This window comes from Neopsephotus bourkii, unplaced genomic scaffold, assembly GCF_033783945.1.
Source record: "Neopsephotus bourkii isolate Nb327-2 ecotype Australia unplaced genomic scaffold, CSIRO-AGI_Nbou_v1 NB_1279, whole genome shotgun sequence".
NCBI lineage: Eukaryota > Metazoa > Chordata > Aves > Psittaciformes > Psittacidae > Neopsephotus > Neopsephotus bourkii.
In genome coordinates this window covers 4,095,718-4,167,806 of record NW_026901764.1, presented here as the reverse complement: position 1 = coordinate 4,167,806, position 72,089 = coordinate 4,095,718, and the positions used below count along the sequence as shown (strand labels likewise).

General features: G+C 38.1%; 1 long non-coding RNA gene across 1 annotated transcript; it reads right to left on the bottom strand.

The window, feature by feature from the left end:
- Positions 1-15,207: 15,207 nt before the first annotated feature.
- On the bottom strand, positions 15,208-51,853 carry LOC133218614 (uncharacterized). Its single transcript, XR_009727212.1, has 3 exons — positions 51,734-51,853; positions 16,446-16,543; positions 15,208-15,316 (listed from the first exon to the last, which is right to left on the bottom strand). It is a non-coding gene; the product is annotated as an uncharacterized LOC133218614 (long non-coding RNA).
- Between the last annotated feature and the right edge of the window lie 20,236 nt (positions 51,854-72,089).

The window sequence follows — 72,089 nt, the reverse complement described above, 5'->3', positions numbered from 1 at the left end:
ATGGTGTTAGGTCCTAAGCACTAATTGTTTGGTCTGAGTATCCACAGCTATTACTTCCCACTGGTGCTGCTACAGTTATCACTAACTTCAGCTTGAGTTTGAGAGATGCAGAATATTCCTATTTGCCACTAAAATCAACTGCAAATGCTCATCGCTTTTGTGAAAATGAAAAGGATGTTCACGTTCTTGAAATTATATGTCCTGTGAAAGATGCCCAGCTTTTAAACCTGCATAGAAATTCCATTCTCTTTCTGTTAATACAGGAACAAAGTCTGGAGTGGGGGAGGGGGGGGGGGGGTGGTGTGGAATCTCAGGTTTTTTTTGTGATGCATCTGAAATTCATATATTTGTTTGATAGGTTACAGTACTTTAAAGTCTCAGGTTTTCAGCGCTATTTTTTTCAAACTGCTTTTGCTGCTTATTTATTTGTCTACCTAGAAATTCAACACAACAATGAAAATCTTTTAAAACAGTAAACATAACTAAATACGTAATAAATGCATCATTAGGAATGTCTAAGAAACCTTTTCCCAATAGATCACAATGTCAGCTGTTTTATATTCATATGGTAATACAGGTCATAGGCTACCCAAGAGAGTAAAACTATTTTCAAACAACATGTGAATACTTATTTAGCCGTGCATCGGGCAGATGCTGCGAGTCTCGGTACAAAACTGATGCAGACTTGAAAAAAATCTGTTTAGACATTATGATGCAGGAATTAATGCCAACAGCTAAACATAGATGCTTTCCATATCATATGGCATTCGAGCAGCTCTCAAATCGCACAGTGCATCTTTTAGAACAATGCGGTCTTGTTTTAGGTATGGTTTTTATTGCTCTGTACTTTCCACTGGTTTCCTTCCATCTCTCTGTTCTTATCAATCTGCCTCTTCTTCTGTGTATTAGTCACACTAAAATATGGAATTTGCAGCATCTGGCTGTTCCAGGATGTTTCCTGCTGTCCTGGCATCTGTTCCGTTCCTTTACCTCCTCTAGATGTTTTGTAATGTTTTACTCATGAGCTACAAGCCAGATATGGGGATTTTCATCCCTGGCTGCTCAGCCTGCTTTGTAGAATTGAAGGATGAGCTCCACAGCTTCCAAGCAGCTTGAAGTATCTCTGCTGGAATTCTGGCACATCACCTCCTTCATGGCCTCAACTACAGGAGTAAATAATCTGAAATTGCTTTTAATTAAATGTTCAGCATAAATGATAGCACAGTTAGTTATTCAACTGGCTAACAGAGGTTAAACCACAAAAGTGCTAAAATTAGATTTGCATTGGATATACTTTTCAAATGTCCTATCTAGGCTGAATTTCTCAGGACAAAAATAGAAGACTAGTGCAAAGCTTTTATTTGAGGGGTTAATGGGTCTACATCAGCACAGCTTCTCATTTCATCAGGCTCATTTGCCCTTGCTGGACCTCCACTAGTGGCAGAAAAGGATCTGGCAGATATCAGGTGAAGCTTATTGTAGCTAGTAACATTAGCTCATTTTATAGCAAAAATTTAATTTCACGTATATTCTGTTTCATCTTTTCATGTAATATAAGACTCAAAATAAAGCATCTTTACCGATGTATAGAAGGAAACTATAATTGTAGATCAGGCCTCTGCATCTGTTGATCAGGGCAATGCTAACTCAAGCAGCCAGTTTGGGTGCCATACCTAATCAAATTTTTAGGCATGAATAGGACATACAGCCCTTAAGGTTTAGTAATCTGCAACAATATAGTACTTTGTGGTTGCCATGGGCTGTGTCTCTTAGAGGAGTCCGGAGCCAGTGTGTAATGTACCTGCTGTTGACTCTAGGGCAGAAGTGAGTTGCTCTTTATCCAGTCAAAACAGTTCATGTCTTTGCTGGCAGATGATCATGATACATCCCTATATGGCTATATACATATATCGATATACATATACAAATTTCATGTAATTTTATGAACTTATCAAACACTATAGAGACTGGGGAAGCTGTTGGCAATGGGGATGGGGAAGAGACATGGAAATAGGTCTTAAAAGAATGGTTCAAACTATCCACATCAGAGGATGTGAAAGAGAAACTTGCCATAGGGTAGACAATGACCACATCTGTCAAATGTGCACAGTAAAATTATGCTAAAACTGCTTTCCCAGAAATGCCCCAGTAAGTCACTGTCTCATGACTGGATCCTATTAGTCATCATTCTGAAACAGTGAACCTGAAAAAGTAACTGAGATGCAGGATTGGATGAACAAATACATCAGGATGGCAACCTGAATGGCAATCACAGCAAGAAAAACATATTTTAAAATAAACAATTACGATTATATGACCTTCCTAGTCTTCCATTAAAAACTGGCTCAGTAGTTCTCCATTATGTGGCTGAAAAACGAACTAAATCCATTTATCAATGTACAACCATCAAGACTCTGCTCAGGTACAAAAAGCCTGGAGATGTTTTAACTGAGAAATTCACTTTTTCAGTGCTATTTGGCAATTAGAGAAAACTGTGGTGTGACATTTTAGCTTTTAGTTGTTTTCATTACTTATTTTTATAATCTTTCTTACTCAGCTGTTACTTTTCTTTAACCTGGAACCTTTTTTGCATTTTAGAATTTGTTCAAAGTCCATTGCTTCTAAAGCTATAATTAAGTAAAATAGCCAAGTAGAAAACTGATGCAAAAGCAAATAGTTCTGAGATATCAGTGACTGTAGCCTACAATAGCAAAAGTATTATGCACTCTAGTCAACGAGTCACTTTTAATAGATAGTTGCTAGGCTGTATTTCAAAAAATCAGTGAAATGAATAGCATGCAGTTACTCTGACCTTGAAAAATAAATAACAATTCTCTGAAGACACACTAAAAACATACAAGGAAGTAGAACTGTTGTCTCTGTCTTAAACAACATTTCGTTCAATGGAAAAAAAGCCAAGGAATACATTTTTCCAGATGATTTAAGATGTAGTATGCTGATATTTGTCTTCCAATAGCAACAATTAAAATAGCTTGCTTGTGTAACCAAGCTGAAGAAATTATTTTCACTATTAGCCCATGCTTCTTTAAACAGTATTAGTTCCTAAAGAAAAGAACTGCAGTTCCTTCTGAAAAGGATTTGTGTGGGGATTTCTCCCCACTTCCTTTCCAAAACCTACTACCAGGATGGTTATTAGTGATATGCCCACACAAGAAAGTTCAGAACTCAATACATAATTCTCCAAACCTGAAAATGCAAACTTTGGTACTGACGTCTTCTCAGAGTGTTTCGAAGAAGCAGGGTCTGACAAGATATAACATCTTGGGTCTTGAGTCAAGGCTGTCCTAAAAGCCAGAAATATGCTCAGGTCTAATTTTTAAGTTTGTACCTTTTTATCGATAGCACTGTTTAAAAACAATTCCTTAACAAATCATTAAAACCCTGTTGCTTATACACAAATGAAAGCTTGTTTTGATAAGGACTGCTTTGCAGGCTCTAGACCTGTGATCCCCACAGTTTAATTCTACCAGTCATTTGTGAATATATATAGATATATAAGAATCTGAATAAATACGAATATCTTCTGTGATGCAGACGAAAACAATTGTACTGCTTTAGTCCAGAAGGCTGTGTTCACACTCAAAGAATGAATGATGATGCTGCTTGGATGAATAAACAGATGATAGTCATTTCAGCCTTTGCTGCATTAGGAACAGTGGAAAAGAGATGCTCACCAAATCTGAAAATGCAGAAATAAGAAAAACTACGTCATTTTCCCTCAACATTTCAGTTTTTCAATAGAAAGATATAAAGGGATCTTTGTAGAATGATGACAGAATTTCCTTCAGGGAATGGGGCTGAACCTCCATGCAAATGATGAGAGAAACTCCCTGAACACTCATGACAGCACCTGTATTCCTGTCCTACTGAGGCAAAAGTGGTCATGTAAAAACCAGTTGAACAAGACAGTGTCTTAATGGCAGGTGGCCACTATTGAAAAGGCTTTTTGCCAGCATGTACCACTCAGTAGTAAGAAGTTCTTAGCCTACATCTTTATCACAGTATCACAGTAGGTTAGAGATTGGAAGGGACCTCAAAAGATCATCTAGTCCAATCCCCCTGCCGGAGCAGGAACACCTAGATAAGGTTACACAGGAACGTGTCCAGGCGGGTCTTGAATGTCTCCAAAGAAGGAGATTCCACAACCTCCCTGGGCAGCCTGTTCCAGTGTTCCGTCACCCTCACTGAGAAGAAGTTTCTTCTCAGGTTTAAGTGAACCTCTTGTGCTCCAATTTGTATCCATTACCCCTTGTCCTTTCATTGTTTGCCACTGAGAAGAGCCTGGCTCCATCCTCGTGACACTCCCCTTTATATATTTATATACACTAATAAGGTCACCCCTCAATCTCCTCTTCTCCAAACTGTAGAGACCCAGCTCCCTCAGTCTTTCCTCATAAGGGAGATGCTCCACTCCCTTAATCATCTTAGTTGCCCTGCGCTGGACTCTCTCCAGCAGGTCCCTGTCCTTTTTAAACTGAGGGCCCCAGAACTGGACACAATATTCCAGATGAGGTCTCACCAGGGCAGAGTAGAGGGGAAGGAGGACCTCTCTCGACCTACTAACCACCCCCCTTCTAATACACCCCAGGATGCCATTGGCCTTCTTGGCCACAAGGGCACAGTGTCGGCTCATGGTCACCCTGTCGTCCACCAGGACCCCCAGGTCCCTCTCCCCTACACTGCTCTCTAACAGGTCGTTCCCCAGCCTATACTGGAACCTGGGGTTGTTCCTGCCCAGATGCAGGACTCTACACAACTTTATTGTGCAGTTAATGCACAGTGATGGTTCTTCAGTTGTTCTTGGCTACTCATAATGTTTAAGGGATCATGGAAAACTGTACTGGGGCCATTCTACATTATATCACTAATGAACTGCTCAGCTCCAGAATTTCAAAAAGACAATCATAATGTTAAGGAAACTTTTCCTCCTGTTGTAGGCACCATGGTCCTATGCATCTGAGCCACTATTTCTAGTACTGTCTTTTTACTAGGGACTGTGTTTCCTTAGAGAGCAGCTTAGATCCACAATTCCAATAGAAATCGGCTCCACCTTTAGTCATCACCTCTTGAATTAATTAGCTCTCTTGGGCTTCTCTGATTTGCTTGGTAGTTTTACGTAAAGAATACCTTGTTAGACTGGGTTAAATAAACCTGGTATTTTTTTTACCATTCCCCAGATCAGGAAGATACAGCAGTTAATACAGCTCCCATTAAAAATGCTACCATGTCTCTTCATTTTGTCAAAAAGAATTATTAAGGAGAGCAGGGGTCATGTGCATTGCAAATGGGCTTCTGCTATAGCAGAGTATTCCTGGAGGAATAAACACAGACGGTACTGAATTACTTTGTCATCATTAGAAATTGTCAGAGTCCCATAATATTCAGGAGAGCAGACAGGTTGGCAGCTGCACAGAACCAGAAAAAAATGCTCACGCTGAAAAATGAACTTTTTAGTCCAGTGCACATAGCATGCTTCAGCTGTTAGTAATGAATAAGATGGGCTGCTGGGAAGGCGTACAGTATTCAGCTATTTCAGGGCTAATGTGGAAGAACGTTTGCTGGCAGAAAGATACTTCTCGGTGGACTCTTCTTTTGGACCTTAGTGAGATAATTTCTCAGTGAATTGCTAAGGAACTTCTTTTGAGAAATACTGACAATTAAGATAAATAATTTTCCAGAAAAAAAATGGAAAACCAGATTCATAATTATTAATAGCCCATTAAGTGCTGCAAAATGAAAGTTTCTATGATTCATATTTTTTTTTTATTTAAAAATGGCATGGGGTAATAGTAGTTTCTTAAGAAGTGTGAAGAAAAATAATTCATTTGGCAAATGTGTATTGAAGAAATGCTAGTATGAATTGTTTCTTCCTCTTCCTCATCTGATAAGATGCTAGGTATAAATTTTAGCTTGAAAAGTTTTCTTTGCTCCTGTAAGATTCATAGCTAAAAGATTTTGCTTAGCCACTACCTTATACTTAAATGATGGTTGCTAATATTCTGTCAAGACAGACAATCTTGAGGCTGCAATGCTTGCTGGGGAGATGACTGCACTGCTCTGTTGGATCATTCGGCTTCCTATCCCCTCTGAAAAATATATGTAACACAGTAGAACTACTGTTGCCAAGTACTGTAGCATTAACAGCATAGCTGGAAAGTTTTAATGAGCAATTACGGACTGCAATTTAAAAAAATGTAATTAAAAATAATAACAAAAAGATCCTTCCCAGCTCCTAGACTGAAACAATTAATTTTACTGATCCCCATCAATAATCTAGATGAGGGGGCTATTTTATTTATAACTGATGCCTCGCAGCACAAACACTTGCAGTTGTGCCTGCCTCCAGGCTTTCCTTTGCAGATCAGACACAGTTCCTAAACATCCAAATCTTACTGGCTTCATTAATGCTGCAGTAATCCTCTGTCCCTGCGAGACTGATGTCTTCACTGAGTCACACACCTCTTTGGAAGTTGCTCACAGTATTCACCTTTTCTTTCAAGACAGAAATATCTTCCATTGTCCTTTCCTGTCTAATTTCCATTAGCCAGATAGAAAGTGGGTTTGACTGTCCAGGCCATGTGAAGTATAGCTCCTTATTTGTTTCTGCCTCCCCGTGTGGACAACATTTCTGTCTCTCTGTCTCCAAAACAACTGAATTCTAATTAACCCAAGTGCAATATACCCTCAGACAGGGCAAGTAAGAAAAATACCCCGTGAGTTTGTCTTCAGCCTCCCTAATAATCACTATACAAAGAGATCTCCTTTCTCAGAGTTGCCATGAGCCATGACAAAAGCTAAAGAACTGTAAAAGTTAGGCTGACCAGCTAGTAAAAGAATTTGTTATACCCCCTTCCAGTTGGAAGGGACCTACACAGATCATCTAGTCCAACTGCATCTGTTTCCTGTGTAATTTCCCCTCAGTAAAAATTCAGGTATTTAATTTTATTTTACTGGACTTGAAACTTTCACCTATATTTTTGGGATATATTAATGGGGAGGAGAGCAAAAAAGTGCAAAAACCAAAACAAACGAACAAAACCAGCCAAGCAAACAAACAAAAAGAACCCTAACAAACTCAAAACCAAGAAAAAAGAAAAATCATAGTTTCTTCACAGTTTGCTAGCAATAATATAATATGTGGGACATAGCAGAGTACCATACTACTGTACAACTGATTGTACATGCTCGCCCCTTTAGACCTTTTAAGTGATTTTAGAACTTGGACACCAGCATCATTTCCATCTAGCCATAAGATGAAATATCAAACCTCTTTCTTTAATCATCCCTGGAAATATTTTCTTCACTCTCGTAGTAAACTTCTGCAGCAAATGTATTATTGTCCAAGTCACAATCACTCAGAAAATGGCAGGTAATTCATTCTGTCAAGAATTCTGGAATCTTTGAAATACATGTGTGTGAATGCATGTACATCTTATATACAGTAGAGATGAACTTACTGAATCTTATCTGTAAGTAACTGCTATCAGTGACTTGCAGATAAGTTTTCCTTAGCCTCTCACGATGGCATTGTCTTGATAAAGGGACAGTATCAGTTCACCATTTCTATTTTTACAGTTCATAGGGAGGGGAGCTTATGAAGATATGATATTCAAGAACTACATGAGGCCAGCTACTCAGATCACTCCCATCTGAGCATTTAGCAGATTTTTAGGTAACTAGTGTGCCATCATGAAAATGAGTACAGGTAAAGTTGAGCCCATCTTTGCCAATGGCTAAGATCAGTATAAGAAACTGGAACCATGTGAACATTTAACAGGGTAGAATACAATGCAAGAGGGAAAAAAAGGAGAGACTGGAATTACTAACATAGGAAACTATGAATTTTGATAATTTCTTGAAAGTTTCTTTGTCCTAGAATCTGCTGGCACTCTCTCGAGGGTTACTCTATCACTGCACTGATCCAAAGTAAGTAGCAAAGAACGCAACATATGAAACATTTGGTTCATAGGAATAGCTCGTTGGAGCACGAGGCAGCTTTCTTGTGTACATTTTCACATCCTGCTACGAAAAGATCAAAACATTGTGAAGGATGTGTATTCAGCTGAGAAATGTTAAAAATGCCACTTCTAGCTTAAGACGTACTTTTGATATTAAATCTACTGCACGTCTAAAACTGTCAGGCTACAATGAAATTTGTCGCCTATATTTTACACCTCTATTAAGAGAAAACATGAAAATTGACCTCTAGTAACAGTAAATTTGACAATTCTTGTACATATAATTGTTACCAGAATGATTTTATAAATCAAGGCTGTCAAACACGTCCTGCTAAAATCTTTTGGGAGACAGAAACCTACACTGTATTTTTAAAAGACACTTTTACTGTCTTACAATGTTCTCTCAGGTCATATTAAATCATTTGCAGTGAATTATTTTGTTAGGCAGAAGAGCTTGTCAAAATGCTGAAACTGAGAATTGCTCTGTCAAGTTAAAGGTGCAAAACAAATATCTAATCTGTAATTGAATCTATGTATCCTTTGAAATGAAGTAGCTAACCTAAAAGTAAGCAAAGTGGAAAGTTTAAAAGTACAAGAGACAAGTGATATCCCACCTGGCTAGTTTTAACTTCAAAAGCCACAACAGCATAGCTCAGATTTGTGCATGAAACTCTGCAGTTAAGTTTTTTTTTGGTGTGCATTTTGTATCACTGCATGGCTTTTGCATTGTCACCACCTGATCCAATAGTTAACATTTGCTTAACTCTGTCTTGATACCCTGAGCTTAATCCTCTCTTTAAAATTGGGCATATGCCAGAGAGTGAAGCTGAGCTAAAGGCTGTTGCTTATGTTACACCAGAACAGATTGTAAATATTGAAAATAGCTATTTGGGATTTTGTGCCTCATTCCTAATACTTTTGGGAAGGCACAGAAAAATGTCTAGGTCAAATGCAAGTTGACTGAAATGAGAAACTGTTACACCACTGAAAATGAGAAAGCCAAGGATAAAAATTCCTACCCTTTGTATACTGATATGAACTTTGGATGATATTTAAGAAAATATTCTGTATAATAAAAGACATTTTCCCTAGAACCTCTTCTCAGAAAAATAATGTGAATTAATTCAAGTGAAAAAGGAAATTAATTAAGACAAGGTGGGAGAGTAACTCCATGGTGTGCAGGACCTTACTGGGTGCCAACCACCATTAATGGAAAGGAATCAGCTGCACTGTGTTAGATCTTAAACGGAACTTTGATTGACATTGGTGTGCTTTCTGCTGCTACTTTTAGTTGATGTGAGCTTACTATCAATACTTTCTGTGTTTCCCAGATTTCTGTCAGTACTGGTGCTAGGCTTTCAAGAGTTTACTATAATCATTTCCATCTAGGTACTACAGTATCTAGTACATGACATGGCAATTAGTCACCCACCTCATGCTGAAACCTCTTGTTATGCAGATCTTCTGGCAATTCCATTTTCCCTGTAGTTTTTCACAAAACATTCTATCTGGTAGGAGCTCAGCACCTACTGTGATGATACATGCTGTAACCAAGGCATTTCAGTCAGAGACTGACAGATTGCTCTGTCTGCAGTAGTTCAAAAGCAAATGTATTCAGGTTTTTCTTTTTACACTGTTTTGATGCTGACACCTATACATTTGTTTACTCCTTGTTAATAAGTACTATAAACTTTTATTGTATCTTTACTTCCAGGTTTAAAATGATCAAAAATTGTATGTACTTTGATAACATGAAATGTGGCAGTTGGGTCAAAATGCAATTTTGTTTTAAGCAGTTCTACCTATTAATCTTAATGTGTTTTGGAGATGTTTGTTAGGTTTATTTAGGTTTTTTTGTTTGTTTGGTTGGTTTTTTTTTTTTAAGTTGTTTAAGTTTAAGCTTATTATTTGCTGTGCTTGACTCTCCATTCACATTCACATGTGTAAATTCAGAGTAAATGTTGTAAAGCCAGTGAAATTATACCTTAGATTCAGTTGCAAGGGAAGGAGTAATAGCAGCTGCAAACTTTAGTCTTCAATCACATTCACATACAGTGGATTTGGCTCTTTATATCAATTACTACATTTTATTAATGGGTATTGATAACCTATTTAAACAACACAATGATATAACCAGATGCACAGCACAGATTAAAAATAGTAGTCACAGAGTTAAAATGTAAATCTTTCTTTACTTCACAACCAAGCTCCCCCATGATCTTGCTCAGATTTCTTCTAACTAGTTTCTGTAATTATATGTAGTATTAGATTATGATCAAAATCAATGTCGGATTCTAAAAAACCCCATATTGTTTTAATGCAACAAAAAAATCCCATATTGTTTTAATGCAACAGCACTGAGGGCACTTCAAACAACTCTGCAGATGTCACAGTTGGAGTATTATGTGTTCAGAAGTGTGAATTTCTGATCTCAAGTAATGTCTTCTTCACGGCTTATTGAATTTTCTTTTTGACTTATTAGTATGTGCAGATGACCTTATTTCTGATGTGGGTGTACACCTTTAGCATTTGGACCTTCTGCTTGTTTGCACTTTGATAAATGGATCCTCTGTAAAAAGGACTCGTTGCAATTAATGAAATGCTTGTACTCTGCGTCTGTGTACAAGGTTGAGTGATTGGGAGTCATTACTGGAAGTGCTAGAAGAGGAAACAGCAATATGGGAATCTATGTTCTGAGAGTATACAGTGCTCTGAGAATCTATAGAAAATAAACAACTTTGAATAAAAGCTACACAATGCACAAGAACTGCACAGAGTAGGTACAAATACATTTTAACCAGCAGATGGTATTCAGTCACAGTGGCAAGCTCAGTAGGCCATGATTTTTTGTTTATCTATTGTTGAACAAAGACCCAAAAGTTTTTGAACTTTAGTAAGAGATCATCCATTCAAAATGATGGTTGCACCAACTCCAGACAATGAATAACAGAGTGTGTTGTTGTGCACTGACAAGGTAAACTTAGAAACATTGCATTGATGGGCAGCTGTTGCTTTCCAGCAAATAGTATATTACTCCCAAGAGATGAAGACAGTAATTTGACCACATATATATTCAGTGTGCTCCATCAGATCTGCTCTGGAGAAGTCCTCTTTTCTGCAGGTGATGAATGTTCTTTTTGGAGCAGTTGTGGGACAGATCCCTTGCACTTTGTCATACACTTTGCCACGAGCACAGTTATCCTCAGGTTGTGCCTTAAGAAATGAAGTCTTACCACATTTGTTAAATGAAATCCGTAAAGTCACTTTACCTCTCTTTGCCTGAAACAGAATTACCCCCTCTGGAGGTGCTGAAAAATTCATTTTAGCATCCTCAGAGCAAAATAGGAAGAGCCAAGGGGGAGCAGTATATACTAGAATATTTATTATTGTCCTTGCCAAAAAACCTAAAGCATGATCTTTCTGGACTCTCTTACTGGTTGAGGAGAACTGAATTTATGGGCCTTAGTCACTTGTTTGTTTTGGAAGGGTATCTGAATACATATATATCTATGTATCAGAACAGAGTCCAGGACACCAATTATGGAATTTAAATCCCATAATGAATCACAAGTTGAGGATATGATTCAATATCTTAAATTGCATTATCAGATTTGTGACTCATGGTCAATGACACCAAGTCTGGCAGTGTTCTGAATGATGCCTTCAGGAACAACAGTGTTTGATCATTTTTCTTATGGTTGTGAGGTTAAGGTGCTACGCACTCAGGTCACAGTGCTATGTTATTGCAGTACAACCAGCATGTTGCAAAGAATGGTTTGTATTTCAAAAGCAATTGCAAAGAGCTATTCTCCCTAACTTTCACTGGCTGTTCCAAACTGCAGCATAATTTCAAAGTGAGATACCCTCAAAATACTGAATGTTATATTGCATATATACATCGTTGCATGTAAGAGTAAAAATGCTTTTTATACCCCTCTGACTCCTCATAGAGTACATAGCAGCTGAGGAGCAGCAGTAGTTAGAGCTCTCTTAGCCTTTGTAGCAGCATCTTGGCCTATACCCCTTCTTGCAAGACTCTCTTATATCCCTAATGTGCTTCAATGCTGTGTGACTGGCAGGAACAACAATACTGGCCAAATGATGTTTCAGATCTACATTTTACAGCTAGCAATGACTGCATTGGCAGCAAGGCACTGGGGATTCAGGCTTCTTAAAGCAAAGACTTTTTTAACAAGAAAAGCAAATAAAAGTAAGAAAAATAGCAATTTTAAGCAAGAAGATTAAGGAATAATCAGTTCTCACTGTAGTTACTCACAATACACACTGGAGGAACCTCAGGCTAAGAGGAAGAAAGTAAGTAAGTGAACTGATTATTCATGATATAGCCAAATTAAATAAGTCTTTGGTTTACCTTCACAGTCCTGTTGCCAATTTGAGAGGAATTATGCTATGCCCAGTGGTATCAAAGGCTGTGCTGACATCCAACCAACAGCAAATACTCATTCCCTAGTTCTGGTTGTCTGTATAGTTATCTTTACAACACTAGCCACAGGAATGATTCATAACTTTCTCTAAGGACTACTCTACACTGAAACTATAAACAATGCTGTAAGTCAAGCACTGAGGAAAATGTCTGTGAAAGAGTATAAACAGAAAGAAATCATAAGCAGCCTCTTTCTCATGAAGCTTGTCCACAGATGCTGACAGACACAGGATCATACAAGTGGCTTTGTTGCAAGAAAGCTTCTGAAATCTTCAGGTTACAATCTGGATAACATCCTTAAGTGAAGACAATGAGCTTCTAAACCTCCTGTGATTCATACAGTGAGTAGTGCCACCTACATCTAATCTGTGTCTGGCTGAACTGCCAAAACATCAAAGTATATGAAGAAATCAACCTACTGAATTTAAAGTGGGTGTCTTGCTTTGAGAGCAAGTAAGTTCTTAGGACAAACATTCCAAGCTGGGAGAAGCCTAGGATGACTAGAAGCATAGAGTTGCTAATCATAGTGAAAGCTAAACCAGATCCTCATTGCTGACTCCTTTTAAATACTAAAAGACACAAAGTTAGTTCCTGTAGCAGCAGTGGATGCAAGCTGGGAAATTCTCCACTTCATAATCTATTTTTTCAGTAGAAAGTCTGTTCTTTCAAGATGGAGCAGACCTGGGTCCTGAGCCAGCAAAGCAGTAACACACCTCATCATACCTGGATGGTAGTTCCAATGTGCTTTCTGATTACTTAGCTGTGAGTTTTTATAACAAGTATCCTTGTGCTTTGCTTGCATATAGCCGACGTAGCTCAACGAAGTGACAAAGCCATAACATCATCTTTCTTCAAATCCTTCCCTAAAGCTCTGCTTCCTTACTAGAGGTTTGATGGCTTGCCAATGCACTAGGGCTGTTGCTATCAATGCTGATCAAATATTGGCCCATGATTTCTATGTGATTCTCCAGCTGCATGGACACGTGTTATCTCTGAGACTGTAAATGCAGCATGGCAGGAGCTCCCACTTTCTGTTCACAGCCAAGAAAATAAAATCTTTGCCCAGGAAACAGCTCCCAGGCTTAACAGTAACAAAACAAGTAGTGTTCATGTAGTGACATTAAGAACATAATGAGCAGCCCTGGAAGATCTGGACGAGACTGATCAACATCCTGCAGGATAAATCTTTTTTTTAGACAAGCGTGTAAATTTTATCTATGCCTCAAGCTAGCAGGAAGCAGACCAGGTTGGATACAATAGGTAATTAAGCTATATAAGGTTTGTTTTTTTTTTTTATGTTAGAAACTGTTCTTATTTATTTCTGCTGTGTTGTAAACTTCTTACCAATGTTCAGGTAACACAGTTTCTGTGTCTTGGGCATGTTACAGTCTTAGTGTAAAAGGAGGAAGTTTAGCCTCATTATCTTACAAAATGGCTTTGTTATTCCAGGCTGGGTAAAACTTTTTAAAACCCAAACAAGTAGTGCTGTGTGCTCAGTGCTTTCTCTGCTGTGAAGTAGTGCTCATTTTTCAGAGGCAGACAGAACAGATGGGGTTGGTGATGTGTTGACTAGAATACACACAGTGAAACCTGTGCATCTGTCAGGAGAGGAATATATTGGTTTTGCACAGACAATCATTTTGCATTTACACAGATTTAAGACTTTGATTTGGGCTCTTGTCTAGGAACAAGCACTTCAGTCATAGTAACCTATTACTATGTATGGGTTATTGTAGGACTGAAATATTTCTTTTATTAAAAAAAAAACCTCAACCTTTTGCTATTTAAACCAGGAGTAATGGTGAAAATGTATTCCTCGGGACTCTTACATTCCAGCTTTGTTACGTGGGGCTTGTTCAATATGTATTCTCCCATTCTTAAAATGAGCTGCCAATATATCACATGTCTTTACTTAAATAGTTCTAACAGTACACCTATTTATCTTCTCTTCAGCATAACAGCAATTAAAAAAAACAACACCCAAACACTGTATGATAAAATTAATTCTACCACATCACTGGTAATTTGTGTTAGTGTTTACCCAGTTCATTCCAAGAAAGAAAAAAAATGTCCATGTTTGTTTTCTTTTGAGGAAAGGTAAAAAGAGTATTTAAAACCCACAGTGTCACTAGGCAAGGGAGCAAGGATATTCTCTCATCTCCACCTAAATATCAAGTCTCTGACAGTAAGGCCTCACACAGGAATCGCACTTGTATTTCTCTGCTGACTTTTCCATCACTTCTAGATTTTACCACTGATATGCAAAACCACCTTTTCAATGTATTTTCAATCTGAAGAGCTTAAAGCTGTTCTGTAGCATGTTATTCACCCTTACACAAGTATCCCTCATGGGTCGTTTCTCACATTAAGATATACAATATAAAAAAGAAACACAAAACAGAGAAGCACAAGAACACCAAGAGTTTTATTCCCACAGACTTTGCAGTTTTTCTAATTATTGTCCCAACCTGCCCCCAGGGAGCCCCATGGAACATGATGCATCTATCGCTGTTGCTCTTTTGACCTCCAACACTGATCTGTTGCCCAATAAAATATCTCTCAAAGGATAGCATGATGTCACAGCTGGTTTAGAACCTGAAAAAAACAGCTCTTTGCATAAACAGGCTCCTTTTAAGAAATGTAGCCAATGATATGTATTTTTTTATGGTATTATCTGCTAGCCAATGACCTCCACTTTGTGCAAAGTACAGAGTCATTAACACAAGTGAACAATGTCATATAATGTAATATCCCCCTCTCAACCACATTTTATATATACTTGACAGAGTAGATTAAGTATAATAATTTATAAAGAATGACTGTAATACAAAAAATATTATTTTCTTTTGTAGCTTCTCTTTTCTTCTCTGTGTCATGGATCTGCTCCCTCCTACTGCAATAGAAAGGATGGGGTTTTCTAAGCAGACTATGGCAGTGAAGTGTCCAAAAGCCACTGACATTCAATAGTAGCTAAATCCTTAATGTCTTTGAAAATTCTCAGCCAAAACCTATTAGTGCATACCTCAAAGAGATAATATCCACAAATCTAAGAGTTATTTTTCTTTCAGGCATTCATTCTCATTTCTAACAGGCTCTTCTTCCACAGATGCTAACCTCCTGTTAGGGTAAAACCCCAAATTGCTTCCATGTCATTTGTAATTCAGAACGCAGCTTTAGCTTCACTCTTTTGAGGCGTTTGTTTTTATATTTATATAGATCAGTGTCTAAAAAAGACAAACTGGAACTCTTTAATATTGCTTTTTCATCTTTGTCTTGTCTCACCATTCATTATGCCTCTTAAAATGAGCACGAGTTCATCTAGATATGTTGACTCCTTCCTGTGAAGAGTTAATTGACATGTTGTATCTCTTGCTTAAGCTCACATCTCATATTTTGACAAAAAATAATTCACCCCCACTAGTCTAGCATCCCACTTTGTCAGTCTTTCATTCTAAAACACAGTGCTACATTATTTGTAGCACGTAGCTTGTGGTTTGTCATGTTTTTTACTTCAGTCACTTATACTAGTTTTTATCCCTCCCACCCAATCATAGCATGAGGACTTCATTGATTAAATAAATCAAGTACAAAAATTGTGATCTGACATGCATTTTTGCGATTAACTATTCAAATAACCCACCAGAAGGCAGGGTTTAATTGTATTCACAGCCAAATGGTGCTGTAGCATCAAAACCTTACTAAGAATCTCCTACGCTATATTGACACCTTGTGGCTGGCTCATCATAATGCAAAGTATTCATTCAGAGTAGTGTAAATAAGAGGGATTATAATATAAAGCCTGTGGGGAAAATATTTTCATTTTAAGTACTCACAGTGGATGGAAGCCTGATAAAGAGTGTGTAGATCAAAATCCATTTTAACTTTTAGCCTGATCTCAGTCCAGATTCAAATATATATGTCCTTCAGTGCTGAACATAGGGCCAAGAGCTATACATTTCCCACTTTCACTAAAATTCAGATCTCTGTGGAATCCAGCCTTAAATAGTGTGCCCTGAGCTTACCTCAGTTTGCAGCATTTCCAGGTGATACGCTGTACTTCATCCTCCCCACTAAATATAGTGGGATAAAGAAGGAACAGCTTTTGTTTCAATGGCACCATCTGCAATAATAGAATGAGATTCAAGTTATATTTGCAGAAGGAAATGAAAACTTTGAAGTATGCCTGTGAAATAATAGTCTGAAAAGGTCAGACGGAATGAAGATGCTACATGCGAGCAGTATTTTTACTGCCTAGCCGATGAAGAGCAAATGGCACAATACAGGAAGCCTTTTTTTAAACAGGCAGATAGGCTGTGATATAAACCCGAAAGAGCTCATTTTCTCAATATGTAATCATTGTGTTTGAAACCACTTTCATGCAATCACCCTGAGCAACACATAACTACCATGAATTTACGAAGGAAAGGAACTGCTGAGAGGTTAATAGAGGGGAAGAATTTGGAAAGGATTCAGCTTAATCAGTTACAAACAGTGCTCTGGCCAGCAGTCAGTGAATCGCTGAGCAACATGTAATGGTTTCCCAGAAAGACTTTGGTATTTTCCTTCACAAAGCTGGAGATTCCTTGTATCAATCACATGAAACTCTGAAGTTAATTATTTCAGTGAAGAATGGTACTTGAATCATGACTTTGGTCTCCTGTGCTCAAATACTGTCCCACAAATTAAGTTATACAGTTTTTGGGAAAGAAAGAACTGGGCATCAGAGAGTCCCACCTTTCTCCTGCTCGTTTTCAGTTTGGGTTAAGAGGAGGAGGTTGCTTGTTGGCCCTGCTGCCCACCTGCAGAGGAGTTAGTGTGAGCCACTGCTGGAGATGGCATTCACACCAGGAGCAGGGGTCCGCAGTGACCTCAGGCAAATCTTGAATGGCTTTGTCATACTGGATTGTTTTTGTATCTGAAGGAGCTGGGAAGGAAGAGAGCAGGATTGTAATACAGAGTGATGTCTCTCAAGTTCAGAAGAGGAGACTTGACAGTACCTCCACAGTCCTCCACAAGTATAACACTATCATGAGAGACTGGCCCCAAGATCTGGCAAAATCAAGGATGTGAAATGGTGGAGGATGGCAGGAAGGACTGACTGGATCTGCACCCTGTGCAGTTCTATCTCCATCCAGAACCGCACAACAGTTGTTTTGAGGCCTAGACAGTTTAAGAGTTATTATTTTCCTTTGTCTGTTCATTCATTGAGAAAAATTTGTGGTCCCTGATGGTCCTTTGACTACATGGGAGTTTCTAGTGATACAACTCTACCTGGAAGCAAGTAGGAACTGAGTGATGCGTGGCTCTGCCCATGACAGAGCTTCCAGCAAGCCCAAGTCCTGATGAGGAAGCCCTGTCCCTCACAGTAGGTTTCAGCCAAATGACCTCAGCATGATGACAGCCATTAACATTAAACAACCTGCAAAATTTTATTAGTTCAAAGTTTGGTAGAGTTAAATGTTAATTCTTTGAAAAGAATTACAATAATTATTCATTGTCATGGAACAAGATGCAATTAAAGAAATTCCTCTAAAAATAACTCACTGATACATATTTTTTGTTCTAAACTGGCTTTTTTTAAAGATTCCTTAGCTGAAAATTAATTTACTGACCACATAACAGTAGCTCAATGCCATAATAAGTATTCTCAGTATTGCCATGAAAGGAATTGCTAGAGAAGACACCAGTCTTTGAGGAGAAGTATAAAGGCAGCATGTCTTAAACGTAAACTGAAACCTTGTGTCATTACTGATGGAAGTAAATTGATTGTGAATTTCCCTCAGCTCTCCATAGATACTTATTCTCATTATTCAGAAAATGAAAAAGCAGCTCTGTGAAATCGCATAACTTTTCTCTCTGAGTCAAAAGAGAACTGGGTTTTGAAGGAAGGTGGAAAAGATATGGAAAACATTCATGGGAAGTCCAGCATCCTGAAGTACAGCAAAATGAGCTGCCCTTCAAAGCTTGTGTGAGACCACATCTCAGCAGCAGGATGGCTTTCTACGCTCCTATAGGAGTAATGTATACAACCAGATACCGTGCAGATCAGTCCAGAACTGTGGCCATTCCACATGTTCTTTGCATTAAAGAGGCTTTATGTCTTAGCAAGCTCTTCAATACCCAGAATTCAGCTTGCAACATACACAGCCCTCTTCACTATAGTACACCATACCCAATAGCCAGTTTGCAGAAATGCGTTGTATTTTGGAGACTGAGATTCACTAATACACGAGCTATTCTATGCCTGTTGTCCCCAGTGACGATGAAATTTCCCAAGGATTCTAAGTTTTAAATTTACTAAACCAGAATGACCAAGAAACACACTCTAGACCACACAGAAAGTCTGCGGTATAGGAGATAATTGAAACAGGTATCAAAGTAATGCTCTTAACATTACACAAGTTTCCTTTCTTTCTTATTCTTCTCTTCCTCTTTCAGTCTAATGAAGACCTATAAAATCTCTTCCCTCTCTTTTAAATCCCCAAACTCTTACCCTTTGGGATCCTGCCCAGACCCTTTCCTGTCTACCACATATTCTCACATCTCCTCTACTCTACAGATAGATAACTACAGGAGTGAGAACAGCGGCTCTCTGGGTGACAGCCATCAACCCATCTCTCTGCTCTGTGGTTTACATAGCTTTTGCAATGAATACATACTGACTCACGAAAATGATAACAGATGTGAGAAAACTACAGCTTCACCACCTGTTGCTAATGTAATTCATTTAATTACTGGCAGACAGCTTGAATTATTTTGAGGTCTGTTACAAAAGGAAGATTTTCCCCCTGTGTGGGGAGACCCTTGTCAAGAAAGTTGTGCTTCCATAGAGGTAAATAGCTAAGGGGACAGCCATGTGCAGTGAAACCCTCTGGCTCATTACAGACTCCTCCCTGCCAGGAATTTCCCCTTGCAACATTCTTTGATGTGTTAATTATTTCTTTGCCTAATTGACCTGACTAACTTATCTCAGATATATATTTTAAAACTGTCCACAAACTGACCATAATTTCGGCTGCTGCTTTTCCCACCATGCTGACATTCACCCCTGTACTAAGCAGTGCTTTTGCCACCATCATTCACACCAAAGGGCAACAAAACTCAAGCCATACTCACTCGAGGTACTCATTGCAACCTTGAGAGATATCTGTGAATGTATCCTGCATGGACACTTTTTTATTCTAAGTATAGCCTTGTTCAGCGAAAGTATTTCTACACAACATCTATATAGATATCTGAAAATTTTTGTTTCGATACCAAGAAATGTGAGACAATGAATTTGACTGAGCACTAGTGTGTTTGAGCTAGATTATATCCTCAGTATGTGCTTCAGGCAAGGAGAGTGGGAATTAATATTCTTGTTTTCAGCAGGATGTCTGCTGGGTGGCCATTAAGCTCAAGAGGTTAAACTGAGCATCTTTATTAGGTATTGACCTGGTAGTATTCAGACGGAGAAGGCAGAGGGCAAGCAGGAAGAGGAAGAGTCTTGTGATATCCACTCTATTTACTGGCAAGAGAGCTTGATCTAAGATGTGGAACTGTTTATAAAAATTTTTGACAGAGTCCTTAGTTATTTGCACCAACTGAAGACATAAGTGTGGACCCTACTCATGGGAAAGAAAGCAAAGGCCCTTTTCTTGCTTACGGTTCCTCTCTGTTTAGAAAAAAGTAAAAGGCAAGCCCTGTGCCCACAGGAAACCTCTGCTTTCGTCATGTCATAATAAGAAAGCTTCAAGGAGGCATCTAGTAAAAGCACATAGCAGCCAATGTGGGACACACAACAGTAGATGTATTTCTCACACTGTGGAATACCACCGCATAAATAATTGGCTCAAAAGACACTATAGATACACTGTTAATTTGGAAGAGCAGTCAATGACAGAAACCTGTAACCCTAGAGACAATGAGTAAGCAAAACAGAGAATCAGTTAAAAGGCAGAACTAGTGGCCTTATCTTGGCAAGCAACTAAAGCAGGTGCCGCAGATTCCCTTTGAATGCAGTGGGATAACTTATATGTTGAACCACAACACATATGGTGTTGAATTGTTGCCAATTAAGAGCTGGAAGAAAGAGAAAATAAAACCAAATGGAAGAACAGGAACAGGAAGGTATAACGTAAAGAAGTTGTGACCTTTCTCCCATGTTTCTCTCACTTCTAGTCTTCAATCCCAATTTTCTGTATAGAGTGGTGTATTTAATTGTCATTGCCATCCTTGTCAGCTGCGTTTGGAATGTCATTTGTGCCACTGTTATCAACATTGCCTCATCGACTGCAGCATGCAGCTCAGCTTTTGCTGGTCTTTTTTCTAGTCAGCTCTTGCCAGTCCCTGTTTTTGTTATTACAGGGCCATTATTAGTTGTTTTCTGTAGTAAAAACAAGTAAAGAAACAAACAAAAAAATCCCCAAACACACACACAACCCAGGACAAAAAAAAAAAAAAAAAGAGAAAGAAAAATGGAAAGAAATCTATAAGAAAAACAAGGCCTCTATAAATTCAGCTATCTGCTCTTCAGGAAGCTATCCAGTCCTCCTGAAAAGAGGCATCAAGATTGCTTAGGAATAGGGAATAGAAATATGGCATACCACCTACCTGCCAGATGGCTCTTTTTGAGTTATTTCCTAGATAAGTACAATAATTGCAGGGAAGCATCTTTTGTGGCTCTCTGCCCCCTTGCAATGTCTAGCTTAGCACAAGGGGAAAGCTTCAGCTTCTGTGTTTCAGCTGTTGGCATCTCTTCTATGGGGAGTTAAAATGCAACAATTTATAATTTTGTTTTACCTAGTATTATCTTCAGCTAACATTATTTTTAAAATATTATTTTTAGTACTGTAAAGACAGATTTAGGAATGGCTGCCATCGGTCCAGACATAACAATAAAAAAAGTTTCGCTAATGTTATAGAACAAAAGTTAATACTCCTTATGAAAGAGATTTAGGTTATTAAAAGTCTAATTTCCCTAAGAAAGGATGTATCACAGTACAAGATTATAATGGGAGGACCTGCACACACCTGTAAGTACATGTGTGTGTTTAAAAATATTTATAACTCAATTCAAGTGAAATAATGTAATTTTGATGTCACAGTTACAGCCTGCTTCTTGACTTTTTTTTTTTTCCTGGAGATTATCCTAAACGAAGAGCAGAGATTAATCCTCAGACCTGCATTTCTTCTTGCGGCCATGCGGTGGCACAGGAGACTGTAGGATTGCACTCTGCGCTGTGATTTTGAGGCAGGGCTTTGCTCAGATGAGAGGGTTAGGAGACTGACAGACTGACAAACGAACTACGATGAACCTTGATGCTTGGACTGACGCATATTACCCCAACATCCCGTGATGCCTGCTGTTTACCTTGACCCGATGCACTCTGAGGCTCTGACCTGCCACAGAAGCCTGGTTCCAGCAGATCACTGGCCAGGTGTGTTATCCTCACTGGGGTGAGAGGCAGAGGGGTGCATGACTGTCAAAGCCACTGCCCCTCATTTTTCTTTCTTTCTCTACACATAGCTGATAGGCAGCATTATTTACGGTACACTTCTCTATGGCTCCTATATGAACTATCTGCTCCAAGCTGCTGATATTTACTATAAGCCCCTGGCAAGCAACTGTTCATGCAAGTATACCTGTCTGACTTGCATGAATGAGTGCATCTACTGATGGGTTTCTTGCTGGGTTAGTGAGTGGTACACTGTAACAGTTTTGGCTTAGCCTACAATGCCTAATGTGTGCTCTGGGACACAGCAGTAATTTCTTTCCTTGACTGGGAAAGGCACTGTGGGTAAAGGAGTTCACCGTGTGTTTCATTTATAAGCTTTTCAGGTATTGCCTCTGTTAACCAGGCTCCTGGACTCAAAATACCCATTTCAGACCTGGTAAGGAGAGGATATCTACAAGTATTCGCTTGCTGTTCTTGGTGATCACTGAAACCATCCTCAGGGCAGACCTTCATTGGGTGTCAGAGGAATGGAAAAAGCTGTTTTATTCAGGTGGGAGGGCAGTATGACAAGGGCTGTGTCCATTACAGACATCTTGGACACTGCAGCAGGGCAACTCTGCTGAGGTCCCTGCAAATATATGACTGAAAGATGAGTCCCTAGTGTGCAGCCCATGCTGGGGTGATCATACTCCAGGGAATATTACACCCTACTCTTGGATCATTTCTACTGCAGGACCCATTTCTTCCCTTGGGCATTCCCTGGCAGCAGGGAGAAGGGTGAAGAGCTGTCAGCCTGAGTGTGAGGGTACTTAATGGCTTTCATTTGTTTTTATTGAAGGTTTTTCTAGTTTCTCAGGGTGAATGAAACAGGTCTAATTTTAGAATTAATTTTTGTTTTAAAAATTGAGCTTGACTCCCATCTCCCTATCTCTATGCCCTTGAAGTGTCCTAAAACTGCAGGCTAAAATTAATGGAAAAAAGTTAAAAAAAAAAAAACCTTTGAGTTCTGACTGCCAAGATCAAGAACAATTAAGTAAGAGAAAACACAAGGAATTCCTTCTGAAGGCACAGATATGTCGTCTGTAGTACTAAAAATATAATCAGGCTTTGGAGTTGTTTATTCTGGCCCAATGACTTAAAAAAAAAAAAACAAACCATAATTATATGACTAGCCGGTTTAGATTATCCCTAATGATAACCCCAATGTAAAAAACTTCATGATTCTACATTTAAATTTTTCTCCGACCACCATACATGTCCTGTACCATGGATCCCAGAAGAACTACAAGAAGCTAAAGAACACACCTGCCCTCCAGATGGCGATATATCTGTATTTGTCTGTATTTTTACCTGCGAATTTGACAGAAAAGCTGTTGCTTTAGTTTTTGGATACCAAGAACTTATGATTTAAAATCTATATGCAAACAGTGCATTTCCTTGCAGTGTTTATTTATAGTAACAGCTATTCAGTGTATATATGTGTATATACATATATTTAAAAACATACATCTTTATGTACGTACATAGATAACTCACAATCTATTCCTCACTGTAGTCTTGCATGTGTCTGCATTCTGTTCTGCTCTGCCAAGGCAGAAATCTTTTGCAAATGAATAGTGAAGATGTCTTGTTGGGAAGGAAGAAAGAGTGGTGACAACAGTTTAATTTTTAATTAATTAATCCATCATTATTAACTCCTGAGATTGAAACAGTTGGGTTTAGTTTCCACTGAGTGTCTGATCCAAAGACAACTGCAGCCAGTGTGGCAAGGAAGGACTGGTTCAGACAGGGCAGAGGTGGTGCTCAGGTGTTTTTGTAGTGGGGACTCCCATGGGTGGATGGGGTGGCCTTCCTTCTCTGACCATTCTCTGTGCCGGTTTCTAGCAAGCTCCAGAGTAGGAAAGCAAGGAGACATCCCTGGCAGTGTTCAAAGCCAGACTGGACAGAGCCTTGGGCAAGATGGTCTAGGGTGAGCTGTCCCTGCCCATGGCAGGGGGTTTGGAGCTAGGTGATCTTAAGGTCCTTTCCAACCCTAACTGTTCTATGATTCTATGACGTGCTGAAGGGAAATACAGTTTTGGCAACAAGTTACAAGGAGGCTCTTCCTTGCCTCTTGTTACTTGTAAAATATAAAAGGGTGAACTGAAAGCAAATATATCTCTACTATACTCAAAGAATTCTAAAGCTTAAATCAAGTTGCTCCTCTACAGTGAACAGTTTGACTTGGCTGTACTCACACTGAAGTGGAGCAGATTTTTTCCACTGCATTCCACATTCTATACCAACACAAGATACACCATCTGCAGTTTAGATTTGGAAAAATGACTGACTGACAAAGCATTATTCTTATGAGTTTACTTCTTCATATAAACTGAAGTGGCATAGTTAACAGCATGCATTTTTCCTCAGGATGTCATTTGGACTTTGACAAATGGCAAAGTTGGTTGACTGTCTGGTTGACTGTCACCTACAGTGCACCAGGGTTTATATTTGCCTTTCTGAACCTTAGATTTCTGGAACCCCCTTGGAATTGTTCTGATTCACTGTCCCTGTGGCACTTGTTAGTCAGTGCGCAGACAACCCAAGACAATACTTTTGGTAAAATATGGTGTTTACTTTGGTGAATTAATGAATTATACAGTTGACTTAATATCTTTGAATATTTAAAGTGTAATTTCAGCTTGTGTATGAAATGTAAATCAATGGTTGAAAAAATAATCTACAACAGCACCACAGATACAAGATGAAATGAGTTAATGTATAATTCAAACAGTATATCTAGGAGGAACATTTCTATTTTAATGCTATGAATGTTTCTAAATCAAAACCAGGTTCTGATGTCTGATTTTTTCTTTCTTTGAGACTTTTTATTGTTTTTGTAGATATGAATGGTAATTAAAAGCAACAGTGAATTATGAGGTTATTAAAAGCTGCGATTAAAAATTAAATAATGGAAGTACTATGATTTATGTACTGAGATATTAAGGCACATGCAAAGCAAATTTACTAAGAAATTCATGCTGCTTCCATGTCAGCCATTTTATTCAATACAAACCTAATTTGCTGAACATTGCTTTCCAGGTTCCAGTTAATACTAAGTTAAAAATCCAGTTTGTGGTTCAGGTCAATATATTAATTTTTAAGAGTGACTGTTACTGGCCTGAGGTAAAAACCTGTGCTAGACTTTGGCTAAAGAATTTTATTCTGCAGAATAGTAAAGATTTTTTTGGGTTGGCTTTCTGAAGTCAGAGGCTATTTTTATGAGAAGTAGCATAGTCCATCTATGCAGCTCCCTTTGGAAGCAGCTTGCCTGACTACCATGAACTCAAACTTAATGCACATAAGAAATTATGAGCAGCAGTGCCTTTTGGAGCTGGACTTGCCTTAGGGCTGCAAAGCACCCAAACCCCCCATCTTTCCTTAGGAGATCATTACTACAGCATATATGTATTACACATATGTACATAATACAGGTGGTCATTATTACAGCTAATTATTTTTACATTATTTTACATTATTACAGACCTCTGCCTAAGCAAGTTGCTTAGTCTGGCTTGATTTGAGGTTCCTGCCTTTGTAGCCCAGAACAGAGCATTTACTTTGGGCACCTAAATGCTCATTTGTTTTTGGTTATAAATTGGACTAGTTTTAGGTTGTGGGTTCTGACTGTTAGGTTTTAATAGCTCATGAATTACATGACAGTAGCTCTGAAATGCTTCAAGATTTTGATGCATGGTTTGTACATAGAGTAAGGCTACTAGTATCTAACCAGTATCTCATGTTATGTTTAATTTTGTTAGCCTTCTTTTTAATCTGGAGAGTACCATGACTATTCTGCTGTTGAAATACAGCTGAGGTCCTTGTGCCTTCACTCAAAATGTAATAAGATACCAGTGAACAAACTAGAAATAAGAGTGAAGGTATCTCTTTGTATTATTCTTTTTTAAAACTGCTGTTATTTTCCTAATACCATCATGTAGGTGAGATATTATGAATGTTCCCCTTATAAAGTGCATTTAACACGATCTAATAGAAGAGAGTAATTAACTAACTAATTAATAATGCATAAATATTCTGAAACCCTACCATGTTTCAACTTTATGTAAACCATTTGGGAAAGAGCCCTAAACCTTCCGTAAATTCCTTCAGGATCTAAAAGAACTTCAGAGATGAATCTCCCACAGTGTTTCATTATTTTAATTGATGTAATTACCATAAGAAACACTATCATTAGTCCACTTGCTGTTATTTATTTATAAAAAAATCAGGTGTAGAACATGGTATTTTTCTCAGGCCTTGACATCATCAATCAATCAATAAAGATTTTCTTAGCAGTATGGTGACAAGGGCAACTAATAAATATCATCTCACCTGAACAGGCAATCAGATGGTTTTATGTGCATTGGTACAAATAACATGGATATTGTCCTCTTTGAGATATTACAAAGCAGAAAGAATATATTTGTTCTATTTTGTTTGTTTTTGTTTGTTTGTTTTGCTTCGTTTTTTTTTTCTTCTGGAAATCTGCACAATCAACATAAAACCAAATGCATGTTCTGTTTTGGCTAACATTCAAACACTAGGGGACAGGTTCATAAACTGTTGGAGAGCATTCAGCAGAGGCTCCATTTCTCACCTTTAAGGAATTACAAAAAAAAGAAGTTAAAAACAAGTCTTTGTACTGTCACTGCTTCCCACTGGGGCAGACAGGCCAAGGTGGTCTGAAACTATGAAGGGGCCAATATTCAGCTTGCATCAAATGAACCAAAAAGCCACAGCAGCAGAAAACCCTGCTCCATTCCTTTACACACAACATTCTCCGTTATCTACAACAAAAGCAACATCTCTGAAGGACTGGCTAATCAAGTATGGGTTGCAAATTATCACCATCACGATCACTTTATTCCCTTGTCATTCTTTCTGCTTTAAAACCTAAATTAGGTCAGTCTGCAGCTAAATAACAAAATCGAGATAAGGAGACAGATTTGCAGAGAATGGAATGCATACCAAAGCTGATGTTGCTGTTGTTGGAACTGATTACACCTTGTCAGACATACTATTATACAGCTATTTTCATGGAGGGGATATTTTGTCTGAGAGTACTGTGCAGCTAATGTTTCGAGGTTTTTACATAAACATCTATTGAAAGAAGAAGCTAATGGGTCAAACTGCTCCTTATTGTGGAAGAGAAAGCATTGAGGACCAACAATAAAACTGAGGATGTATGTTCATCCAGGCAAGAAATTGGTGAAAATTGGAGTCAGAGCTAAATAAAGAAGATAACCATGGCTAACCCTGTGCATCTGCTAGCTCATATGTCTCTCAGCTTCTGTCCCCAGGCACCTTAAGAAGAGGAAATATGTCTTGACGCAGAGGAATGGCTGGAGTATTTAATACAAAGAAATATTTGTGGAAAAGCACTGCTACTCTTATTTAACAAAACACTCACCTGGCTGTGACTGCTGTTTAATATATGAAAAACAATCTCCTTAATACTTAGCACTCTATTTACCTGTTTATTATCTTTTTCACCCTGTTTTTTCAGCTACAAGCAGTTTGAAGCAAGCTTGACAACTTTGGTTACTGTTTATAATGTTCTGAATCCTAGGTGCACAAAAGAAATGTTTATGCAAAAACCAAAATGAAATGAAAAAACATAGAACTGCAGTCACGAAATGTTAAGGACAAATACAACTGCTTCAACTGTTCCCTTCCTGTTTCCTAGTTTTGATACTCCTGAATACATTGTTCTCTATGAGATTGATAGGACTGAGAAATGATCCTAAGACAGGTCCTAGCAGCTGTTTAGGAAGTTTGTCTCACACAGATTCAAGATAGTGCGATAATACATAACCTTTTATTTTTCTTAATGGAGTCAGAGTCCTGGAGGTTCATACTCTTCAGCTGAAGGATTAAAATCCTGCTATAGGATTTGCCCAGATCTACTCTTAGTTATAACATCTTACTGACTTCACTGTGATTCAGTTTACTGAGTGCATTCCTGTTGACAAAATGGAGTTGTAACTGATAACCTGAAATCAGAGAAGGTAAAAAAAAAACAGCAGAGAGGCAACTTGTAGGCAGAGGTACGACCCTTTCATAATGCATGCAATGCTTGGAGTTTTAGCCCAGAGAATTAGGATTGCTGGAGATGGAGTGATCAAGCTTTCTTTCAATTGCCTATAAAAATATTAATCTGCCAGAAGGTGACAATCATACCTAGAAAGGAAAAAGCAGTATTCTCATGACTATGATTATCTGAAAGGAGTGTGAATACTAGGAATTAAAAGTGTTTCGAACAAATATATCTTTAAAAGTCTGAAGCCTGCACCAACCCTGAGGATACATGTTATTGCTTTTATTGTTATTTCTAATAACATTACTGGAGAAGTAAATAGTCTAAGATGATATTTATAAAAAACTATAGTGGAGATTGTGGGTCCAGAAGGTAATGCTGTCATATAGGATCTATGCCGTGCATTTAAAAAGCACCAAAACTTTTTCTAAAAGCATTGGTTTGATTATTGTTTCATTTTGCTTACAATACCATACCTTTTGGGGGTTTTAAGAATATTTTGTTTCCTTTTCTTAATTTTCCTCCTTTTCCTCAGGTCTTGTTTATTGACAGCTTTTGCACTAATCTGGTTTGACTTAGCTGTTCTGTGTCCATTCATACTCTCAATTACATTTCATGGCCTGCCCTTCAAAGGGAAGCGTCTTTGTATATCAGCACAAACCAACTGCTGCACTTTCTTTGCCCATCGCTACCGTAGTTTCATACCTGTTTAGGATATCATTTCTCCACCTGAGCAAATTTTAATGTCAGACTGCTACTCACAAGGCAGATGAGACTCAGCCCATGGGTGAAGTGTAAATCTTGATAATGTTCCCTTGTTATCTCTCACAGTGTCTGAGCAGAGCAAAAGCACAGGGATGAAGGATCATGTATTTGCTCAAAAATCTTGATAAAATAAAAATAAGGAAAGTTTATGGTGCTTCATTTAGAAACGGAAGACATCGGGAGCTTTGATCTCCTGCACAAATGACTCTATTATTGCAAGTGGCTATCAGTAGCAACAGACTGCCATTCTGCTTCTAGAGACATTCTGGGATTATCCAATAGATGCTGCTGGACAGCTGGAAATCCTGCTGAAGTGTTGATCACGCTGTGCAAATCTTTCTAAATCACATACACATGAAGTGTGACACAACCTGTCTGCAACTTATTGCCAATCTAGGCATCAATTTGCATTAACAGCTCAAGTACAGGTGGTTTTGCAGGTTTCTTTGTTTAACCTAAATGTTAATAGTTACATAATGGGAATATCTGTCATTGTAATAACTCTTGTCACAATCTTAAGAAGCAACAGTGCTATAAACAAGGCAGCTCCCATGGTTAATTCATCACATCTAGATGACTACATTTTTTGTATTATAGTTACGGATAGAGCTAATGTTTGCAAGTAGCCCAAAGATCACTGAAAGTATTTCTTTGAATCAATATATCAATTTTAAAAGTAAGTGTTGTAGAACCTATTAATAAATAATAAAGACTAACCCAAATGTAGTTCATGGTCCTGTTGTTGTGTTGGAGATGATCATTAAAATAACATTCATATCAATAGCTAAATTGGTAAAACTGAAAACAAAAAAATCACAAAATCAACATAGACATAACTGTAGATAATTCTACGTATACAATCCAAATATGTTGTAACCATCCCACTCATGTCTTTTGCTCATGGTCTTCACAAGTTGTGAACCCAGCCTTACGGTGTTTAAACTGTAGAACATTATTATTTTTAAGATGCCCATAAACTGCCTTAAGATGGATATATTCTAGATCTGGCAGGGTTCTGTCTTGACTATACTAACTGGTAAAAATCACAACTTTGACTCATTATTTTCTCAGTTATAGTACAGAGAATGGAATACAGCTTTGCCAAAATGACAATAAAGTACAGTTGTTTCTCTTAAAGGCTTTGGCTGGGTAGATGGTGATGCAACTCATATACAGATAAAGCTAATGATAATGACACAGTATAAGAATACAGGGAACATGTCTTTGGTTTCACTTGGATTCACTTAGGAGGGGTGAGAACAGTAAAACAGGACCCAGCTGTTAATGCTTGCTAATGGGACTCCACTTTTGAGCTAGTTGTCGTAAATGACCAAACTGAAGGGCAGTAATACTAGAGAAGAAGATTAAAACAGCAATTGCAACTATTTTGATAATGCATTTTCAGTGAAATGTGGTATGGAATGTATTATCCTATGAACCTAGAATAAGAGCGTGTGCCCATTTTCAGAACTAGAAATACTCAGATCTGTCATTCTTTTATGAAAGTAGTAATTATTATTCCCATACTGCATAGTTTGATAGTACACAGAGACAGGCTTGGAACAGTTGGTCATACTACAAATTACAGTAACACAATTTTACACTTTAAAGGAGTGTTTCTATTCTATGTAACCATGAAATTAATGTGATACAAAAATGTTAAATAGCATTCTTTTCTAGAACTCAGCAATAGATTCCTCCCAAGAGCAGTACCCTGTACACCCATAAAAACTGCCATTGTTACAATTAATGTTCAAGAATTTTAGCATCACAACTGATTCTGGAAGAGAGTTGCCAAATGTAATTTCCTGTAAAGAAAGTGACTGCGGTTTCTAGCTGTCTAATTAGCTTCACACTTTAGACCAGTAGTTTGCTCTACATCCTGCTGTTATTAAATGATCCTTAACTAAAGTGATTTTACTGTACAGTGGTAAATTAAGATGACAACGGCTCTCTCAAGTGAAGTTCAAGACACATCAACTCTTCTGCACTGACACATTTGCCTAAGTAATGAACTGACTCCTTCTTACAAAGAAGGATGTAATCACTAGAAGTACCACAGAGTAGTAGTCGGAAACTAGATATCATGTCCAAATATTCTAAGCTGTGGGGAGACAATTAACGGCATTTTATTTTCCAATCAGTGAATAAACACAGTAGGACAAAGAAGAGTGGTCATAATTTAAGATTAAAGGTGTTACCCAAAGCAGAAGAATTATATGATGAAAATTCTGAGAATATCCGCAAGTGCAAGGCCTCTGAAGAAAATAAGGATGAGCCCCCTATGAGTCAGCTGCTCTTCACCTGTTTCACTTTATATGCATTACTCCCTAAAATGGATGACAAGGAAAACGAGCATTAGTATTTCAAAACGGCCTTGAAGAACCTGGAATCATAGCATAACAGGTTGGAAGGAACCTCAAGGATAACCTGGTCCAGCCATTCTTGGCAAAAGCACAGTCTAGACAAAATGTCCCAGCAGCTTGTCTACAGATCCCCCAGCACGGATGAATCCACCACTTCCATAGAGAGATTATTCCAACAGCTGATTGTTCTCCTTGTGAAAAGATTTCCTCTTGTGCTCAATTGGAATCTCCCTGGGAATAACTTGTACCCGCTATCCCTCATCTTTTCCATGTGACTCCTTGTAAAAAGAGAGTCTCATCTTCTTTATAGCCATTTAAATACTGGAACATGGGAACTCCTTATAGATGAGTGTCCTTCTCCAGAAATACTTAGAGGTACACCACAGCTGTTTGGAGGAATATGGAAGAAAAACTGTGTATCACAGCATACACCAACCTGATGGTACAGAGCACCTGGAGAGAAGACTGTCAGAGAAAACAGCCTTCAGAAATTCTGACATGTTTCTTGTTCCCTCTCTACACTGCTGCAGAAATTACATTGCCAATAGATTTACAAGGCCAGGCTCTTGCAAAAGTCTAGATGATCTTTAAAGGTCCCTTCCAACCCAAACCGTTCTGTGATTCTACAGTAAAATAGTGAGTGGGGTTTAAATTACAAATATAGATTTTGTACCAAAGTTTGTGTCAAAACTGTTTCCATAACTGTAGGGTCTGGATCAATTCCTTAACTGCTATATGTTATGCCAGCTGGGTATGGGTACTGTGCAGGAAAGTCATAGCATTTAGTCCTCATAAAATTGACAACAGTCATGATTATTGAATTAAGCTTTAAGATATTTTCTGGGTAGGTGTTTCATTTTTATGCTTGCACGGCACCTACCAAGCTGTGACAAACAGCCATGCTACAGAAACAATATTTTTTCAATTGCTTTTACCAGTGTGGTGATAACAGACTGATTGCAGAGCTTCAGCTCCTATAACCTAGTATCTCTGCAGTGATTTCAGTGATTTAAAAAGGACTTTGACCTGTTGTAAATCTAGCATTGTAACATCATGACCTGTAAGATATAAAGTTAAATTTTATTTTAATTTTCTATGTAAAATTCTCTTTTAAAATTCACTTCTTATCACACAAAACAGTACAACAAGGATTGAGAAGGAAATGTATAATTTGCTTAGAAATATTAACATTACTGTAAAGAAAATTGTTACTCTGTGACAATAGGCACTGTTTCTTTCCCTAGGAAGTACTCTGAAGTCCTGTGTTATAGTTATGGCTTTTCCCCTTCCCCTTTATTTAGCTGCTTAATATCTGGAACATCATGAAATATATGCATCTTACAAAATGGCTGTTGCTATGGAGACTTCATATATTTAATTTGAGAAGAAACAGCTAAGCTTTCACTTACAAGCCCACAAAAGGTGCTTTGGCAGCCTTAACTCAGGGAATGCCTTCTTCTCATTTGCTGTCTTTGTACTTCCCAATTTAGTTTTGTTATGTATTCACAAAACAAATGCTCCCACTTTCATTTTTCTACCACATTCTGTCTGTATTTAACAGAACAGATTTTTAGGAAATACAGAATGAGGACTTTCGGTTGAGGTAGAAATGGTGGCCTTTATATTTCTTGTTAAAAATAGTGCTGAATATGCTTTAACCAGAAGAAATTGATGCCCTGAGCATACATAGCAATATTACAACTGGAAAACCATCCATACTCCTCAGCTATGACCAATTATTCTCCCTTACAAATGCCTTCAGTGTTTAGAACTGATCTGATGAGTTTGGGATGAGTGAAGACACCACTTTTTAAAGATAGCCTAACAGCTATTCATGATTTACACACAGACTGGGATAGAATAGCCAGGTTGAAGTTAAATGGAGTTCTTTAAAACTCTCAGCAACAACCATTCAACACATTCAACTTTTGCAAGAGTAATTGTGCAAATCAACCAGAACCATCAGCTATGTTTATACTTTCCTGAGAGTCAGGGTTTTTTTATATACTTGGGATGACTGAACCCTCCCATTTGCACTTCTTCTTTTCAGAAGCGTCAAATGTACTCCCATATATGATGTTTCTTCAACAGGCTTCAGAAGAAATTGTGTTTACTGGCAACCTCTACATATTAGGCTAGGTGGAATTCTGCTTCTTCTCTCACCAGCAGTTTTCCCTACTAGAACACCTTAGAATTGCAGCACAGCTGGGGCAGGAGATCAGTTTCAGTTCAACAACTGTTGAATGACATAAGGAGGTCTTGACTGGGTAGAAATTCCCCAACATGAAGCATGGCAAGTTATTCAGCCCTGTTTCAGGCTGTGGATAGGCAGCTAATAGGCTAAAGTCAGGGTTCAGCCATATGAAGTCTGATGGCTCTGTGTTCTACCATATGCTTTAATATTTCTTTATTAAATTATTACAAAATTAATGGAATATCTCGCTGTATCTAAACACAGAATTAATCAGTGGTTTGGTTGATTTGCCTCAATGCTATTTTCACTTTCTGGATTTTTTTTCAAAGTAATTCTGTCAGTAATTCTAAAGAATAAAATGGCAATATTCATACAAAACACACAGAACTTGAGATTACTGAATCTCAGTGTGCTTAAAAATACTCAAGAGTATCTAAAAGGCTTCACAGAAGCAGAATATTCACTTGGTAATTCCTGAATACCTGGGATACTTCTATTGTTTGTTCCTCCATTATATTTTTATTTGACTTTGAACTATCTATTTAATTGCTTAATGTTTAATATAGAAGAAAAAACATGTATGAAATTTAACTAATGTGTATTCTATCAAAAGGTGGATCGTAGCTTTTAGATGTGATTTTATGTCCTGGAAAAAAAACCCAACTTTCTTAATAGAGAAAATGACAATTCTAGAACTGATGCCTCAAGGTAGATGAAGCTCCAGCAAGTACTGAAATTAATAGAGAGCTGCAGAAACAATTGCAAGGATGTAGAAGAAATGTTGAAAGCCTTTACATGGCTTTACTCATAAAGGACTGCAACTAAGGAATTTGGTGGCTTCTTTGGTGGTGTATCCATGGCAATGATGTCTTAAACCCTCAGAAAATGAATATCAATATAGCTTCATGGCTGTTAGAGGGACCCTTAATGATGATTAAAATCATTGCCTTATCCACTGAGATCAGGTTCCCACATGAGATGCAGAGGTCTAAATCAGTTTGGGAATGGAAGAAAAAAAATCACAGCACAAGATCTTGCCTAGGGAAAACCAGGTTTGAGGTACTGACCGCATGCTAAGACTTCCCAGTCACAGGAAACATGCTTTCAGAATGGAACAGTGCCCTTTGAGTTTTTACGGCTTTTGAGAGCTGAATGCATTCAGTGTGGATGCGATTGCACCACTGTGTTGCATAGTTGAATACTGTGTTAGATTCTCAATTCTTCTGGATTCCCTCATGGTGTGTTGGAAAGAGTAATGTGTTTTTTCTTTTTTAATGAAATCAGTTCAAACAAGTGGGAATTATGCTTTCCACTGTACCATCATGAGGACTCTTGATGTGCATAGACAAACACTGATAAAGGATAATTCATGTAAATAAGGCATGAATTGAATAAAAGAATACATCAGCAATTCCGCACAGATTTCATAACCAGTTTCATTTGTCTTTCATGAATGGTCCCTAGTGTCCAATTGGGTCCATTCATATATAAGAAGGTTTAAACTGTGCTGTGTAAAAACTGGAGACTTGTATTGTGGTTCTCCGCTAATTTCCCAGGGCAGATAGACTCCAAATGAGGTTATGGAAAAAGGAAAACTTAAAAATAAGTCAGACTTCTCAACAGTGTTTCAGATTTGCAGGAAGGGAAAGACTTCTTTTTTTTTTCAGGTTAAAACCAACAAATAAAACACTCTAAATCTATTGTAGTGTTATATTATCTCTTTCTACAAATATACAATTTCTTAACAAGACCTATCCTTTTTGAGATTATAAATTGTCCATTCTAGGGATTCTGAGGGACAAAAAATTAGTAATATTTGGATCATTTACTCTCTGAAAGGAATTTGCAATTTTATTGAAAATGGGTATAAACAAACACTATACGTTCTGCATCTGGTATTCCTCTCCATGGCCAGTGGGTCTTTGCTTTGCCCTTTTGCCTTTGCTCTGTGCAGCTGGCAATGGGAGACAGGTGCTGAGCTGGTATTTCCTCTACCTAAAATTTGATTTTGATTTGCATTTTAAAGCATGCATAGCAAAAGCTATAGAAAAAAAAAAACCACAAAAACCAACACAAAAAACCCAGAACAACACCCCCCCCCAAAAAAAACAACAAAAACCAAACCAACAAACAAAAAACCCACCCAAACCCCCCCCCAGACCCACCACAGAAAAACAAAACAAAACCCAACCAAACCAATAAACCAAAACACCTCAGGGCAACTAGACATTCTAAGCTTCAAATAGCAATGTTAATTGCTAATTAAGGCAAATTTTAATGGTATAGCAAGCAGGTTTAAAGGGCTGCAGTTACAGATCTATTTCCAGATTCCTATTTTAGGTCTCAATTTGAGATGTTAAGTACTTTGCTTTATTTTAACAATTTAGATAGTCCTGCTGGTTTAAAATAAGACTACGCTTGTGTTTAAATCACTGACAAATCAGGCCCTTAATCTGTGTATATTAAATAAATTGCATTATGTATAAAGAAACTCTCATGACTTGCACTATTACCTCCTGTGACAATATTTGACTTAAGCCAATGTCAACGAGATCCACAGCTTAATATATCTGTAAAACACAGAGCTTTATGATTCATGCAGTGCAGCACAAAAACATGTTTCTGTAGCAACAGAAATTAATTTAATGTGCAGATGTGATAATATCCTGGAATAAGAGTTCCAAATGATTATCAGTGTGTGATGTTTATTTTAACTGATTTTCCTGCAAAATTACCACTGAGATCTGCATTAATAGTTTCACAGTATTTTATGCCACCAGATAAAATTAGTTTCAATGGGCTGTTACTGTTTTAATTGTACTTGCTTACAATGTTTCAAAAAGCCTCTATTTTCTATTTGCCTCCATTGTGTATTTGCAAATACACAAGGTGCAGTTATTTTTTGTTACCTTGTTTTAGGATTCATTTTGCGCGTTATCTGAACTTTTGCCATGAATTGCAAGGTTTGGCTATAACGTTAACCTGAAAGGCTGTACATTTCATTTGTCTCTTGCATGGTGCAAACGGATTTTTGTGCAAGTCTTATTTTATCCTAATTTTTATTGTCTCAGTGATGGAAGTTTTGTTTTAGAATTGTTTCATTTTACAGCAGAGGTCTGACCCAAGAAAACATAAGCCATGTTTTTCCTCAGCTTTACAGAGTCCCACATATTTCAGTCCCTTGACAAGAAACTCAGAATGTGATTACCAATTTTTACATGGATAATATCCAAAGAGACTCGATTTCCTTTACTCCTTAACAGCTGAAAAAAAGAAAAAAACTCGGAAGTTATTCTAAACCAAAGTGATTTACTCTTGGGCTATTCAAAACCCTCCCTACTGTGAATTATATAGGTCCACTGAGGTCCTATTTGAAACTGTCACGATCTTCCTATCATCACTGAGCTTTGGAACCTAGAATAAGTTAATGATACTGGTATGTTAGGAGGAAATGTATGTTTATATATCAAGAAGTGTTTTTTTCTGCTAAAATTTAATACTGCTGGTTTGAATAAAGATCCCTTCAGCTGACCTCTGCAAATATATCACAACTATAAAGCAATTAACAAAGCATTAAGACTATACAGATTTTTTACAATCTGTTTTTATTTGGGTATGCTTTTATCCACTACTGAACAGCCACAAGCAAATAAAATATGACAATATTAAAAAAAAATAAATTACTGAAATGTTTCATTTCTGCTCCATTTAATTTTGTTCATTTTTCCTTCTGTCTTTTTGGCAAAGCTGGGTTGATATGAGCTGTTGCTTAAGAACCCAGATTTTGTATTTGGAAAGTTTCTGTTTCCTGAATTGCAGGACCCAGCAGGCTGAGTTCTGTTTTGGTGGTAAATGACAGTTCAAATAGCAGTAGTTTCTAGCTTATATCTGTTTGCAAAGAGGATATTCCATTTCAAAGCTATTTCTTAATAATTAAAAGTCAAGAAATGAGATATTGCAAATCCCAAGAAAATACACAAGCATAACTGAGGACCTCAACTAATGTGAAGGAGAAGATGATACTGGAAATTCAATCACACAACAAAACAGGTATCTATTTAGTTCCACTCTAAGGTCAGACCACCATGACCTCAGTTGCTGAAGTTTGCTAAGCTAGTAGCAAGCAGCATCTTTCAAATTATACGGCCCTCCCTTGTGTCAGTAGAATCTATATTGCCTTTCTAAATGAAACTCTAGTCAAAGTCCTTATCCTTATAGACTCTGTTTTGTCTTTAACTCTGCAAACACATTACAGGAAGCCTATAGGCTGCTAAAACAGAAAAAGTTTCTAACCAATAGAAGTCAAAATGAAAGTGCTTGGTCCTAAGCAATGAGAAACCATAGAGAACAGAAAGGTTGATTATCACCTATACACACTTACTACCACATTTAAGTTGAACTTTTCATGAAGGATTTTATGTTTCTTTCTTGGAAGAGTAAGGGGAAAGTGAATAATGTTTACATCCAATTCTTTTTTTGTTTGCTGGTCTTTCACACCCTGATTTTTCCTTGTAGCCTTTGTGAGTTGGGTAGGGACAGATATTTCCTTTCACTTTAATATTTCTTTCACAGTCTAAAGATACTTGTTACAGTAATTAAAGATAATTTTACACTGCATACAAAAGAGCATTAACGTATTTCTCCAATATAGGCCCTGAACACACTGTGTATTTGTATAAAGTCACAGGTTCCAGGTGGTGTTTCTATCAGATATTTCAGTGGAAACTGCTCACCCCAAAATTAATCTGACATTGCTCAGATAATGACTTTACAGTAAGGATCAGGAGCAGACTGCAACAAGAGGAACACAGTATCAGTCTTTGGGATATTTGGTGCTGCAGGAATCAAAGTGTGGCAAGTTCAGCATGGTGTTTTACACAGGCCCAGTTTTACCCCACTGTTTCCAGTGCAGAGTTCTAGCAGTATCCTCTGCTAGAAAAAAAGAGCCCAACTATTAGCAGAAGTGATAATTCATTCAAATAAGACAGATCCTTCCCTTTGCCTACAGGAAACCCTTCTCATCATGTGACTTTTGTTGAATTCCATTTTGAAATAAAAAAGTCTGTACAACAGGGAGATGCAACTTCAAAAGAAAATGTTTATATTGAATGCCTGCAGATTACACCAACAAGAGATACCCCCTCTCTATATAGCTCTATGTCTTTCTTGCTCTGTATTTTTCTACTACTATTCTGCCCAAGAAAATATACTCAATATACCGGCAAGAATTCAGAAGTCTATATTTAGAAACCTATAAGCAAACCCTTAATATTTTTTTTGAGCTTCAGGAGCAATATGGCTTAGGAGTAACTTTGCTTGTGGAATATTGATGTTTTTGAGTGAATTCATGCAGAAAAGGACCAGTAACTTCAAAAAACATCCACAAAAACCTGTGTAAGTGAACTATGGATTGCCATAATAATAATTGTGCAACAGAGCTGGGTGATGAGCTGCAAGTCCATGAGGAATGACAGCTGGAAATGTGCTTCAGTTTCCACTATAGTTGGATTTAATCTACTGTGTGGTTGTTTTAGGCTAATTTTTATACCACTTTTTTATTTGAGAGAGTCAGAATAGTAGAAAAAAAAAAGCATTACATAGCATTACAAAATTGCTATGACATGAAACCCACATATTAGGACCAAAAAAGGGAAAAGCTTTTAAGTATACTGTCTTTTACTGGGTTTGCTTTTCACAAGAGAAAGGAAACACAAAGAAACTTCTCACAAAGCTACACTGCAGGCCTGAAAAGTATTACAGATCTTTGAGCTGTATAAAAACATGTATGTGGCACTGAGTATAAAGAATGTAGTTACAGCTGTTTAATATGATCAACATCTTTCAACTGGATTCAAAGAAACAGTATGTAACAAAATATGGTATTGCCTCAACAAAGGTCTAATCTAAAGTCTTTCCTTTGCCATTAGATATCGTCTTTTAACACAATTTTCTAAAGGGTGCATATTAAAGTTTTGCTGAGTACTTTGAAATGCTTAGGGAGTAGATTTTTTTTTTGCAGCAACTGGACTTGAAAAGGGCAAATTCAGAACATTTCACTACATAGTTGAACAAAACCAGATACTCGGGTTGTTTCTCTTCAGCAAGGTTAACTTCAGTAAAAGGCCATACAGCGAAGTGACATAAGCGTCAGTGATAAAAGGGGATTACTTATGCCCCTTGTGACAATTCAAGTGTTACATCTCTCTTTCTACACTAGTAAAGTTGCTATTATATACCCTTTCCCCTTTAGTTGTTAAGAGAAATGACTGCTGCTTTATGGGAATGGCAGAAGAACTGTAGGAGACAGTGAAGGTTTAAAGACATTCAGCTAGTGTCTGTCTTTGGTTAGTCATAGCTGACAGTTGGTGCCGATTCAAGATCCAGCCTTCCCTGTAGTAGGAAAAATGAAAAATATCTCTGAATTACACAGATTAATGGCTTTGCATGTAGAAATACCTCAAGTTAGGAGACTAAAACACCACTCAAGGCAACCTTGCAGTAAAGATAAATCTCTACTATCAAACAAAATTGCAATTATTTCATATCTCCAAAGGTACCTCTATTAATTGGTTTTGTTCTTGGTGCATCTACTGCATGTTTTTATTGATTCCTGATGAAAAACATTCCAATTGAGGCAGAGTTTCTTCTCAGAATTCAGGTATGATGGACCTACAGCAGCATATTGAATCTTGATATCTTCAAAACGATGGAAAAGAACAAACTGATGCAAATATTTCCCTAGAGTTCTGTAAGCTACCAAATATCAGCAGCTGTTGGCTTTTGCTAAGATCAATGACTCTTAATGAGTAAAGTCTAAGTGAGATAAACTGAAGTTAAGTATTTACATTTGGGGTGATAAATTCTCCTCACAGTCTGGCAGCCATGCTTACAATGAAGAATACTTTTGAAATAAAGATAAAGCACTGCATTGTTTTTACTAGATGCAGTAAGATTTGACAGGACTTCAGAAGAAGAGGAGAATCTTTAAGTTCAGAGAAAAAATAAGTATGTAAGGATGCACTGTGAATTCAAACTGGTTTAGAGCCAGTCAGCCCTGTGTGAGATTTTCATAGAATAGTGTTATCCTATCCATGTTCTAAGCCAATATATATTAAAGAAAGAACTAACGATGCCAGCAAGTCCTGTCTTCCTTCCATCAGCGTCCTATTCCAATTAAAATACATAGTAACAAAGGTGCTGCTTATCATTTATCTCAGCTCTTCACAGCTGAGATAGCTTTTGCAAATTTATTATGACAATAGTCAGCAGGGCCTCTGGCTGCAAGTTTAAAGACAATGGGCATGATTTGAAAAGATTTTATACTTCTTGAGTTCGCATCTATAACATAGCCTGTTTTCAGTGTTGCCCTTGTACTCCTCAGGACTCAAGCCTCTTGAATAGCCAAGTGAAATAACTGTCATAGAAAGAAAAGTTTTGATATAAGAAAACATTAAATTCATGCTTCTAGAACATCAAAGAATATGCTTCAGCTTTCTAATCACTTTCGGATTTCAAGGTTGGTTTGCACACTTCACAGCAGCTTGCTTTGCACAAGTCTGGCTATTACTTCAAGGACTGTCCCAGTCAAAGTAGCTTACCAATAACATGTATTGTTAGTTTAATCCTTTCTAGTCTTGACAAACTGCTTGAAAGTCACCATAAGTGAGCTTGCTCTTCACCACTGCCACAGAAAAATCCTTTTCAGAGTCTTCTGGTTCTTAACAGTGTTTGTTTAGGCACTCTTCAACTTGTTGGTTCACTGGCTTGTGCTGTTACTTTTATGGGCTTATGTGGATATGCAACTATTTTTGCTCAAGGATGCTGAGTGGACATACCATGTATTCAAAGCAGGCAACTGGTTACATTTCTGGCTCTTTGTTTCCTGAGGTTAAGGAGGAGAGGCTAACAGGATATGAGGAAAATGGCTATACTCACAGCCTGCCATGTTTCAAACAAATTTTAATCATGGGAACACTTTTGATTTGACAAGCAAGATGGCTTGGAAATAGGTTAAAACTGTTGCTATTATCCTTTGTTTCTTTCATCTGGCTTTTGTTTGAGTTGAAGTGGCAGTTCTGGTAGAGCTGAGGGGCTTAGTGTGCATCACTCAAAAATGTTAAACAGAACGTTTTGTGTGTGTCCCCTCCATAGTAGAAAATAAGAGTTTAAAAATAAAAGCGACCTAATAGAAGCCAAAGCTGATTAGTTTTTAATTCTCTAACATAAAACCAGTTTTTTACAGCTTTCTATATAATGTAGAAGATTGTGAATGCTTTTATAAGACATTATTTCTTACAAATCATTGCAATTTAATAAGGTTTTTTTAATTGTTTTGTCAGAGTTTTTTGTTTGTTTGTGGCCTTTTTGTTTCGCCTTTTTTTTTTTTTGTATTTTCCAGAAGTGCAGACATTGCCAGTTAAAAGAAAAAACATTTCATGTAATAAGGTTTATTTAGTACACATCATTTCTTCCTGCTGTCAACTGGAATTGACTGTCACAGGAAAGTACTGAAAGGAAAGTGTGCTCTATATGGACTTCTAAATTTGGAAAATCTGCATTCTCCCTTCAATACAGATGCTCTGAGTCTTAACAATTCAGAGTGCTCTCCTGAAACAGCCTGTTCTTTCATCCTTTTCACAAACAAAAGGGAGACTCAAACCCAGCAATTACCAGAGATGCCCTCATGTTTGTTTCTCATTCCATGCTCTCCAAACTCTCAAGAACATATTAGTCACTTAATAAATGGGCATCAGTGGTCTTTACATGAAATGGCAGCAAGAATGGATCAGTAGCAGTATTCATTTTTTTGATGGAATCATCAGTGCGAAATCCTTCATTACTAAATGCTGGGTACGTGAGTGTCAATGATACAGTGACAGAGTTTCAAGATACAGTGCCTTCAGTTATTTTTCAAACTGCTCCAAGCTTTATTCTCATCCTTTCCCATTCTCCTGGTCAAAAGAGTTGTTATCCACTACAGTCTAAAACTTGAATACAAAATAACTGAGTAGTACTGCATTTGAGTGGTGGTGAGTGCTGCCATAGACTCTGTCCAGGGCATTGACACCATCAACACACAGTAAGTGCCAATGTTGTCAAACACTTCATCTATAATCACGTTCTTCCATATGGCATGCAAGTCTCTACAGTGATAGCACAGTTGGTGCAGGAAAAACCTTGACTCTGTGTAAATACCGTTCAGCAATACACAAAACACTGGTGTTTTAGCAACATTTCTAACCGTAAATCCAAAACAGGCCAATTACGGAGAAAGGTAACTCAATCCCAGCCACTCCCAATATACTCAAGTTACTTGGTTTTTATAGTGGCAGCTCAGATACACAATTTCTGTGCTTAGATGAAGGCCAGTTTCACTACTTCTACTATAGCAAAGTATACACATTAAAACTTTTTCAGTAAATCAAAACCACTGCTATAGCTCCATTCCAAAGATAAAGAGCAAGCAGAGTTAATTTCCTCTAAGGACATAAAAATACTAACAGTTTGCAAGCAGAGGCTTCCCCAATCACTTCTAAACTCAGAGTGTAAGAATAGAGTAAGCAATAGTTGCAACTGTATGTATTAATGTAGATTAGTTTCCTGCAGTTATTCAGAAAAGGAATTAAGGCTGACAAGCTGCCACCCAACATTGAGAAACTACCCATGGGAAAGTTTTTGCAGAAATGGATTTCTAGAAACACAGGGCCTCTCACCAGCTTTTGGCTCCCACCCCCTGCCTTTAGCCTCTATCTACAGCCTCCAGCCCCTTTTGGCCTCTAGTTTATTTCTGCCTGTGATCCACTTCTTTTCCCCACCCTTTTAAAGCCTCTATTTTATTTTGGGACTCCAATGACTTTTAGCGTCTACTTTATTTCCAGCTTCACACAAACTTTCACCCCTTTTGACTGCTACTCTTTTCTAGTCTTTTCCCTCCTCTGAGCCTCTGCTTTATTTTGTGCCTCCTTTGGACCTCCACTTTAAGACCTCCTACCCTTTTTGACCATGACTTTTTTCCTGACTTCTCACATCCTTTAAGCTTTCCAAACCTTTCAGCCTGTACTTTACTACTAGGGTCCAATCCCATTTTGACCTACCAACCACTTCAACCTTTATTTCTAGATCTCCCACCCACCTTAATTTATTTCTGGTCCTGCAAGACCTTTCTTCCTCCCACCCTCTTTCAGTCACAGGATGAAAGGTGGTGGGAGGCCTGAATTAGAGGCTAAGAGGCATGGGAGGCTCTGAGTGGGATGACAGATATTTTTCATTCCAGTAATATTAGCTTTAAAAAGCCATTTAGTCCATAGGTGGTTTTCTGAGTATGGAGAAGCACACCAATGGTTGGCATGAACAAAACAATGTCACTGGTACCTTTCTTATGGCAAGAACAGCCTGAAACCTCCTGACCAACACAGACTTACTAATAGCTTATTCCAGATATAAATCAGCAGCCTAACAACAGCAGGAACTAGCAACTAGCAACTAGCACCTTCCTCTTCCACTACAAGGCCCCTGTCTACACTCATTTATACTAGTCATTCTTTCAGATTTTTAGCAGTGGGAACAGTAAATGTTAGCAGCGACCCATGTTCTGTACTGACCGTTCAGTTGCAAATGTTTTGTTGTAACATTTGTTTCTTCAATATGCTGACTCTCAAACATACTGGAACTTCTGCAATAGCTTCAAGGGATCTTGAAAATAGCATTCCTCTTCTTTAGATGAGTATGGCAATAAATAAAAAATGACTGACAGAAGTAGCACAAGGCTTATTTTCATTTCATCTTAAAAAAAAATAAATAAAAAGTCCCTATTTTTTAAAAGCCCCAGGTAAAAAATAGTCACTTAAAAAAAACAGATGAAAAAAAACCTCAAAACAAAATCAAAATCAGCATATAAACATATGCAAGATTATCACACTATGATCAAGTTTCAATAACTACAGAGTCTGAGATGATTTCTGTAATTTTCTCGATATTGTCCCTTGAAACTAAATAACTTATAAACCCTATGTCTATTTAAATAGACTGCAGGTAAATGAGTAGGAGCTTCTTCATTTTAGTCATTAAGTTTAATTTATCTAATGTTTTGATGAACCTGTTACTGTCAGTACAAGGTACTGACAATTTAAAAGTGGGACACAGACCTCTCTCCCTTTTGAGTACTAATTTATATTATATATATATATATATATATAATTAGCCAAGGGCAATTGCAGTCCACCTTCAAAAATGGTTTGTACTCCCAGTATTGATGAAAAAGCCATGTATTAGATACAAATTGGATTTCTCATTTCACTGCTCTCTCAGAATAGTCAGAAATCAATATGTCTTACTAGGTCAGATTCTACTGTTTTGAATGAATTTGCATTTATCTTAATGGGAATGCTATGTGCTAAAGACCAAAATTTAGCCTTATTTATTACCTATTTCTCACTCTCTCATCCCCAGTGCTATGAATACTAAACTTTCTGTTAGTGTTAACTTGTTTAGGAATCACTGTATCAGTCTGCAATACATGAATATATTTTTGATGGAGGAAATCTGAAAGACTGATTCTATAACACTGGAGTAAAAAGAATCTTTGTTATTAAAAGCAACAAGTGCAAGAGCAAGGCTAAAGTCTCTTCTGAGGCACACTAGTGATGAGAGTCCAGAGACATGCTTTCTCCCTTAAAGATGCTTGAATGAGTAGCATTTACTAAGGATGTGTGACTGGGTTGTAAGAATTTGATCATCACCTCAGCCTTTATCAAAGTTACATTACTTTACAGTTAGAATTAAACTTGGCTAGGGATATTAAGGATAACAGGAAGGGATTCTATAGGTACTTAGCGAATAAAAAACAGACTAGGGATAATGTAAGCCCCCTCCGGAAGCTATTGGGAGAACTAGCTACCCAGGATTTGGAGAAGGCTGAGATTCTGAATGACTTCTTTGCTTCAGTCTTCACTGGCAAAGGCTCTAACCGCACCACCCAAGTCTTGGAAGGCAGACGCAGGGACTGTGAGAATGAAGACCTTGGGCCCACTGTAGGAGAGGATCTGGTTTGAGACCATCTTAAAAATCTGAACGTGCACAAGTCCATGGGTTCTGATGAAATCCAACCGCGGGTCCTGAAGGAGCTGGCAAATGAAGTTGCTAAGCCGCTGGACATCATATTTGAAGAATCATGGCAGTCAGGTGAAGTTTCCGAAGACTGGAAAAAGGGAAATATAACCCCCATTTTCAAGAAGGGGAAAATGGATGACCCAAGGAATTACAGAGCAGTCAGTCTCACCTCTGTGCCTGGCAAAATCTTGGAGCAGATTCTCCTGGAAGGCATGCTAAGGCACATGAAAAACAACAAGGTACTTGGTGACAGCCAGCATGGCTTCACTAAGGGGAAGTCCTGCCTGACCAATTTGGTGGCCTTCTATGATGGGGCTACAGAACTGATGGACAGCGGTAGAGCAGTTGATGTCATCTACCTGGAATTGTGTAAAGCGTTTAACACTGTCCCACACGACATTCTTGTCTCTAAATTGGAGAGACATCAATTTGATAGATGGACCACTTGGTGGATAAAGAACTGGCTGGATGGCCGCACACAAGCAGTTGTGGTCAATGGCTCAATGTCCAGCTGGAGACCAGTTACGAGTGGTGTCCCTCAGGGATCGGTGTTGGGACCGGTCTTGTTTAACATCTTCGTCGCTGACATGGACAGTGGGATTGAGTGTGCCCTCAGGAAGTTTGCCGATGACACCAAGCTGTGTGGTTCGGTTGATACGCTGGAGGGAAGGAATGCCATCCAGAGGGACCTTGACACGCTTGTGAGGTGGGCTGATGCAAGCCTCATGAAGTTTAACCATGCCAAGTGCAAGGTCCTAAACCTGGGTCAGAGCAATCCCAGGCACAGCTACAGGTTGAGCAAAGAAGAGATTCTTTGCCCTGTGGAGAAGGACTTGGGGGTGCTGGTCAATGAGAAACTGAACAGGAGCTGGCTTCATTGTGCATTTGCAGCCCAGAAAGCCAACCTTATCCTGGGCTGCATCAAAAGGAGCGTGACCAGCAGGTTGAAGGAGGTGATCCTGCCCCTCTGCTCTCCTCTTGTGAGACCTCACCTGTAGTATTGTATGCAGTTTTGGTGTCCTCAACATAAAAAGGACATGGAACTGTTGGAACAAGTCCAGAGGAGGGCCACGAGGATGATCAGGGGACTGGAGCACCTCCCATATGAAGATAGGCTGAGAAAGTTGGGGCTGTTCAGCCTGGAGAAGAGAAGGCTGTGTGGAGACCTCATAGCAGCCTTCCAGTATCTGAAGGGGGCCTATAGGGATGCTGGGGAGGGACTCTTCATTAGGGACTGTAGTGATAGGACAAGGGGTAATGGGTTAAAACTTAAACAGGGGAAGTTTAAATTGGATATAAGGAGAAAATTCCTTCCTGTTAGGGTGGTGAGGCACTGGAATGGGCTGCCTGAAGAAATGGTAAATGCTCCATCCGTGGCAGTGTTTAAGGCCAGGTTGGACGAGGCCTTGGGTGATATGATTTAGAGCAAGGTGTCCCTGCCCATGGCAGGGGGGTTGGAACTTGACGATCTTAAGGTCCTTTCCAACCCTAACTATTCTATGATTCTATAAAATCAGAAGTTTTATTTCTAGCAAGGTAGCCTGTGCATCAAAGACGGGCAAATATTAATCCTGAAGATGCTATAAAACACAAGTGTGCAAAGTGAAAAGAACATTGTCCTGAGACTTACTAAAGTTGGAAAAGAACATTAGCCTTCAAAGTGAAATATTTTACAGGTTAGCCAGCCAAGAACAATGAATGTTCATGTAACATAAGGTCTGCCTAGGGAGGCACAGGTAATAACTATTCAGTTCAATTACTTGATACGTTTTGTCTTTGTTCTACTGCTCATTGCTACTGGAGCTTCTTTAAGCTGACAATTTGGAACTTGAGGTAGAGACAGAAAGCCAGATGTTTCCAGGACACAAAGTCTGAGGACGGGTAGTGTATCTTGGAAATGAAGTTGTGACCTTCCTGAGTTTTGTCTCTTTATATGCTCTCCTTTTTCCTAGCAATTGGTTTCCCAGGCTAGATCTTAGCCCATCCCTGTGTGTGGTCCTGGAGACAAAGGTCTGCTCAGGTACTGGCATATGGGAGAAGCTTTGGGCTGCTGCTATATAGCATAAAAGTGATGTGCTTACATCTTAAGGCAATTGTTTGAATAGGAATTTTTTCTGTCTTGTTTTCCATTCCTTTAATTTCTTCTCCTATCAGCCTTTTAAGAAGCTTCCCCTTTATAATTGAGAATTATCCACTTTTCTTTACACACAGCTCTTAAAAACTTGAGGTTCTGCTTAGTGAAGTGCAATCACTGTCTGGTTTCAATCTAGCCATTGTGAGGGAAGAATGCATTGCTGAATTGTAGTGAAAGCTATTTGGAAAAGGAATACTGAATCAGTCACCGTGTGCACATAACATTCACGAATATTCCTTATTCCTTCAGTTGTGCCTGACAGTTGACTTACAATTTTAACACAATTGCTCTCTTTAAAGTTAGCTTCAGTAATGAGGACTACTTCCAGTTTTATTGGGATGTGAATGTACCAGCAGTTATATTTGGACTTTTGGAATCAGGTCTGTTTTGACGACTGCTTTTTATGCTATTTAAGAGATGTGCAGATCTGAGTAATAATTCATTATGCTTTCAACAGATACCAGCCACTTGAGTTGAGCCCTTTCCCATGAACAAAGAAAGTTTGTTTTGCAATTGAAACTCATCTTTTTAAGAAAATGCTAATGGGTCTGATAACAGTGAAAAATGTAAACTGCAAACAAACCAAATTTATTCCTCTCAGAAGGGGAAGATGGGATTTGTTACCATGGTGTTGTGGTTTAACCCCAACCAGAGAGCTTTCACTCCCTCACTCCCCCCTTCTTGCCCTCCCCATACTCCTGGGGGAATGGAGAGGAGAATCGAAAAGAAATGCAACTCCCATGGGTTGAGATAAGAACAGTTTAGTAACTAAGGTATAACACAAATCACTGCTGCTACCACCAATAATAGTAATGATAAAGGAAATAACAAGGGAGGAGAATACAACACCCCATCACCAGGCGACCAATAACTTGCCCCCCCAGCCCGATCAAGCACTGACTGATACCTCCTCCAATCCTGCAGTTCACCTAGCCCTTCCGGGTAACTCCCAGTTACCTCCTGGGCATGACGTGCTGTGGTATGGAATACCTCTTTGGTCAGTTTGCGTCAGGTGTCCTGTCTCTGCTTCCTCCTGGCTTCCCCTCCTCCCTGGCAGAGCATGAGGCTCACAAAGTCCTTGGCCAAATCAAAACATCATTTTTATCAGCTCTGTTCCCAGCCCGAAAGTCAAAACATAGCATTGAACCAGCTACCAAGAAAGAGAAAAATGACTGCTACTGCTGAACCCAGGACACATGGACACAGGTGGAGCACAAGAGACAAGGTGGTTTTGTGCAGAAATACCTGCAAAAAGATTCAATCCTGTTTTGAGGCTCAGTATCAGGATGTCAGGTAACTGAAGCAGAAGGAAAACACAAGGAAGCAGGAAGCAGAAATGCAGAAGTTACATGAGGCTGTGGACAGAAATTTACTGTGATAGGTTGGCTGGGTCAAGATTGCTGGTCTCCTCATCGTGTCCTGCTGCAGAAGGCACAGGGTCCCATGGCAGTGTGGTATCTAGTAATCCATTTTAAATGAAAGTATGGGTCTAATTCAAGTAGGCTAATTAAACTGTTTATATTGTTATACTAATTCATGCTATTATACTAATTGCTGCTGGTTGCTTTGCACGAAAGGAGCTAGGGAGAGAACACAGCTGCCCATCTGAGGAAAGCTGGTAATGGGTTCAAACTTAAACAGGGGAAGTTTAGATTGGATATAAGGAGAAAATTCTTTCCTGTTAGGGTGGTGAGGCACTGGAATGGGTTGCCCAGGGAGGTTGTGAATGATCCATCCCTGGCAGTGTTCAAGGCCAGGTTGGACAAGGCCTTGGGTGATATGTTTTAGTGTGAGGTGTCCCTGCCCATGGCAGGGGGTTGGACCTAGATGATCTTAAGGTCCTTTCCAACCCTAACTATTCTATGATTCCATGGTTCTACTCAAGTGAAAGAACTTTTCTACTCATTTACATATTTTTTTTACATTCACAAGCAGGAAAACTTAGTGGATTGATGCTTACAACAGCCCTGCCAAACAGCTGTGCGTAATGTCTCAGCATTCTCACTCTAGAAAAGACACGTGAACAGAAATGGCAGGAACTGGCAATGAGTGTAACAAGGAAACTTCCCTTTTTCCTTGCTTTGTCCACTCATCTTCTCCAACAGTAGTAACCCTCACGTGCCACCTACTGTTACTTCTCTTCAAATATACTCCTTAAAGATTTTGACCTTTCTCATCATTCCATAGAGAGGAGACATTAACAGGAGAGGCGTAACGACTGAAAAGTCTCACAAGAACTCAACCAGACCTATGCCAACTTTACTGAACAGGCTTCTCTGGACTTCAGCTCACATCCTCCAGGTTGCAATGCCCATGATTCAGAAGCACACTGAAAGTCATCAGCGCCTTTCAAAAAGCAACTGGTTTGCTCTTCACTAATTTGTTTGGCATTTTGAGGGATTTAGCAAGTCTGCAATTAGCTTGTCAGGTATTTGAGGACATTGTGTCTCATTTTGTTACAAGTCTGCTTACAAGAACAGTGGCCTGGCACACAGATAGACAAGACTGGGTAGAGAAGGGGTACCAGACACCTGAGAAAAGGTGCTGGATTTACAAATATGCAAATTATAGGTAGAATAACAACTTGTCTTTATTTTTTTTTACTCTGCTGAATTTATAGTGAAAGGAAAAATGTACCCTTAATTTTGACTTGACATTACAGGTAAATATTTATGTCCCTTGATGCAGCACATATAAAATCTATTTAAAAATCTGTCATATGAGGCTACAGTCTAGACAAGAAAATGGCATGGGTGCACTAATGTGACACCAAGGAATTTATCAACACAGTCAATAGCATTTGGAAATGACAAAGCATCCTGGCAAATGCCTCAATATGAAGTGCTACTTTTTTACTGGAAAAAAAAATAAAACGCAATATACAATTAGTATATTGTGTTGGTGCTAATGTATGTCATATTTTTATTTGATCTAAACATTAATTATTATGCTGCACATTATTATAACATATCCTGGGCTGCATGAAAAGAAACATTACCAGCAGGTCAAAGAAGGTGATTCTCCCCCTCCACTCTGTTTGCGTGAGACTGCACCTGGAGCATTGTATTCAACTCTGAGGTCCCTAAAGTAAGAAGGATATCAAAATCCACGAAGATGATCAGAGGAGGGCGGGAGCACCTTTCCTGTGAAGACAAGATTGTTCAGATTGGAGAAGAGAAGGGTCTGGAGAGACCTTAGAGCAGCTTTCAGTGCCTAAATGGGCCTACAAGAAAGCTGCAGAGGGACTTTTTACATGGGCGTGTAGTAACAGGACAAGAGGCAATAGCTTTCAAGTGAAAGAGGGTAGATTTAGATTAGATATAAGGAAGAAGTTCTTTATTGTGAGCATGGTGAGGCACTGGCACAGGTTGTCCAGAGAAGCTGTGGTTGCCCCACTCCTGGAAGTGTTTATGGCCAGGTTGGTTGGGGCTTTGAGCAACCTGGCCTAGTGGAAGGTATCCCTGCCCATGGCAGGATGCTGGAACTGGATAAGCTTTAAGGTTCCTTTCAACCCAAACCATTCAATGATTATCAGAATTCATCATATGAATTTATTTTCCTTAGTAAACTAAGCAGAATCAAGATGTAGAAATAAATGCACATCTCATTTTCTTCAGAGTGCAGCAGTGAATTAAAGAAAGACTAGTCATAACAAAAACTAAGCTTTATGCAAAAACAAACAAAAAATTTTAAACTCTTCTAGACCACTATTTTCTAGCTTGATTTCTATATATAGCAATGACATTCTCCTGTTGCCTTTACATTTCTGCTTTCACTGTAACATCTCATTCCATGTTGTGTCTTTCTTACGCCTTAGTCTTGCTGACATGTAAAAACAAAGTAACGAATAATAGTAATTTTGGTAGGGATACTAAATTACATGCCTCAGCCTTAAGCCAATCTCTAATGATCAATGACTCACAGCATAATGGGGAAAAAAAATCTTTTATATCAAGAAAAATAAAAGAATCTTCTGAAAATCAGTATGAATTTCTTTTTAATGGGAGTGACCAAGGAGCAATTAAGGATCTCTGCTTTTATCAATTACAGCTGTGCATTCCTATGATATTCCTTACCAACTGGCAGATGGTAGAGATTTATGAGACACAGAGACAGACAGGCAGAAAGAAAGGCAGGCAAAGAAAGACAAAGGAAAAGATGTTTAAAAAAAAACAGGTTTAGGAAGCTTCACATTACAGATAGGGAAAAGAAAGTATATCACTCAGTTACCTGTAACTAGAAGCTTCTACCCTGTAACTGCTGGTAAGAACTCAAATGTTCCTCAGAGTCACAGCCTCAGCAGTAAATTGAATGATTCTTCTGTAAACCACAGATGTTTCCACCAGCATTAACACTTTCATGTTGTATGCAAGTCAAAATTCAGGGCTCTAAACTTACTTTGCAACTTGGCTTTCATCAAATGGAGTTTCATACTTAGTACAAGAACAACAAAAATATATCTTTAGTTTAACCATATAACTTAGTAATCATATATGCCACATGTTTATGGCACAGCTATTATATGTTTTGGCTGTACCATAAATAAGGCATGTAATAAATCAATAACTAAATGATTCCAACATTAAAAAACCAATGATGTTCTGCTACATTTTCTATGTTATCCTCCTTTCTGTAATAATAAAGTGGGAAAGGGTTTCTAGAAGTGAAATGAGAGCTTTGGAAGATTTAAAGATTCTTAGTAGACAAGTAAAATTGCACAGAATGATCACTCAGTGTGTAATCATTCAAAAAATATCATAAAAGAAAGCACTGAACACTTTCACAGTGCCCAAGGAGACACAAATGTTCTTTTGGAACTGCTGGTTTAAAAGAATACTGTTATCCTCAGCAATTACTAGAGGCAATAATTTAATACCCTTAATAAATTTCTTAATGGTATAAAGCACTCTGTCAACGAAGTTATCTCATGCCAAAGTGATTAAAGTAAAATTTTTCACTGTTATTTACTACAGTAAACCAAAACTTCAGCATCAGAAAAATATCCCATGTAAAAAGCTAATTTCAAGAAAATTAAAAAATCAGCTAAAATTATTAAGCATGTTATGGTCTAAAACAAGATTGGAAAGTCAGAAAAATCTCATATTCAAAATCCCTACAGCCATCACAAAAGCATGAAGCACTTTATTAATAATGAGATCATTATACAATCCTGAAATCTACATACATTCACTTTAAGCTGTTTGAAGAAGGCTATATTACTTTTTAATGTTCATATGAATAAAGAGTTGAAAGCCTGTGCCTTGTCAAAAAACAACATTGAAAGTAAGTAAGAAATCATTTCCTCTATCTGTGGATTTTCTTTCTCCTTTAGGTTCTTAAGTATTATTCTTGCTCATTTTAGTCTCTCAAAGTGTTAGGGATTTTGACATTTCTCGGAAATGGTGGCGTTGATTTCAGTGCTAGTTTATGTTACTAATATTTCAGCAGAATCTACAAGATTTCACTGAATATCACAATCTATATTTTGTTGAGTAAACCAAATTAATAGCTAGCTCATAAGTATTCACCAAGTGACTTGTCTGAATGACTTTCAGGCAACGAACTTATAATGAACCATTCCCTTCCTTGACTTAGTACTCATTAGGCTCAATAGCTAACCTGAGCAGGTCTGATTTTGAGTGACTGCAACTCTACTCAGAATATAAAATCATAAAATTAAAATGACTTCCAAGATTAGATCTAAAACTACAGATGCTACAGTTAGTAAGATACAGCAAACAGTACAACCAACAACTATTGTACATTAAAACTTCTACAAAGATAGGTGGGTAAAGTTTCTACCCATGTATTTATGCAGTTTCTCTCCTGGAAGCTCTGTATAAAGCCCTTTGGAGAGAAACCTATTTAGGACATTTCAATTAAACAGTCTGTCTTGCTCCTATCATGCAGAAACCTGTAGGGTTTCTTTTAATACACACAGGAAACACCCAATACCTTATCTCACTGTATGCTTGGAAAGGTTGCATGAGGTTTTACCTGTGGGGCTAAACTGGGGGGAGAATAAAAGACAAACTGTGTTGATAAAACAGGAAAAAAAGAATAAAAAATAAAAAAAGTCCTCATTCTTTTCATTGTGTCAGAGTTACCACATAATCAGCTTTCCATGTGACAATTCACAGTATTCACTTTAGCCCTATCCTTAACTTTATCATGGAAAAGATACATCAGAACCAAAACCAACTCTCCATTTATTTCAACTCTTCGGCAGGTGGGATTGAGTTCAAATACAGTGAGTAATGTTCCTTTTACCAACATGAAATTTAAAGATTTATATGACGCTTGCCACCTTGTCCTCCAGTCTTTCACATATATAGGCATTTTTAAAATAACATGAGCTATTTGAAAATCTCTTGCAAAGACAAAGCATATTAAAATAGATATATCAACACCAGTTCACTTTCATGAATAGCATCCTCTCATGGAACCTGTTGTTTTACTCTGTGTCTAAAAGAAACCCGCTTCAGGAGTTTCAGTTCAAGTACAGATCCATCCCACTTAAAACCAGCCAGTGATCACTCCATTTGTTTTTTCAAACACATCTATTTTAATTAGGAAAAATTTATAACATGAGGAACTTAAGTGAGAAATACTGACTTGTACATCTTCAGAGAACACTGACCATATTCCAAACATCTCCGACACCAAACTCACTACTAAATATAAAGCAAATGTTCTACACTCACCAAAACAAGAAAAGAACTAAGCTGTGACACCTTTTCAGGATTAATTTAAAATTAACAGGTATCAGATAGCTACACAGATAGCTATAGACATGGAAAAAAATATTTAAAATTGTAATTTAACTAGAAGAAAAGTTCCTATATAAAAAGCAGCAGAGACAGAAGGTCTGAGGATTTTTTTCGTTACTACTGGTGGTTACATTTCTTTTAACTTTATCATTTTACTTTCAGAGGAAGTTGGCATAAAAAATTTGGAATATGTTTTTGAGTATGTAATATATTAGTTCAATACATTTGTTCAGCCGCAGATGCCAATTAACATTTCTTTGTTATTTCCTACTTCTCATAATCTCCTTTTACTGTCATTGCAAATAATGGCCATCATATAATGGAACAAATTCTCAGACTATTAAGTCCCAGATGAAATGGGGAAAAAAAAAGAAGGTGTAACTGAATACAAACCACATAGAATTAAGTTAGTGGGGATGAGAATCTTCTGAAAACTTGCGGAACTTTATTGTTGATTCACTTTCAGCTTTTCCTTCAATAGCTGTATGTACGGAAGAAATAAACTGATCTGATGTTTAAAGACACAAAAAACCAAAATTCCAAGGTCTGAAGTTCTACTGGCTCGGTAAGCAAGATTAGTTCAAGATAATTACATGTGCAATTTTCTACAACTACCATGAGGAATGACAGTATTTTGAAATTACCATTTGCAGTGGTTTCTGATCCTGCAACATTGCTTCTCAGTAGGTAAGAAATTAATTCTTCCTTCTCTCTTTTACTTGTCTACTTCTGTTCACCTAATGTAAAATAAAACAAGCCCCCCCCCCCCAAAAAAAAAAGCTGAAAAATAAACCAAACACTCCACAACAAGACAAAGAACAAAAAATCCTAATGAAAGAATACCCTCTAAATTTCTGATGAAAATATTCTAAAGTGTCAACATGAGTCCATTAAAAATTGAACAAAGCAAAAAACATTCCAGTAACTTTCTTGATGGCATGAAAATTCAAGTAATTGAGAAAAGACTATTATTCCCTATAGAAACAAAAAAGGCTTTAAACCATTTAGAATAGAAAAACCCACAAAGCAAAGGTTTAATTTTAGCACTCATAATTATGGTAAAAAGATAAAATACTCTGTAATAAAATATTTTGTAGGAAGTTTCTCCCCTTAGTTACCACTAAAAACTCTGTATCTTCCTTCCTTCATATCATCTGGCTTTCCAAAGTATCAAGTCAAGCATTGCCAGACTTTTATGAGGTTCGGCCATCTATCTTTTGTTAAGTCCCTTGGAACCAGCAGAGTACTGGGAAAAACTTCCATCACACTGGGAGAAAAGCCATACAGTGCTGCACATGTTTACAGTTATTTTAGTCCCAGAAGCTTTCTCATAAGTGACATTGGTATAATTGGAGGTATTTGTCAGCATACCCTAAATAAACTGGTTTGCTACATTTTAAATATTCTATCTTACAGCCTGTGATAATGAAATAAAACAGAATATAAAGCTGAAGATATGAAAGATATTTTAACCTGGGACTCAACTTCTATTGTTAGGTATAACCAGGACTGAGATATGAGCTTCTCCCACCTCTGCAGGCAGTAGATAAAAGCAGACCCTGGTGTCAGGTTGTTTAGCTGGAGAGCTATCAGCACCAACTGCAAGGCAGCCAAAGACACTCTGAAACTATTTCCCCTGATGCTGAACCAAGCGGCACTCAGTCATCCAGCTCTTTAGTTCCAGTCTATAAGGAGCCACTTAGCTAAAGGTGTGATTTATAATATGGCTAGCAGTGAAGTTGTAACCATGACATTAAAGTTCTCTGACATCTGTACCTGTTGAAATGAATGAGATGGAATCTACAGACATGTAGTGTAGAGGCACTTACTGTCATGCCATTGATTAGTTGGCTGAACTCAGTGAGAAAGCCTTCTGTCCCTGAGCTCCAAGTGATTGCTGCCTATCCTACTCCAATATGCTAAAATCCGGTAGAAACCATTAAACAAGATACACTGAAAACATTCTATCTATTTATTTATTTATTTATTTATTTAGTTTAACCTCACAAAAATGAATGATAGAAGGTTTTACTTTATAGAAGAGGAACAGACAAGCTGGAACAGTGAGCTGCCGTCCCCCATGAGCATGAGAGCTCCCTGTCTGGGAAAGCAGCTGTGATTCTGCTCACAGCTCTCTGGACCAAAATTATCAGAAAACAAGAATAAGGAATGACAAGTTAAGGAAACTTAAGGAAAGGTGCAGGTTCACACCAAGTGACTTAGTGATTATGCAGATAACCTGCATTTATTTTCCCTTTGTACTTTACAGTTCCGATATAAGCAAGCGCAGTTATTGAGCAGGGCTCTTGTCAAAGCATTCTCCCTAGCTCTATTTCCATCTTCTGTGTCTATTTCCAGTGTGCATTAAAATAACTTGAGCTCATTTGCAACATCAGCTCTGATCTGTAGCTACTGTTATTTTCATATCTAAAAATAATTCAATTTTATTTATAGCATTGTTTTGACTATCAAACTGCTGATGTCAACCAAAATCATAGAAAGAGAATCAATGACCAGGCTTAGATTATTTTCAACCACAGAAAAGAAAGTTTGACAAAAGTGATGATAAATCAGGATGACTCTGCAAGAAAGCTTCTGCAAGGTACTGGCATTTTGATTTTATTAAGAAACAGTAAACAGCCTCTAGCAATAATATGCTTCCATGTGACAGTGGTGCTATAACGAGCGTGTGTGTGCCAGTGATGAGAGCTATTTTCACACCAAGTTGCTTTGGATGTGAAGCATTCAGACCTTGCACTGACACACCTGAAACAGCATGGATGTGGAAAGCTACGTAGCCATCCCAGACTAGATAAAGACTAGGTTTGTGCTATGCCTTCATCTTTGTGTAGCCATTAAAACCTGTAAGAATTTATTTTTTTTTTAGTATAGCAATATGTCTCAAGAATTCAGTAGCTGCATTTGGGAACTGCTTCTTGAAATTAGTAGTACAATTTTCTGTGGAAAGTACTTTTTATTCCACTTTTAAAATTTTTATTATTTTAATTTTAATAGCTTAGTTTAAATGTGGAACTTTTGTCATTGTGTGTCATAGCTGGAACTGTCGAGTATTTTTTCCATTAAATCAGTGAATTGTGTCTGATTCATCCCTGACTCATTTTGCTAAAGCTCTTAAATATATCCAGAGAACCAGGCCTCACTTCAAGTAATTTCTTTCCTTTTTCCATGTTGGTAGGAATCCCTTTATTATTGGCATTGCACAGTTTAGGCTGAAAATAAAACACAATAAAATTCAGCCACTCAGTTCATTTTGAGGGTTTGAGTAAAGCCAAATGTTGGAATTATCCAAGTTTATAAGCATAAAGCTGAGGTGTTTGTCCTGAAGGCCCTACAACAGTGATTTCCATTTTTGCTTTCATGATCCATTACACTCTTCTGGCACCTCTGAATTGTCTCTAACATGGAAAAAAACCAAAACCAAAACCAAAACCAAACAACCCAAAATCAGAAAGTCTCAGCACTTAACTTACCAGATTTTTTTCTCAAGAGTTAAATTTTGAGCTAGTTTGAAAATACTGCCATTTAAAGTTTTTGAATGAGAACCTCTGAAGGCATAATCTGAACCACAGTATCTCCAGACAAGACATCAAACTGAAGCCTCTATCACATGAATATATTCACATCTGTAAAATTGCTTTTCAGTTCCTCTGTGTCATGCTCTTGAAACAGTCTGACTAGAAAAACAAGAAAGCTCCTTCATAGTTGAGTATAATGATTTTGTATTTAAGCTAATGCTAATGTTTATACTAAAGTTTGTGTTCTGCAGAATAGACTCTGTCTCTAGTATCAGATCTTTAAACGTTAATAGAAGACTTTTCCAAACAAACCCCGAATTTCTCCTAGTAAAAAGATGTCTAATACAAGACTTTGCTGGGGATGACGTTTGCACAAGTGCCTACAAAAGGATGCTGAATACTGATGAATTTATAGGATTTTTTTTTCTTACTACTTTCCCCATTTCTTCACATCTGCACATCAATGGGTGATCCTTTGTTACTAAAATATCCTTGAAGAAACGTATAAAGTTAAACCAGAGTAGATCCATATTGAGGGTGAGGAAACATAACAGTTCATCAACTTAATATATGAGAAATTATCATATCAGTGAGAAATCCTTTAATAACACTGAGCAAGCTTAATCATTAAGCAGGCATGAAACGGTAAGGAAATGTTTATCTATAATTTTAAATGGATTTGCTGTCTTTAACCCAAAGCTCTCAAACAGTATCAAGTAACAGAAAGAGTATCCACAGATTTGTTATTTATCAAGTATTTTTATAAACCTGACTCTTTTATGACTAAAATCTGCTATTAGTTCATTTCTTTAATTCACCAATTCTGAAGGAGCAGATCAATTCACATGAAAATACTTATTTTTAATGTGCTTCTTATGAAATGCTTATCAAGGTCAAGCACTATAATCTGAAGAGTGGAATATGTTATATCATTATAATAAGTTTGATTTTATGCTATTCAGAAACGTTATTAAAAAAACCCACCTCCTATAAATGTGCACTGCATTAGTTGCACTGAATTTTCAATTTGACTAACAATTTCTTGTTAGAACATAATCTCTGGAAGTTCTAACCAGCCACTCCGATCCACCACATAAGAAATTACTGTCATTCCTTGCTGCTCACAGAAGCCTTCAGTAACATCTGCCTCTCCAAAAACAGGTGCCTTGTGCTTTACAGGTATCTTTACCACTGCAGAGCAAGTTGCAGAGGTAAGGGCAGAGCTGCCAGGCAAAGCAGCCAAGCTGCTGTGCTGCCACTGGTGCAACGGCTCATTGCTCTCTTCTGCTCTGCTGGCTATGTTTTTCCAGTATGGGCACTTTTAAATGACATTCGATGAAACAGAAGCAAAAACAAGAGCACTTTTTGTGTGGAATGTACTCACAGCTCCTTAATATGTAATTTCATACCACTTGTTTGTATCATGCACATGCAGGAAGCTTGCTGCTTAGTAGCTCTTTACTCAACAAAGGCATGTTGTTAGAGAGCAAGACAGAAGCCACATTCATCCCACAGCTTCTGACCAGCACACAAATTGCAGGGTCTTGCCAACCACCCCTTCTTCCAGGGTGACAGAGCCATAACTCACTCTTCAGATCTATTTGACCTGGAGCAGAATCCATTCAGAGAGAAAATAGTAAAAAAGAATTACTGATAAATATTTTTTCCTTTTTCCAGTTTTACTTTTTCCCCTAGTTCAAGCCCTACCTGAGACTGTACGTCTAGCACGAGAGACAGCTATCCGAACATGCCAACAAAACCATGACTCCAGTTAAAAGCAACCCCACACTTCTCAGAGAGTCTAAAACACTAACACTGTTTTTTGCATTGTCTGACCCCAACTGTTACTGCTTTAGAAAGGACATAAGAAACCTGCTCAGAGAAGCCTACTATTGTGCAGGGTTGACAGACTTCTCCAGCCCTGTCTGTAGTCCATGGGCTTTGCACGTGTGTTAGGGGTACACCTTACAAGGAGAGTGAGGCTTCCACCCTAAGTCAGGCTCAAAATAGGGGCAGAAAGAAAAATTGAAAGAGAGGTCACAGGTCAAAAGTAATGAGAACAGGAAACTTTGTGTATCTGACACTTAAACTGTAAGACCAACAGGTTAGTTCTGGTACCACTGAGTAACATTTGATTACATTCGTACCCTAGCCCATACACACACAGGAGAAGAAGCTGATGTGTAAATTCTTAGTAAATTTCCGTTAAAACTTTTACAATGAGCAAAACTCAGCCAGAGCAAGGGTACTGTCCACAGCAGAATTTCTTGTCCAATTGCAGCCACTAGAAGGTGATTAACAGACAGTGCAGGAGCTGCGTGTAAATCACATTTCCTTTCCCAGCTTCAAGTATTCTAGCTGAGGGATACTCTGTAGTCACTATGAATTTAGCAACCCTCAGACCTTTTCTGTGAAATTATTTTGAGGGGTGAAGCTCACACCTTATCATCTAGCCTTTCTTGCATGAAGACTCAGCCCTTTTTAGTTGTTCTGACGTTGGTTGCTACCAGTTTCATGTCAAACTCCTTATTTTTTCATATAAGCGAGAGATGACAGTTTATCCTTTTGCAGTGTCCCCAGGCCAGTCCTGCCTTATTTAGTTATTCCTCATGCAGAAGCCCTTTTATAAATTTAATTAACCATCTTCCATTTTATCTGGACTTTCTCCAGTTCTGATCCATCTTTTTTAGGTAAGCAGTGTTCAAGATGCAGACAAACCTTGGTTTCATACAGTGGGGAAAGAGATTCTCTATTCCTGTCTCAGGATCCTCAATATTTGGTTACGTTTTGAACACTGTTGAGCAATAGAATTTCTTTAGTGAATAATCACAGCCTGAAGATCTCATTCCACCATGGGGAACTTCTGGTTTGTTAAACAATGAAAACAGTGGAGTCATTTAGCTTCTCTGCAGTGACTTTATCTTTTCTAAGTACTGCCTTTCTGCCATGATTATCTGTTGGCTTTACAGACTTTCTGTCTGGCTTCCTGTGCTGATATGCTGGAAGATTTATTCTTATTCTGGATTAATGATTTTTTTGGTGGTGGTGGTTTTGTTTTTTTGTTTGTTTGTTTGGTTGGTTGGTTTTGGTTTATTTGGGTTTTTTTACCTGCATTTTTTAATTAAGGTGAGGTAATAAAACAGTGGTGCTATGGGTCAGTATTCCTCTAGTACTGGATTTCCTGAATGCATACACCATGAAACCATTAATCCTTTGCAATGTCACATTTAAGGCTTGAGTAAAATGTGTCTCTGAGTACATTTACATTATATAGCCAGGCACCTGCTAGAGAGCCTTACTCTCCCAGAGCATGTACATTTATGAATTAAGGCTCTTTTTGCACCCCTTCCTTTTTTTTTCTTTTTCTTCATGGCTTGTAGTAGATACTGTTATTAGCAGTAGATTTAGAAATACATATTTCTTTTTCATGCAGTGTTTGTATTTTCAGTGCATTGTTCTAAATTCAGATGTTGCATTCCATGAATGTTATTGTCAGTAATGATCAGCAATTTCTGGTTTCTACAGTCTCTTCTTGACCCTAGATCACTGCTTGCTCAGCACAAGGAAGGCAAATATGGGGAGTTCAGGGAAGATTAGGAGCTGATTAGGCTGGTCCCCAGCTCTTCTCCTGAAGCTGTAGCAGGGTTGTGCTGCCTCTCTCCAAGCAGCTGCTCTGACCTGCTGTCTAGCCTACTCCAGCTATATGCTGCATCTTGCTTCCCAGCACTCTCCCACTCACCACTTAACCTCTTCTGTTCAAAAGAGAAACAAAAAAGAAAAAAAGAAAATAAAATAAACAGAAAGGAAAAAAAAAAAAAAGAGAACCCCCCCCTGCAGTTACAGTTTTCCTGCACTGAACGCTTTACAAAAAGGTGTAGATATTCTTTTTATGTTTAATGCATGCACTTAATTGCCTACAATACTAAAACACAGTCCTGCAAACGAAAAGCAGAGATTCTGCCAGTAATGAATGATTGCCCTCCAGTTCAACAAATGATTGATCGATCCTTACATTCATTTATTTCCTGGGTTCCTCCTTAGTGGACTTTCTGCAATAAAAATAACAACAGACTTTTTTCTAAATAGTTACTAAACACTGCATGCACAAATGTTCTTACCATCTTAGTTCAACCCCCTGCTGCTACTTGGAAAGCTGTTCTGTGCCTGTAGCAGAAACATCATGTGCAATACATTAATCATCAGGAGAGATGGTGCCAAGTAACTAAGTAATAGCTTAGCTAATATTTGTGCCTTTAAAGACTGGGAAACAGCTGAACTTTAAAAATCTTGTTAAAATATATTTTTCTTCAGAGGGTTCACTATTTCAGAGTATGACAGCACATCAACTGAAAATGTACAGGTTACCATGAAATACACAAAATTAAGGCTACTGGAAACTCACAAGTGTCTCCACATCAATTTAGGGTTATTCACCACAGAAAAGGGAGCACACACAGAGGTTTCACATAGGTGTACATCCTGGAAAAGGTCTAGTCTCTGGGGCCAGACCCATGAGCAGATGGAAGAAAGGCCAGGGGTTTGGTGCAGTTATGAATTACATGAGGCTGGACCCAACTGCTGAACAGGGTTCTGTCTCAACTGCAGAACAACACAAGGACACTTCCACCTGGAAAAGTACCACCTAGCAGAGGCTGTTCTACCCTGTTGTATGTATTTTCTGATAGGAAATGCAAGTCTTTCACATACTGCTACTTTCTCCTCATTTTATCAAATGTATTTTTTCAGCTCCATAGTTTCTTGCTCCTCCCTTATGCTATATTGTGCCTGTCTTTCCTCATGGATATGTTATTCTGGGTTTGGTTTTTTTTTTTTTTTTAATTTGTGATATATTTGGAAAATATGGAAATGTCTATTATGTTCATCTGCATCATCATCTTTAATGTCATTGACTGAAGAAACAATTTCCATTTCATGAACTAACATCTTCATCACAGAAAATTAACGGAATTGTTTGTCCATTTATCATTTCGTGATTTGATGTTAGATTTAATGGTAAACTGCTACACAAATAATATAAATTTTACATATAAATCCAGTAATCCATAATTAACTAAGACTGGCTGCATATGAAAGAAAGGTGTAGGTGGATGGGAGGGAGATTCATAAGGAAACTGTAATTTCTTTTGAAAAGAAGTCACAATTCGTTTTTCATATTTTGGCCATTTAGATTCATGGCACAGAATGATCTCAAGTTTTCAAATTTCCTTTTCATGCGTTATGACTTCAGACAGTCACTTCTCTTGTCTCGTTACTAAAAATAAAAGGGAAATAAATTTGGAGCCATAAAGCTGTTATCCTCTAGCTGAGTCCACATAAAGGAGAATAAAGAATCAATGACACTTCATCATTAGAACACCAGTGATAGGAGAGCTATCCCTTTTCAGAAAAGAATTACTTCAGGGTTTTTTTTTGTTCAATGAACTGAATTACAGTGTTGAGTAGTTAACAGTTCAGGCATTGAGAGTTCGGAGATAATCCTAAAGAGGCCAAATGATAAATATTGCACTCACAATGGTAAACACTGAATTGTTGCTTTCAATCTCACTAAAAAACTGCCTAAAAGTCTAGACACTCTCTAAAAAACAAGACTTTTATGCTTGTTTCAGCATCAAGATTTGAAAGTAGCAAAATTTAAAGCATGTAGATTTAAGTAATCTCTTGAAGACAAGAAAAGATACATGCTTTTTCTTGCAAGTTAGTATAGTTTGTGGGGAAGATGCATACAACGCTACAGTATTTCAGTCACAGAAAGTTATTTGTGACAAAGAAGAAGGAAATTTTGTTTAGTTCAGTTGTCCTGGTTTTGGCTGAGATGATGGTGGTATAAAGTTGCTGGCTGGGCTTAAACCAATGCAGCAGTATATATATAAAAGCAAGCCTTATATCATGACAAGCTCAAAAATCTAGATGCACAACACAGTTTTTGAACAGACGCTACTTAAATACAAGGGTAAACTATTGTTTATGTAATCTACAGTTCTTATGTTATTGATGTTTTTCCAGCATGCCTCACATTCCATTCAGGGAACTGCTGCTCCAGGCCCATCTCCACAGTCTTTACCCTTATTCTGAATTATTCTTCTGATACACTGTGTGATACTGATATTTGCTTTTGATACAGCAAAAAGAATAAATAATGAAGAAAAAAATAAAGCATCTGAGTTTTCAAAACTCTTTCATCCTAGCTGATGTAAGATTCCCCGACCTTCGAGATTTCTGTCCTGAGTATGCCCATTATAGCTCTGATGCTTCTTTTAACAAAATCAGCAGGAAATGAGCTGAAATCCTGCTCTGGTCCTTTTCTGTGAATAAAATATAAATCCAGTTCTAAGGTGTTTGAACAAAATACGCAGAAACTTGAGGAAGCTTATTATTTCAAGAAAAAAAAAAAAAAAAAAGAAGCTTTATTCCCCCATCTCTTGGAAGCAAGAATTCCACTGGTTTAGAAATTATGTGACTCCTCCCGCAAAATATATGTAGTTTCAAAACTGTTTTTACATGGTTAAAATATAAGTTGATTTTCTTGAGCTACCGTTCCCTGCCAAGTTTTATTTGTCATTGCTTAGTACTGATCATCATCAGAAGTTTATGAGCATGTACAGCATTGTCATTGATGATATTGGACATTACATCAATTTCTGGCCATAACAAATGTAGCTTAGAATAGTTGTTTTGTTCATTTTCTCACAAAACAAACTGTTCCTTCCATTTCCTTCCTTATGATTCTCAGAATATCAAATATAATTTCACTTTTCTGGCTGAAAAGTAGTTTTCAGAGAGAGAAATGAGCAGTATGACATGAAATCTTCTTGTGTCACCACCCCCCTGTCCCCATGGTGGTGTTCTGACAGCAACCTATTAGTCTATCAAGTCTATCAAAAATATCGGCTCTTGATTTGCACAGTAACATCATTCTATCAAGAGAAATAGCTTGATATGGTCATCACAATAAACACAGTATGAACAAACACAGCCTGGGAAGAAAACGTGGCTCTGTGTTTGTTGCCCTGTATGGGCAGATGATGGACTTGGCAGGTTCCCTTTGGTTCTGGGAGAGCTCTGTAACTTGCGACACCCAGTGGGAGCCTTCAGCAGAAAGGATTTTGTGAGACACTGTAGCATGAGTTTCTCACCTGAAATTCTAAGTGTCCTGCACAGTTCTGTGCTTTTCAGAACTGTTCGGAGGGCTTAGACCCTGTCATTCAGAGTTTGTCTTATCATGCGATCATATTAAACTGATTTATTCCATGTTCCTCAAATTTCTTTGCACAGAAACTCACAAAAGCCCAGGGTTGCAGCCTTCTTTACACTGGAAGCACAGAAACCTGGACTTGCAAGATTTGGGAAGCAAAAGACAGATGTCCTGCCTCTGACATCTGTGTCAATGTACTACATAAACAGGGTTTTCCAAAAGCACCATCCTGGTTAGCATTCAAACAGAGCAATAATCTTTCAGTTGCAGTTTGCTTTCTTGGTTATTTGAGAACGAGATGAATTAATTTAGGTAATTTTGTATGGCCTAGCAGAAGTGACAACATAAGCCACTTCTCTAGGTTAACTACAAAAGCATGTTATAAAGATGTCTGAAAAACATGGATCTGACACAATATCTCAAAGCTACAAAAAAGTCTGATAATGACATAGCTGAAACCTCAGATCTCACAGTCCTTCTTATGTTGAGAAACTGAAGTAGCCCAAAGCTGTATGAAAGAACTTCCCAGCTGGAAAAGTGTTCAAAATCACGTGATGCTGAATCATCCTCTCTTGCCCATGGAGTTGACTAACAACCATTGCCCATGACAAGCTCACATAAAATAGTGTCCTGTATCACTTCTCTGCTCCTCTAGTATCAATTGATTTTACTGCCAAATGATGTATTCTTCCGAAACAATAAATCTTCCTGCTTTACAAATACGGCAAACTGCATTTATAGTGTTTCTTTGTAGGATCTTTTTCTCTTATTAGAAATAATGCAAAATATGATACAAGTAAAGGCTGCAATATTTTAGCATCTTGCCTTGTTCTCTGAATTAGGGACTATCATTAAACTGCCTGTGCCAGTATATCCTTCTGTTCATGTGACATATATGTAGGTATTTTGCATTATATGGATATATTGAATATACTGGAACAAAATGCCGATGCTAAGGAAGATATCTAGAGTAAAAAAAAAATCCTCAATCTGACCCTATTACAAATATTTTATCCTAAATGGCCATTTTCTTTTCAAAATAAACTCTTCTAGGCCTCTGTAAAGCTAAGCCTCTCCACATTAAAGTGGTGGTAAGTGCAATAATCAACACAAGGAAAACTACCTTCTTAAAATAGACTAGTCCATTATCTCACTTATCCAAGTGTATTACTCAGATTGCTCTCTGCAGACACCTACACCTTGCTGAAAAAAGATCACAGATAAACATCCTTTTGCAATTGCATGTGCCCATGCCTCCACTGTTGCTCTCTTGTGAGGCTTCCATGTTACAGGTGGGATTGGCTACTTCTCTGGTTAGATCAGTGGCTGGGGAGCTGGAAGCTTTTTCTGATAAATCATTGGATATTCCAATAGTAATCATGATTAGTAATTTTCTCCTGTCTAAAGCTGTAGCCTGGCATGAGTTGAGGCATTGCTGCTCTGTGACCATTCTGTCCTACTCACCACTGAGAGGTCACCAGCTTTCCTCAGATGGGCAGCTGTGTGTTCTCTCCCTAGCTCCTTTCATGCAAAGCAACCAGCAGCAATTAGTATAATAGCATGAATTAGTATAACAATATAAACAATTTAATTAGCCTACTTGAATTAGACCCATACTTTCATTTAAAATGGATTACTAGATACCACACTGCCATGGGACCCTCTGCCTTCTGCAGCAGGACACGATGAGGAGACCAGCAATCTTGACCCAGCCAACCTATCACAGTAAATTTCTGTCCACAGCCTCATGCTCCTTCTGCACTTCTGCTTCCTGCTTCCTTGTGTTTTCCTTCTGCTTCACTTACCTGACATCCTGATACTGAGCCTCAAAACAGGATTGAATCTTTTTGCAGGTATTTCTGCACAAAACCACCTTGTCTCTTGTGCTCCACCTGTGTCCATGGTAACAAATCCCATCTTCCCCTTCTGAGAGGAATAAATTTGGTTTGTTTGCAGTTTACATTTTTCACTGTTATCAGACCCATTAGCATTTTCTTAAAAAAATGAGTTTCAATTGCAAAACAAACTTTCTTTGTTCATGGGAAAGGGTTCAACTCAAGTGGCTGGTATTTGTTGAAAGCATAATGAATTATTACTCAGATCTGCACATCTCTTGAATAGCATAAAAAGCAGTCGTCAAAACAGACCTGATTCCAAAAGTCCAAATATAACTGCTGGTACATTCACATCCCAATAAAACTGGAAGTAGTCCTCATTACTGAAGCTAACTTTAAAGAGAGCAATTGTGTTAAAATTGTAAGTCAACTGTCAGGCACAACTGAAGGAATAAGGAATATTCGTGAATGTTATGTGCACACGGTGACTGATTCAGTATTCCTTTTCCAAATAGCTTTCACTACAATTCAGCAATGCATTCTTCCCTCACAATGGCTAGATTGAAACCAGACAGTGATTGCACTTCACTAAGCAGAACCTCAAGTTTTTAAGAGCTGTGTGTAAAGAAAAGTGGATAATTCTCAATTATAAAGGGGAAGCTTCTTAAAAGGCTGATAGGAGAAGAAATTAAAGGAATGGAAAACAAGACAGAAAAAATTCCTATTCAAACAATGTACCTTAAGATGTAAGCACATCACTTTTATGCTATATAGCAGCAGCCCAAAGCTTCTCCCATGGGCCAGTACCTGAGCAGACCTTTGTCTCCAGGACCACACACAGGGATGGGCTAAGATCTAGCCTGGGAAACCAATTGCCAGGAAAATGGAGAGCATATAAAGAGACAAAACTCAGGAAGGTCACAACTTCATTCCCAAGATACACTCCCCCTCCTCAGACTTTGTGTCCTGGAAACATCTGGCTTTCTGTCTCTACCTCAAGTTCCAAATTGTCAGCTTAAAGCAGCTCCAGCAGCAATGAGCAGTAGAACAAAGACAAAACGTATCAGGTAATTGAACTGAGTAGTTATTACTTGTGCCTGCCTAGGCAGACCTTATGTTACATGAACATTCATTGTTCTTGGCTGGCTAACCTGTAAAATATTTCACTTTGAAGGCTAATGTTCTTTTCCAACTTTAGTAAGTCTCAGGGCAATGTTCTTTTCACTTTGTTTGCACACTTGTGTTTTATAGCATCTTCAGGATTACTATTTGCCCATCTTTGATGCACAGGCTACCTTGCTAGAAATAAAACTTCTGATTTTATAGAATCATAGAATGGTTAGGGTTGGAAAGGACCTTAAGATTGTCAAGTTCCAACCCCCCTGCCATGGGCAGGGACACCTTGCCCTAAATCATATCACCCAAGGCCTCGTCCAACCTGGCCTTAAACACTGCCAAGGATGGAGCTTTCACAACCTCCCTGGGCAACATGTTCCAGTGCCTCACCACCCTAACAGGAAAGAATTTTCTCCTTATATCCAATCTAAACTTCCCCTGTTTAAGTTTTAACCCATTACCCCTTGTCCTATCACTACAGTCCCTAATGAAGAGTCCCTCCCCAGCATCCCTATAGGCCCCCTTCAGATACTGGAAGGCTGCTATGAGGTCTCCACACAGCCTTCTCTTCTCCAGGCTCAACAGCCCCAACTTTCTCAAACCTATCTTCATATGGGAGGTGCTCCAGTCCCCTGATCATCCTCATGAGCCTTCTCTGGACTTGTTCCAACAGTTCCATGTCCTTTTTATGTTGAGGACACCAGAACTGCATACAATACTCCAGGTGAGGTCTCACAAGAGCAGAGTAAAGGGGCAGGATCACCTCCTTCAACCTGCTGGTCACGCTCCTTTTGATGCAGCCCAGGATACGGATGGCTTTCTGAGCTGCAAGCGCACAATGAAGCCAGGTCCTGTTCAGTTTCTTATCGACCAGCACCCCCAAGTCCTTCTCCACAGGGCTGCTCTGAATCTCTTCTTTGCCTAGCCTGTAGCTGTGCCTGGGATTGCTCCGACCCAGGTGTAGGACCTTGCACTTGTCATGGTTAAACTTCATGAGGTTGGCATCAGCCCACCTCACAAGCGTGTCAAGGTCCCTCTGGATGGCATTCCTTCCCTCCAGCGTATCAACCGAACCACACAGCTTGGTGTCATTGGCAAACCTTCTGAGGGCGCACTCAATCCCACTGTCCATGTCAACGATGAAGATGTTGAAAAGACCGGTCCCAACACTGATCCTTGAGGGACACCACTTGTAACTGGTCTCCAGCCAGACATTGAGCCATTGACCACAACTCTTTGTGTGCGGCCATCCAGCCAGTTCTTTATCCACCAAGTGGTCCATTCATCAAATTGATGTCTCCAATTTAGAGACAAGGATGTTGTGTGGGACAGTATCGAACGCTTTACACAAGTCCAGGTAGATGACATCAACTGCTTTACCGCTGTCCATCAGTTCTGTAGCCCCATCATAGAAGGCCACCAAATTGGTCAGGCTGGATTTCCCCTTAGTTTACCCATGCTGGCTGTCACCAAGCACCTTGTTGATTTTCATGTGCCTTAGCATGCCTTCCAGGAGAATCTGCTCCAAGATTTTGCCAGGCACAGAGGTGAGACTGACTGCTCTGTAATTCCCCGGGTCATCCGTTTTCCCCTTCTTAAAAATGGGGGCTATATTTCCCTTTTTCCAGTCATCGGGAACTTCACCTGACTGCCATTTTCTCTTCTTCAGGATTTTATGCTGATGATCCTACAAGTTTCTATAAGTTATTTAGCTGTTACCTAACAGTGTTATATAGGCAAAAGATTTTTTCTGCTATTTGTATTGATTTTTCTGCTAGCTCATTTGACTGTGCAAAGTAAAGCTTTAACAGCATGTGCTTTATATGATATATTAAAATGTTTGCCGGTTATGTAATTCTGTAGATATCATGGCATAACCATATGCTTTCTCTTAGCTCAGAAATGTAATGCACAGGAGAACAACAAAATTCTTTGTTTTGGAGCCTGTCAACAGAGAAAGGCTCCAACTGTCAAAACTGAAATAAACAGAGGAAAAAGAATTTTAGATTTCTGATTGCTTTTGGCCCAAAAGGATCTTTTGAATTGAAAGGAAATGGTTATTGTACTTCTGCTCAATTAAAAACAATTAAGCTTTTGCACATTGCACTGAGTACCAATATCATAAACTTCTGAAAATCCCAATTATTCACTCTGGTATTCCAGATGAGTTAATAAAAGATAAATGGTGCACAATCTATCTGTGACTCATCCCAAAGATTCTCTTTGAAACACACATCCAATAAAAGCTATTGGGAAATGCAGCATTTTGTCATATTAATAGATTCCTTCCAACTGTATGAAACCAGACTATCATTGGTTGACAGATAAACAGTTCTTGTAATGTTACTGATGCTCCTCTCTTCAAGCATACTAAATAACCTCAAGCCTAAAAGTAATTTAATCAGAATGCAAAATGTTATGCATTTTGCACAGGCAAATGAAGGCTGATAAACATTACCAGGAAGGAACCTGTCAGTAACACAGCATTAAAGTGTGTTGATATAAGGCTGAAACAATAAATTGAAGCTATGTGAATGGATTATCTGATCCTTTAATTGTTTTGGTGAGAAAAGGTAAAAGAGCTATATCACCAGATGTCTAAAAGGTCCCATTTATTTTTATGACAATAGTTAAATATAATTACATTAGTCTTTTTGTTGCACATTTTCAGATAATACAAATATCAGGATGAAGGCATTGTTAGATTCACTGATTTCTATACACTCACAGCTGATGCATATTTATAATCCTAATTGTCTAGAAAATTATAGTTAAATGTTGTAAACATAAACTCTTCCACCCCCCAAAAAACAACAAATGAAAAGGATATATAAAGTGAGCCCCATAAAAACTAAGAAACAATCGTTTCTACTTCATCCTGCAGCTTTTTCACAAACAAGACTATCACTGTATACAGGGCTCTTTAGCTACCCCTTAGCTAATGACCCATCCATTTTCTCTGTTTTACCTCTTCTGCAGCATGTTCAGTAAAGCTTCTAAGTTTGGGGATGGGGGGAGATGTCTGCATGTTCTAACAAGGCCTACTGTGTTTTTTTCAGTGTAGAAGAGGAAGTGTTTTCAGAATACATCTATGAGTCCACTATTTCAGCTTGCCAGAAGAAGCTCTCATTTAGAAATTCTGCAAAGATACCTAGTAAACAGAGTAGCCAATGGTGATTCACTGGCAGCCAAAGTACTGGCTGGGATTAAAACAAAACAATAGGAAGATTACAACTGAATTAATAAATTGGGGGATGCACTCAGGTGGAGGCTTCTAAAAGCATTAAGAAAGTAGGAAAAGTTCCTTTTCCAAGCCTTCTCTCCTATCTTTAACAATGACTTATGCTGAGAAATTGAAAACAGATCAGAGATCTCACCTCCCTGACAACAGATAACATTTATTGTTCGGAAATACTACGTCAGAAAAGGGTAAAGCTTGATGAGGAGCTCGTGAAATGTCACTGACACAGCAACACAAAGACTGCTTTCATTATTACTTATGCTGGCTGCTCCTCTCTTAAAATTGTAAACCATGATGCCATCCTGGCTGCTGTAGCATAACTGAGCATAACTATAGTACCACAGGATGTTGTGTAGAGGGAAATGTCACATCAAATTATTATGGCAGCTGCCCCCCACATCGCTGGACTACCAGGTGTGGCTTTCCTGTTTCCTTGACCACCTGCTCACGCTGTTCATGCTGCTTATCTGCCGTTCATCTGGTCCATGCTAGACAGGGGCTTTTCCTGTCATCTGGCTAATGAGTGCTTGATTTTGACCTGTAGTGTCACCAGCCAACCAACAGCTTGCCCAGGGTTGCAACGTACATGTTTGTACATCCTTCCCCAAATATGTCATTATTGCTAAAAAATGCTCTGGAGAAAATTTTTAATTGGATTGCTTACTGAAGAAACTTTCCATCAGATTGAGGCAAATGCATTACAACCTATGATCTTCGGAAACAGGGACCTTATTACATAGAAGACATTTCACTACTGCTTTCATTACTAAGGAAAAACTTATAAAAACTTTTTGTGTGCCAAAAAGCCTGTATTTTCTTTCTTTCTTTTTTTTTAAACTCTATATAATACAAGATACTGTCTCCACAAACCCCTA